The following is a 72089-nucleotide window of genomic DNA, read 5'->3' on the forward strand; positions in this document are numbered from 1 at the left end:
GTTGAATATGAATATACAAGCAGGAACCCAAAAGAACTTGCAGGAGGCATCTCATTTCTCCTTCTCTCACTATTTTCTCTTTTTCTTCCCTGAAGAGCCAGTTTGGTGTAGTGCAGGGGTAATGCTAAACCAAAAAAGGAACAAAACCCAAAACAGGTAGGAACTCAAAAGTTGAGCTGAACAATAAAAAAAATGCAAAACTTGTTAATTATTTATTATAGTGCACAATTAAAAACAGAATAAAAACTTCTTAAAAATTATACCGAACTAACAGCACATAGAACCAAGGACCAAACGCGTTTCGTCAAAACCCGTAGTGCAGGGGTAGTCAAACTGCAGGGGCTCATGGGAATTGTAGTCCATGGACATCTGGAGGGCCGCAGTTTGACTACCCCTGGTGTAGTGGTTAGGAGTGTGGACTTCTAATTTGGCAAGCTGGGTTCGATTCCATGCTCCCCCACATGCAGCCAGCTGAGTGACCTTGGCCTTGCCACAGCACTGATAGAGCTGTTCTGACTGAGCAGTAATCTCAGGGCTCTCTCAGCCTCACCCACTTCACAGGGTCTCTGTTGTGGGGAGAGGAAAGGGAAGGCGACTGTAAGCCACTTTGAGAATCCTTCGGGTAGAGAAAAGTGGCATATAAGAACCAGCTCTTCTTCTTCTGAAAGCCCCCATAGCCTCTCCCATTTTCCTTTTCTATCCCCTCTCATTTCCACTTTACAGCCAATCTAGCATTATCTTCCCACTTCCTTCAACGTTACCGTAAAGGCTATACCCCCCTCCCCAACAGCCTTCTCTAGGAAAACAATTGTATGGTGCTAGCCATTGGGCTGGGGCCACTTAAATAGTAGGGAATCCTCAAGGATTTGTCTGTGTGTGTGTGTGTGAGGGGGGGAACCTCACTTTCCCCTGTATCCTCTTCCCTACATTATTTCCCCTTTCTTTCCTTCTGGCAATGTCCATATCCACTCCCCTTTCCCTGCCTCATTCTTTCCTTCTTAGTCATTCACCATCTTAAAGGTAAAGGTATCCCCTGTGCAAGCACCGGGTCATGTCTGACCCTTGGGGTGATGCCCTCTAGCGTTTTCTTGGCAGACTCAATACGGGGTGGTTTGCCAGTGCCTTCCCCAGTCATTACCGTTTACCCCCCCAGCAAGCTGGGTACTCATTTTACCGACCTCGGAAGGATGGAAGGCTGAGTCAACCTTGAGCTGGCTGCTGGGATTGAACTCCCAGCCTCATGGGCAAAGCTTTCAGACAGCTGCCTTACCACTCTGCGCAACAAGAGGCTCTTACTTCACCAATTTACACGGCATTCAGTGCCTGTCTCCCCGTTCCTCCGCATGTAACCTTTCTTCCGTCTGTCCTTTTCCCGTCCTCCTCCCCTCTACTGCGGACCCGCCCAGACACATGTTAATGAGAATAGGGGTTATACGATCCCTAATAGTGATCCAATAGATTATCTGTTGTGGTAATCAATTAGTTGTATCTTTCTGGATTATGAGAAGAATTCCACATTGCCCTGTGAAATTAAACAAATAGTCCAGGTTTAGCACTGTCTATCCTCTCATTGGCTTCTGGGCATGATGAGAAAGTGATACACATGCAGCATTTTGCATTGTGAACCACAGATACCATGCATTCAGAAAACCAGCCCCTTAGAATGGAAACCAGCTTAATTCTCTCCCTAATGTGCTGATGAATTATGTGTATACACACATACACACACACATGCATATACATGAGGGAAGCTCTGAAAAATGTAGTTCTGATCTGCAATCTTAAGTGATACAGTCCTGAAGGATATACTACTACATGATTCTGCTGAATGTGTAGATCAGTCTGAAGATGCTAAGACACAGTGGGGCTTTACTTCTCAGAGTTATTAAGCCTTTGTAATAGACCCCAAGAGCCTCTTGTGGCGCAGAGTGGAAAGGCAGCAGAAGTGCTGTTTGAAGCTGTCTGCCCATGAGGTTGGGAGTTCGATCCCAGCAGCCAGCTCAAGGTTGACTCAGCCTTCCATCCTTCTGAGGTCGGTAAAATGAGTACCCAGCTTGCTGGGGGGTAAACGGTAATGACTGGGGAAGGCACTGGCAAATCACCCCCTATTAAGTCTGTCATGAAAACGCTAGAGGGCGTCACCCCAAGGGTCAGACATGACTCGGTGCTTGCACAGGGGATACCTTTACCTTTAATAGACCCCAATGAGGGATTTCATCCAAAGCCTTTCTGAAATGACATAAATTATATTAGCTAGGTCTCCCTTCCCCTTTCTTCCATTCTCAGTTATTCTCAGAGAAAGCTCACAAGTTAGAAGAGACAAATGTATCTTTTAAAAAAGCTCAACTGATTTGATACGATCAAAATCATAACCAGATCATACTCCCAGCAGGTTAGAAAAAAATGCTGCCACATGCAGATAAGTCACTCTCTCCTTTGTTTGGGGGGGGGGAGCAAAGTGGGGAAAAATTTTCTTCCTCGAGTTACATTATTTACTGCAGCAAGGTATTGATGACCTCATAACTCATTACTGGTGGAACAGCCCAAAGTCCCCAGCAAGTTACAATGAGGAATCAATAATGAAATTCACATTAATGTGGTGGAAATGATGTTCTGTCTGCATGCAACTTGAGACTAAGTTGGTATTGGATAGCTCTGTGAACTGAAGCAATGCACCTTCCTGGCTGCACCTGTCTGAAAGGCAGTGTGGTGTAGTATCAGACTAGTACTTGGGAGATCCAGGTTCCAATCCCCACTTTGGCTATGGAAAGTTGCTGGGTGACCCTGGGCCAGTCATTCTCTCTCAGCCTAACCACTGCTGCATAGGGTTGTTGTTGTCAGTACAAAACAGCAGAGAAGAGTATGGTGTACGCTGCTTTGAGTCCCCATGGAGAGAAATGAATGAAATAAATAAATGTCTGACAGGAATCCAGGACAAAGACTCTGAACAAGGGAGATAACAGTTAGTGCTGCTGCTGCTGCTATGAGGGCACCTGGGCACACAGAACAAGGGGTATAAAATGGAAAGTCAAAGCAACAGAAACCTACAGAACCAATTTAAAAGTTTTCTGTTGAAGCCACTGTGCATTGACTTACAAAATGGTGCTCAAGGTTGCAATTAATTCATCAGTTTCTGATTTGACTCACACTTTAACATATTAGCTAAAATATTAACCAAGAGTTTGAGAATCATGATTGAAACTAATGTCAGAGCATTTGCCATACCACTACTCTGCTCTTCTACCTCCCCAGCCCTGTCCTTTCCATGCTTGCAGCGGCATGCCAAAGGCCATTTCTGTGTTCTCCGTGTTTTTGCTGTCACTTGAATTGGAGGCAGTCGGAGCTTTTCCCTGCAATCCCCAGACAATGAGGTGGCTGTGAAAATCAGTTTTTATGCATAGACCCAAAGGGCTATGTTGCAGCATAATCCCTTGTGCTTCCTGGAAATCAATTCCTAGTGGTTATGAGACTCTCTGAAGTGCCGTTCAATGCAATGTGAGGAGGTGAAGCTGAAAGAGAAAATGAGCAGTGACTCGGGAATATGGGGAACTGCCATAGGTATATCAATCGGAATCCATGGTGAAATTTTACTAATTTGTCACAGACTCACAGAATCATAGAGTTGGAAGGGGCCATACAGGCCATCTAGTCCACCCCCCTGCTCAACGCAAGATTAGCCCAAAGCATTCTAAAGCATCCATTTGTAAAAGTGTCCTGTTCTTTTAAATTTTTTAAAACATCTCTAAATCCACAAGAGCCTAACAACTACAGGCCCGTCTCGCACCTAGCATTTCTGGGCAAGACGATAGAAAGGGCAGTCGCAAACCAACTGACGGAGTACCTGGAAGAAGCTTCGGTCCTAGACCCATCCCAGTCTGGCTTCCGGCCTGGCCATGGGGTAGAGACAACGCTAGTCGCCCTGATGGACGACCTCCGTCGCCAGTTGGACCGAGGCGGGTCGGCACTGCTGATATTATTAGACCTCTCAGCGGCGTTCGACACAGTCGATCACGAGCTTCTAGCTCGCCGCCTCATCGATGCTGGAATACAAGGGACAGCCCTTCAATGGCTGATCTCCTTCCTTCAGGATCGTGGACAGAGGGTTGCAATAGGAGAGAAAACATCAGACCGCCGGCAACTTACTTGTGGAGTCCCACAAGGAGCGGTCCTCTCTCCTATCCTATTTAACATCTTCATGCGCCTTCTCGCACAACTGGTACGGAAGTTTGGGCTGGGTTGCCACCAATATGCAGATGACACCCAGCTCTTCCTCCTGATGGATGGCCGCCCTGACTCTCCCCCAGAAGCATTAGCCAGCTGCCTGGAAGCAGTGACGAGATGGCTCAAGCAGAGTCGTCTGAAGCTCAATCCTTCAAAGACGGAGGTCCTGTGGCTGGGTAGGAAGGGGCCATGTGAGGAAGCGCGCCTGCCTACCCTGGATGGCGTGCAGCTCTCTACGGCTCACTCCGCCAGGAACCTAGGCGTGATTCTGGACGCCTCCCTCACAATGGAGGCCCAGATCACAAAGGTAGCGCGGCTGGCATTTTACCATCTCCGCCAAGCCAAACTACTAGCGCCCTACCTGGCCCCGGAACATCTAGCCACAGTGATCCATGCAACGGTCACCTCTAGACTGGACTTTTGTAACTCACTCTACGCAGGCCTGCCCTCAGCCCTGACCCGGAAACTACAACTGGTTCAAAATGCAGCAGCCAGGATCCTCACAGCAACACCGTGGAGGTCTCATATCCGGCCTATTCTCCACCAGCTGCAATGGTTACCAGTTGAATTCCGGATCAGACTAAAGGTTCTGGTTATTACCTTCAAGGCCATACGCGGTCAGGGCCCAGTGTACCTGAGGGACCGCCTCCCCGCCTATGCCCCCAAAAGAGCTCTGCGCTCTACTGCCTCCAATCAGCTAAGGATCCCTGGCCCTAAAGAAGTCCGCCTGGTCTCGACCAGGGCCAGAGCATTCTCTGTTCTGGCCCCTACCTGGTGGAACGAGCTCCCGGAGGAGATCAGGGCCCTGACGGAGCTTAAACAGTTCCGCAGGGCCTGCAAAAAGGAGCTCCTCCACCAGGCATTTGGCTGAGACCAGACGTAATCAACAGCGACCAAGGGCCCCTGCTCCCCCCCACCCCCCCTCAGAATTCAATAAATAAACCACCCCCCTCAGAATCCCATCAATAAGCCCTGGACCTGTTTGTAGTACTATATTGTTATACCGTTATATTGTGCTGTTATTTTGGTTACAATTATTAGTTATCAGTTATACATGTTACAGACTGTTTTATGTATTGTTCTCTGTTATGATGTAAACCGCCCTGAGCCTCCGGGGAGGGCGGTATATAAGTATGATAAATAAAATAAATAAATAAATAAATAAATAAATAAATTTGAGAGTGCCACCAAGGGTACTAGTTTCCCCACACTGTAAGGAGCAGCCTGCTTTCCAAGCCTTTTGTTTGTTTGTTTGTTTTGTTTTACTATTAACCCCTAAATCCCATGGTTGCTATTACTTATCTGAACAATTCTATGCCCAAATTGCTAGATCTGCAGAATGATCCTCTTAAAAGAGTTGCTCTCACCCAGGGTGGAAGGCATTACTTTAAAAGGACCCATGGAAACCAAAAGTATCTCTGATGGTTCCAAAGCAATGCAATAACCACTAACCGTGAAGCTGTCCGAAGAATGATCAGTCTCTCCAGTGATCATTCATTACAGGTACCAGACTTCTGGCTGAAAAGCAATCAGAATGGAGTTTGTTCATTTCAGGTCTGGGTGAGAACCTCCCTGCCCAATATGCTCAGTTGGTAGGAGCTGTGTCTGGAGAGCATCTGCTTGGCCTGCAGAAGCTCTCAGGTTCATTCCCTACCATTCTCATTAAAGGATGTGAAGGATTTCAGCCCAAGACCCAGGAGAGCTGCTGCCAGTCTAAGTAGACAATAATGACTTTGAGAGACCAATGGTCTGATTAAGCTTCAGTACTGTCTTTTATTTTATTTTATTTATTTAGATTTTTATGTAGCCCTTCCCTACGGTTCTGGGCGGTTTACAGAAAACATGTTGGAACATTTACATGGAACAGTATCAGTATCAATATAACAATATAACATTTTGCAAATGCTATTTAATATCCCTGCACTCACTATGTGAGTGTCCTGCACAGTGAAGGGAGTTGGACTAGATGACCCAGGAGGTCCCTTCCAACTATATGATTCTATGATTCCCTCTATTTATCCTTGAACAGATTAAGGGTCACAATTATACAGACAGCACTAGTGTAGAAAAATGAGATTAAAGATAAAATAACATTTCTAAAATTCTTTCCAAGCCTTTTCAACCCAGATTTGAGAGATTTGTTTATTTATCAAAGCTATATGCCCTACACCTACAGTATATAAAAAAACAATGATTAAAACATTTTGAAATAATCAAGTTTGCATTCAAAGGATGTACATTCATAATCAAGTTTACATTCAATTACACTCAAAGGAACTTCCTGCCTGCTCTCCAACAGGAGGTAAGGAGTAGTAAACAGTGTTGTGCAAAGGGGTCCAGATTCAGATGAACCCGATTTGGACTGATTCGGGTTCAGATTAGACCAATTTGGACTAGGAACACTAGTGGTGCAGGGAGGCCAACCTCTAGGGGAGACTTGGAGATCTCCCCAAAAACACCACAGAAGTGGGGAAACTTCACGGCGCTGACACACAAACCCCGGGAAAGCCTCAAAGAGCAAATGGAGGAGCTCAGGATAGTCTGGGTGCTCCAATCATGCTCTAGTCATCACTGGCTCTCCCACCCAGCCTCCCCCCACCTAACAAATATAGAACAATCAAGAGAAAGGGGCAATTCCACACAACGGGCCATTTCGCTAAGTCTGAGCGCTATTGAAAAGCACTGGAAGCAAAAGCGGCAGGTCTCGGTAAGGCACACAGCCAGTTCAGTCGGGAAAAAAGCTCTCCCACTAGCACTGCTATCGTAATGCACAAGTTTCCGGTCTCGCCAAAATCGCAACAAAGAAGGCAATATTTTTCCGCGCTTCCTCCCTCCCCTGGCCGTCAATCAAAGAGAGCAGCCAATTAACTGTTGTGTTCATGTTTCCCTTTAAAAACGTTTTTTAAAAACGCAAAAAGACCAGTAGCAACGCATATTCGTTCATTCAATGTATCAGAAAGACCTTTTTTTGCTGGCTTAGGAGCTGGCGCTTATTCGTTTACATGTTCTGAAATTTAAACACCCCCCCCCCAGTGCTGTTTCTGGCCGATATTAGTGCAGTGTCGAACAGGGGGCTGTATTGTGCTCGGAAACTTTACGGATAATTGCTTGTGGAGGGATTTCAGTCATAGAAGCATCGCTGATTCGTTGCTTTGGCCAGTTTAAGGGGAAAAAATGGTATTCGGGACGCTGGAAGCTTGGGTGCGAGAGATTAAGGAGGGACATGCTTGCTACCGCTGTTTTGAGAATGCACCTGTCTTTTTCGGGTGTGTTGCAGGTTGTTCTCAAGAGTCAAGTGGTTTTTTAAGAGGGAATCCACTTTTATGAATTCCCTGAAAATCGCTACAACAAAGCGATTTTTGCGGGAGTGTTGCAGGAGTGTTGCAGATTGTGTACAACGTCGTGTATAACGCAAAATAAATAACTGTTACACAATGGTAACACTTCAGCAGCATTAGCACTGTGTGGAATGGCCCTCGCTTTTCACAACCCAAAGGTGTCTCAAAGCAGCTTCCAGTCACCTTTTCCTTCCTCTGCTCAGGCCACCGCCTTCAACCACAACTTCAACTGCTCTACTCAGGCCATATCCTGAGAGAACCCTGAGAGAGCTCTGGGAAAACAGCCCTGGCAGGAAAAAGACAAATCACCACGCGCACAACAACAAATTCCTCCTGGGCACCCTCTGTTAACTGATGGGTTGCTTCTCGGGTTTAAGATGAGCTCTAAGGTTCACTTTGGACTGGGAGACGTTTTCAAAATGGATAGCATCTCTGAGGGACCAAGATATGATCTCTGGCCCTATGGTATTTTGTTTGCTGATTGCAGAATTTTTATGAGGGTGGGGTGGGGAATTTAGATTGGGCAGGGCACTGGTCCAGTCTATGAATTTTAACCATGGGCAAGCGTTTTTCAACCCTGTCACCCAGAACAGACTCAAAGTTGATGCAGTCACATCAATTCTATGCTCACCTCAGTCCTCCTCCAAGAATGTTTCTGGATAGACAAAAGCTGGCAAGTTGACCTTCAGGAAGACCAATTGGTGGAATCTTTTGAGTTCCAGGTGGGAGCGATACTCGCAGACAGTGCTGCTAGCATGAGAAAATGCCCACTCGCTAAGGACGCTCCTTGGCGGATACGAGAGGTAGACACAGGCCAGGCGGGAGAGGGCCGGCCAGACCGCCTCCATCGTGGCCCGATATCTTAAGGGACAGCAGCTCTGGGACCCCTGGGGTTCACCATCCCAGAGGCACTGTCCTCCCTCAGGCACTCGCTGCCCTCAAGGGAAAGAGTGGGCTGGAGGAACTCCAGCAAGAGGTTGTCCTGCTCAGCCATCTTGCTGGGGTGGCCCACGGTGGCCAATCTGGCAGCAGAGGCTGGGGGGAAGGAGCAGCACACGTGACTTCTCAGCCTCCTTGGACATCCACCAGACTAGCCTTTGAATGAGCAACTCGCACCATTCAGGAAGGCTCCTCTCCCTTTCCCCTATGCTGCCCTTAAAGCACGGATCGCACTGTCACTGTATGTCACTGAATGGCACTGGGGCCCAAAGCGGCTCTCAATCCCTCTCTGCAGCCTCCTGGCCAGGGCGCACACGGCTGGAACAATGTCTGCACGTCATCGAGCCGGATCCAGGAAGGGGGCCATTACTACATGGACCTTGTGGACCATGAGCAAGACCAGACCCAATCTTACTATGTCAGATGAGAGCATTTCCATGAAAATCTTGAAGGGCCCATGAACTTCCACGGTCTGGGAAATGGTCTCCCACTCTCTGTGGGTGAGCCATTCCCCAGGCATAAACATCCTTGTCTCCTGGACAAGGTCGTCTAAGGCTCTCCTTTGCTCCACTAACCGCTCAAGCATGGCATGTGTGGAGTTCCAGCACGTGCTGACATCTCCGATCAGGCAGTGCTGCAGCACGCCCATCAGGACCTGCTTTCTCTCCAGCCTCGAGACATTGTACGGGCTGTGGGAGAAATGCTCCATGATCTTCCGGCACTTCTCGATGAGATGCCTGAAGTCATTGGCTTTGGCGGAAGAATTGGTTCCCTTGGTTCCCAAGGGCATCCTTCACCAACAGGTGGAGAAGGTGGGCCGCCCAGAAGATGTGCTTCAGGCCCATGTCCTTGACTACCTTGGTCATGTTTACAAAGAAAGAAAGGTTCACAATGAACAATCAACAGAAAAGAAAGGGAAACTTTCTAAGGCATCTTTTATATACCAGAAGGAACAACCATAACGGCTTCTAGATCAATTCCGTTTTCATTGGCTTCATCAGTGGTTGAAGCCTCCAATCCTAAATTCAAAATGTACCGATTATTATTCATATTGCTGAAATTAAACAATGTATATATTACAAACATATTGCCTTAGAAAGGTTCCCTTTCTTTTCTGTTGATTGGTTATGTTTAGGGCACCATCAGTCACCAAGAAGCTCTTGGTGATCCCCATCCCGCTACCTACCCACCCATCTACCATTCTCTCGATGGTGCCCTGATTCGATTCCGCCGCCAAATCGAAGCCATCCAGCCATTTTAAACTATGGGGAAGTGGGATTTGGACCATTTTGTCTTTTGAAACAGCCAAATCGATGCTGATTTGGCCAATTCAGCCATTTCCGAGGCAAAATCGCACATCCCTAGTAAAGTGCTTCCGATGTTAATAAAGTCAATGGGCATCCAGATGTTTATTACTTGTGTTTATGTTTCTATAGGGAGGCCGGTTTATTCATAGCATTTGTAGGCCTCAACCATAGGCCTGGTGGACAAGCTCTGTCTTGCAGGCCCTGCAGAAATTTTTTAAGTCCTGCAGGGTCCTGATCAGTTACAGTTACATCACCTTTATTGGCATTCAAAAAAGTACAACAAGCCATAATGTCTTGACAACCCAATATTTTCACATAAACGTCAAATAAAAGTAAACTTAAAATAGGAGAATTAACACTATATAGTTAAGATGAGCTCACTTGGGAGACTGTTCCACCAGACCAGCACCAGGGCTGAAAAAGCACTGGCTCTGATTGATGCCAGTTTGCCTTCTCAAGGGCCGGGATCTTGAGCACTCAATCATAAAGTTCTTTAGGTTCTGTGTGGTGTGTTAGGATGAAGCTCTCTGTTTATATAGACATCATTATGTGAGTCTCATATGAATCTGATTTGTTTCCTCTACAGGTGTGATATAGCATACATCTGAGCATCCAAAAGAATAATTCTTCCGGAGAACTGAAGATGGCGCCATAAAAAAAAGCTGGACTTCTGTTCAGCTCTTAAGCCATGCCGAGGGTCAGGAGCTTCTGCACCTGGCTGACCTGAGCAGATACGCAAATCTGCTCACCAGTCGCCCCAGGAACCGGGAACGGCATCCTGAGGGTCCTACAGATCCGTGGGGAGATAGGAAGACCTCCCTGGATTAATAGTGGCTTGTGCTCAAGATCACGATGGCGTCTTTGTCGCAAACAACTTTACAAGCTTGAAACGACCAGCTGACCTTACATTTTTCCCAGACCATCATTTACCAGATCGACAGGAGCAGAAGCTGACAGAAGCTGGAATCTGCAACAGTAAGAATTGAAAGCTTTCTGGCTTTTCTCTCTCTTCTCCCACAAGCTCTTCCCTCCCCCCCCCCTCAACCAATTCACAAGCGAATTCCTTCTTTCGCCGAGTGAGAGACTCCCAGCTAATTATACCCATTAACCAAACAAAGAGAGTGCTTTGAAGATTTATTGGTGAAAGTTCAGTGGGGGGATTTGACTTGATACGGAGATCGACAAACTGATAATTTGGGATCGCTCGTGCTCCCGCGAGACCTCACGAGACTTTCTGTTTATAGTTTGTGACTGCCTAGAACTATGGAAGAATTAACTAAGGCACAGCTTTTCCATTTGTTATGCAAAGGAAACTCAGAGATACTGAAAGCAGTCAATAAGCTGGAAAAGGAAATTCGTGGGACTAAGGGGGAGCTTTTGGATGGAGCCCAAGGTCCGGAGAGACCAGCTGATGACGTAGCTCAGCTAACAGTAAATCAAGTGAAACTTCAATGTCTGGAAGTTAATCAACTGGAGGGAGAGAGTGCCAGAGATGTAAAAACCCAAAGTACCTTTAAAGAACCTGGGAAAACAGATTCACGGAAGGAAAGTACCGAAAACCTGGAAGTCTATTCAGAGCAGGAAATGACTTGGATCAGCAAAATAAAAAGAGTCTATTCAAAAGCGACAGCAACTAGGAAGCTATCAGGAGATATTTCTGTGCGACCAGAGGAAGAGATCCAGATTGACAAAGGATTCAGAGCCCCCTCAAAGGCGATTACAAGCAAGAATCAAGTAAGAGATTTCTTTGGCCCTGACAGAAGGACAATCAGAAATACTCTACTATGGAAAAAAACACAATTTCATTTTCTGCGACCACCTGAAAGATGAGCTGAACAATGGAGTATTCTCCTGGCTTCCTGTGGGAAAAATAGCAGTAGTAACCTGTAGGACAGGTCCAATATATGAAGGGAACTGACTTTATATCATTTAAGACAATAATAGAATATATCCTTATAATAGATTATACCCTCCTATGTATCAACAACTACTTTGTTAAGAAAGATGGTAATAACTCCTAGATCAGGATTAATATGCGATGGGAATTGAATATGTATGTTAATATGTATGCTAAAAGAGAATGACAAACCATATTTTATAGGCATTAACAAGACGACAGTAGTAATTCTTGGGTCAGGGCCAATTTATGAAGGAGACTGACCTAATATCATTTAAGATAATAACAGAATGTATTCCTATAACAGATCATACTCTCATATGTATTAACAATCACTTGGCTAAGAAAAACGGTAAAAACTTCTAGATTAGGAATAATATGTGATGGGAACTAAATATCTATGTTAAAAGAGATGGCAAACCATATCAACTGGTCGCTTTTTCTTTACAACTTCTCTGTAAATGCTTTATATAATAATAAACAATAAAATTATTATTAAAAAAAAAACAAAAGAATAATTCTTCCAATGTCTGATTCATTAGTTTTTGGATTTATTGTGGGCATAAAGCCATTGATTCATCACTAGTGCTTCTCAATGCGGAAAACTGATAAGTTAGCAAAAGAGTGAAAAGATGCCAATTTACAATGGATTAAAACAGTGGTTCTCAACCCTGGGATAGCAACCGCATTTGGGGTTGCCTGGCCCCTTCTGTGGGGTCCCCAGCGGTGGCCACAAGCAGCAGCAGGCAGTGGCAGGCAACAGTAGCAGGCAGTGGGCAGGTGGTGGCAGGCGGGTGTTGGCGGAGGAGGGGTTGAGCACCACTATATTCTACCTCCTCTCCTCATAGAGGAAGCCAGAGCTAGCATGTCCTCCTCCTTTACATCTTTTAAAGGTTCAACTCTAGAGCATGCCCAGTAACCTCTCTTTACCCAGAAGAAGAGGTGGGGTTTTATACTCCATTTTTTTACTACCTAAAGAAGCCTCAAAGCAGATTACAATCACCCACCCTTCCTCTCCCCACACTCTTTATGGTAGGTGGGGCTGAGAGAGCTCTGAGGACTGTGACTAGCCCAAGGTCACCCAGCCAGCAGCATATGAAGGAATGGGGAATCAAACCTGTTTCTCCAGATCAGAGGCAACTGCTTTTAAGCACTGCACCAAGCTAGCTCTCAAGCTCTATGGAGACATGCTCTAATCAATAAGGGAACAGCAGAAGCCTGTTGTTCCCCTTTTCCTGCTTCCTGGATGAAGCCACCAGGCAGACAATGGACAGATGGTTGTTTAAGGGTTAGCTGACATTGCTCAGCTACCTGGTATGTAGGACTTTACAGGGTGTGGCCTCATCCACTTTGTCCCTGGAAGATGCTAGGTGTGCCATAAAACAGAACAATCCAAAGCAGAGTTGTACGGTTCCAAATCCATTGAAGTCAACTGATACTGAAGGTAGTAACTCTGTTGAGGCACATATCATTAGTGATTTGAATTACAGCAAAATCTATTATCCATATTAGGAGTAGGTTACTTCCATTGTTGAGCACGGCCCTGAAATAGTAAGTCAAGCAGTATTTAGTACACTAAAACATCAAACCTCATTAACTTTTACTAGGGCCAGAAAGAAGCCTCTGTATTCCCACCTCTGTTGTTTATTTTTGATTTCACTACCTCTTGTAATTACCTAACAGCCTCTGCTTTAATTTTCCAGTCAGACCACAAGCCTATGTTTTTGCTTACTGCAATGCCAATAAGGTACATTGCTTGAAGCTCATGTTCAGTGTAAGGAAAGTTATTTACATATAAACATGTCAGGAACTTCAAGGATTTGTTAGTTAGAAGTAAAACTGAAAGCACCAACATCAGTTAGAATTTGGATGGATGGTCCACCATGCTGTTCTTTAGGAGATTATCTGATCACTAATATAGCTCATTTTTATTCATTATTTATTTATTAGAATTCTCACCACTCCCAGCAAGCTGGGTCATGGCAGGTTACTAAAAATAAAACAACACAATAAAACAGCAAAATAATTCCCAGCTTAAAATACTACCCCTCCCAGACAGTGAATCCTAAAACCTCACCTATTAGGTGGCTCTCACCTATTAGGTGCCTCAGGGGGGTGTTAGGGGAACAGCCTGCTGTTACAGCTAAGCTGAGGAGGAGCCCTTGATCTTAACTGCCTGTGATCTTAGCTGCCCTAAAGGTAAAGGTAAAGGTATCCCCTGTGCAAGCACCAAGTCATGTCTGACCCTTGGGGTGACGCCCTCCAGCGTTTTCATGGCAGACTCAATACGGGGTGGTTTGCCAGTGCCTTCCCCAGTCATTACCGTTTACCCCCCAGCAAGCTGGGTACTCATTTTACCGACCTCGGAAGGATGGAAGGCTGAGTCAACCTTGAGCCGGCTGCTGGGATTGAACTCCCAGCCTCATGGGCAAAGCTTTCAGACGGCTGCCTTACCACTCTGCGCCACAAGCCCTGGCCTCAACCTAATGACCTGAGGAGGGAAAATAAAGAAATAGGCAATCACTCAGATATGTGGGGCCCAGACCTCAGATGACCTTAAAGATTAGCACCAGAACCTGGAACTTGATCTGGGATGCAACTGGCAAACAATGCAGCTGCCGGCCACCCCCTTGAATCTTCACAGAATCAGCCTCTCCATCAGATGGCTATCCAGACTTTGTTTAAAAAATTCCAAAGATGGAGAACCCACCACTTCCTGAGGAAGCCTGTTCCACTGAGAAACTATTCTGTCAGGAACTTCTTCTGGATGTTTAGACAAATTTCTTTTTAATTAATTTCATCCTATTGGATCTGATCTGCCCCTCTGCTCCATCCTCTATATGGCACTCTTTTATATACTTGAAGATGGTTATCAGATCCTCTCTGTTGTCTCCTCTCCAAGCTAAAATAATGAACTGGGAGGGGTGGGTCCCAGTGAAGAAAGATCTGAAGCGCCACAAGCTAAGTTTAGCTATTGTATGACCTTAATCGTCCCTTGAAAAAACTGTATGGCGAAAGGCGTCAGGACATGTGTGAAATAAGAATAAAATAATTACTAAAGAGAGACGACTCTATATAAGTCCAATTTGGATATTTTATTGCCATATTGGTTTCCCAGTGCGTTTGTATATTCCTCTCCAGGCTAAACAAACAAAGCGCCTACAACCTTTCCTCATACGTCTTGGTCTTCAAACCCCTCACCATCTTGGTTGCCTTTCTCTAGACACGTTCTAGTTTGTCTACATCCCTCTTCAACTGGGGTGCCCCAAACTGAACACAGTACTCCAAGTGAGGCTGAACCAGAGCAGACTAAATCTGTACCATCACCTCCTGTGATCTGGACACAGTACTCCATTTGATACAGCCCAAAATCCCATTCACCTTTTAGCCACCGAGTCACACTGCTGACTCAATGTATAGTTTATTAAGACTTCTAGATCCTTATCACACATACAACTGCCAAAACAAGTATCTCCCATCCTATATGGTGTAGATGGTTTTTCCTATCTAAATGCAGAACTTTACATATTGTCCTATTGAATTTCATTAGTTTAGACTAGTTCTTGAGCCTATCAAGATCATCCTGTATTCTGATTCTGTCTTTTGTTGTGTTTGCTACCCTTCCCAGTTCAGTATCATCTGCAAATTTGATAAGTATCCCCTCTAACCCCTCATCCAAATCATTTATAAATATGTTGAACAACACAGGCCACAGGACAGATCCCTGGGGAACTCCACTTGTCACTCTTCTCCAAGAGGATGCTGAAACATTTACAAGCTCTCTGTTCAAGCTGCTCAAGGAACGAGCATTTGATATGTTCAAAAATTTTGCCAACACCTCGCCGGTTCTCCAAGGAGTGTCAAAAAGAATGGATAGAGGGTCAGAGATGACGTCTGCAAGTTTTTTAGTCCCCTTAGATGCAGTTCATCTGGCCCAGAAGACTTTGTCTCATTTAAATAAACTAGGTGTTTGTGGACTGCCCCCACAGTGATCCTAGGCCACCATTCCTATCCCCACAGTGTGATATTTTTGCCACATTGAGCACTATTTCCATCACAAGAGAAGACTGAGAAGAAATAGGAGTTAAGCAGTTCATCCCTCTCTTCATCATCTATTATAATTTCATTTTTTAGTCCTCATAGTGGTTTTTTTTACTTGAAATAGTAACTAAAAAAGCCTTTTGTGCTATGTTCAGCACTTCTTGCTAGCCTAAGCTCAGATTGAGCTTCAGCTTTTCTTATACTCTCCCTATATTTATTGGTTATTTGTTTATACTCATCCTTGGTAATAAGGCCTTCCTTCCACTTCCTAAATGACTATTTTTTATTCCTCAAATCATTTGACAACTGCTTATGGAGCCACCTTGGTTTCCTTAGGCTCCTTCCATCTTTTCTTCTCAAGGGAATTGTTTTGTGATTGAGCCTTCAGTATTTGACTTTTAAGAAACTCCCAGTCCTCTTGGACTCCCATCTCTTTAAGTCTATCTGACCACGGAACTCTACCGAACATTCCTTTCTGTTAAAATCAGCTTTGCTGAAGTCCAGTCTATACGTCCGACTACATAAAGTTTTTCTGTTTCCCACAATTGAAAATTCCAAAATCACATGGTCACTACTAACAAGTATGCCCACTACTTCCATCTCATCCACCAGTTCTTCCCTGTTGATGAGAATCAAATCTAAAATAGCAGACCACTCTGGTTCCCCTCTCTACTTTCTGGGAAATGGTCAGCATGACAAGAAATTAATGGAGTTAGTATTTTTAGCAGAATTGGTCTTCCAACAGATATCTGGGTAATTGAAGTCACCCATTATCACTGTTTCACCACTCTTTGAGAATTGTGCTAATTGGTGCTGGAGTATCTCATCCAAGTCCTCTGACTGGCTTGGTGGTCTATAGCAGACCCCCACAATAATGCTATTCTCCTTAGGGATGTGCAATACTGATTCGGAATCTACTAAAACACCCGATCTCCATCGATTTGGGTGATTCAGAAGGCAAAATGGTCTGAGTCAAGGTTTCCCACCTTTTTGACAATCCAAAGCGACTCGATTCGGCGATTCGGAAGCCTAATTGAATCGATTCGGCAGTACCGAAGGCAGCTGTTGGCTTCCCCAGCCTCCTGCTGCCTGCTGCTTGTTTTTCCTGACCTTTACCCAGGGTTGAAAAGGGCAAAGGGGGAAGGGGGAGTGAATGGCCAATCACAATGTCTTTTGCTTTTCAGCTCAGGCATTGTTGCCAATCAGAGGGACAGTTTTCCTCAGGTGCCACCTTTGGGGTTAGTGCCATGGTTTTCCAGATATTATTGTTGCTGGTTTCTTCTTGGGGTGCTGAATTAGGACTGACCCTCTAAATAGGCAGTAAAATCCTTAGTTTTAGGCAACATTATAAAGTGGTAACAATTTTGAAGAATAGATAGTTCGCTTCCTAAGTAGCCAGTTCAGGACTGCATTCATAAAAGAAAAGGGGCGCTCAGCGTTGTCTTGGAATGTGAATCCCACCTCCATCATGTAGGCTTGGAGGTGGACCCGGAAACCAGGGAACACATCGGGATCCTCCATAAAATGGGTCTTGAACCTGTACAGACGGTGGATCTCTGCCCCTTAAAGCTGCGGCGGCAGTTGAGGTCGGGCAGTGAGATCAGCCAGCCAGCCTCCTGCGGCCGTCCCACTGGGCAGTGCAGGGGGATCGGCGCTGCAAGCCTTCTCAGTTCTCCAGGCCCGGCCCCATCTCCCTGGGGCGGTGGACGCGGCTCGTAGGGCCCTGCTCCAGTTCCCCGCAGTGGTAGACCCCGGGGCACTGGTCCTCGGGGAGCGCGGCTCCTCTCACTCCTTCGTCCTCCCAGGGGCCAGCAGGGAGGGTGATTGCTGCTCCCTCCTCGGGGATGGACGATGGTCGGCGCATCTCGGCGAGGAAGAACTTGGCCATTCGTTGCGATTCTTCTCCCAGCTCGCCTGCTACCATCGTGAGCCAATCTCCCATATGGCCCATACGATCGCAGAGGTCCAACACCTCCATCATGGTGGCAGCTTCTCGGTCGGGCACCCCTCTTGGGAAAGCCGGCCCCCATCCGATCCACATGGTGGGGTCGTCGAATCGGGATGTCCGACGACGGTTCGTGACATGCCGCTCCAGGAAAAACTGAGGTGCGGGGCTGAGGCCTTCGAGTGCCCACGCCACTCCGGACCAGACCAGTGCCTGGGTAGCTGTCCGGATCGCGCCCCCAGGGGCATGAGCATCAGGCCTCTCTGACTCAAGGAGTCCCCCAGGTCGATAGGCTCGATCAGCTTGGTATCCCTGTCCAGGGCACCGGCCGCATCGTCCTCCTTGTCCAGGATGTCACCAAAGAAGGTGCCCCCTCCGAACACGGCCATCAGCACAGAGGAAGGGCGTCGTGAGTTGACTTACTGTCAAGAGCAAACAAAACTCACAAACAGGCTTCTATAGGAAGAAAGCTTTAATTGGAAATAGATCTGAACACTTTAACATTCGAAGTGAAGACTGTTTGATATCGGGGCTGCAAGCAGTTATCAATACAATTATCCTGCCGAAACCAGATCCATTCCCAAGGTGAGGGGGTCACTCTCACCCAGGTGCCATCCCAGGCTTCCTGCCAAGGTGCCAGAGTTAGCATGGTCTTGGTCAGGCCGGTGCCTCAGGCTAGCAGATAAGATGTTTACAGGAACACTGGCAACAATGTATCACAGCAGGGAAATTATGCAGTGTGAAAGCGAGGGGATCAAAGGAGGGGGGATCAAAGACATACTACAGAGCCATAAGCATTTTGGTTACATGGGGATGTTAACAAGAGCAAAGCACACCAAGATGGAGTCTCTTAGGTTCACTGAAATCAAACATGGCAGAGAGCAGAAGCTGATCCTGACAACAGGTGCCATTCTGGGCTTCTTGTCTCTGGCCCAGCTGGCCTTGAGGGACCAGCACCCTCCCTTTCAGATAACAAAGTACAGAGCAGCATTTGCAAGAAAGTGTTGCAGCATGAAAGGATACACAAATCAGTGTGAAATATTGTAAAAAGGGTTACAAAAGGTTCTTCAATTAACACACATCAAACCAACATGGAGTTTCTCTAGTAAACCACAAATCATGGCAGAGATCAGAGGGGCTGATCCTGACACAGTGGCATGCCAAAAGGGGGTGGTATCTGGACAAAATTCTCCCATACCTGAAGGCCAGTATTATATGCATAGAATTTTGATTACAACTTGAAGTTGGTTGAAATATTGAAAACTTCTAGGATAAGTTTCATAATCACAGGAGGAAACAACCACCGATGAAAGGTCTACTTTGAAAATGGAACAAAAACTAGAGTCCATTCTGGTTGTTTCATTTATCATTAAAATAGAGATTGTATAAATATATTGTTAACTGATTTTGATAGCCTGGGACAGGTTCTCTCTTTTTCTGTTAAAAGGGGGTGTTGAGGCAGGGTGTAGGGCTACAAACCATGACCTAGCTGCACTCATTGCCGTGGGAGGGTACCCATTTCATCTGGCCAATGACTTCTCCTTCTGCCGGATCTTCCATCGCAAATCCACCTGGAACAAGCCTCCTAGTCATACCATGATTAGCAGGACAAAGTTGCCCTCTCTTTATAGGGCAGCCAGGTGCTGGGTGGAAGTAGAAATGCCCTGAGTTTCAGGGACTGTACACTTTATGTCGGATATTTGGATGTCATATCATGCGCAGGAAGCGTACATCTCGCTGACTGCACATTGGTGGGACGTCCGGGAGGTACTGAGTGGGGTCGAGCCCGTTAGGCAGGGTGAGGGGTGCCAGGCAGGCTGTCGCCATGCCTTGTTGCACATCGAACCCTTTGATGTGCATCACATGGCAGACAACATTTGGGGCACCATTGAGAGAATGGTAGATGGATGGGTGGTAGTGGGATGGGAATCACTAAGGGCTTCTTGGTGACTGATGGTGCCCTAAACATGACCAAGGCAGTAAAGGACATGGGCCCAAAGCACATCTCTTGTGCGGCCCACCTTCTCCACCTCATGTTGAAGGATGCCTTTGGGATTGGTTCCAAGGGGACCGGTTCTTCCGCTGAAGCCACTGACTTCAGGCATCTCATCGAGAAGTGCCGGAAGATCATGGCACATTTCTCCCATAGCTCATACGACGTCTCAAGGCTGGGGAGAAAGCAGGTCCTGATGGGCATGCCACAGCACTGCCTGATTGGAGACGTCAGCACACGCTGGAACTCCACATGTGCCATGCTTGAGCTCTTGGTGGAGCAAAGGAGAGCCTTAGACGACCTTGTCCAGGAGACGAGGATGTTTATGCCTGGGGAATGGCTCACCCACTGACAGTGGGAGACCATTTCCCAGACCGTATAAGTTCTTGGGCCCTGCAAGACATTCATGGAAATGCTCTCGTCTGGTCTTGCCCATGGTCCACAAGGCCCATGTGGTAATCGCCCCCTTCCTGGGCCCGGCTCAAGGACATGCAGACATCTTTCCAGCCATGCGCGCGCTGGCCAGGAGGCTGCAGAGAGGGATCGAGAGCCGCTTTGGGCCCCAGTGCCATTCAGTGACATACAGGACTGCAGCCCTGTGCAATCTGCGCATTAAGGGCAGCATAGCGGAGGAGAGGAGCCTTCCTGAATGGCGTGAGTTGCTCATTCAAAGGCTAGATATGGTGGCTGAGAACGCAGACGAGGTAGGGGAGGAAGGAGCAAGCACCTCCGCTTCTCCTCCCCCCCGCCCCAGCCTCTGCTGCCAAATTGGCCACCGCGGGCCACCGCAGCGAGGAGGCTGAGCAGGGCAACTTCTTGCTGGGGTTCCTCCAGCCCACTCCTTCCAATGAGGGCAGCGGGTGCCCAAGGGAGGACAGTGAGGAGGACACCTCTGGGATGGTGAAGGCTGCTCTCCCTTAAGATACTGGTCCAGGATGGAGGTGGTTTGGCTGGCCCTCTCTTGGTCCGTATCTACCTTGCGTGCCTGCCAATGAGCGCCCAGAGTAAGCGGGCATTTTCTCATGCTAGTAGAGCTGTCTGCAAGTATCGCTCCTGCCTGGAATCCGAAAGAGTCCAGCAATTGGTCTTCCTGAAGGTCAACTTGCCGGCTCTTGGCTATCCAGAAACATTCTTGGAGGAGGAGGTGAGCACAGAATTGCTGTGACTGCACCCCCTCTGAGTCTGGGTGGCATGATTTAAAAATGCTTGCCCAAGGTTAAAATTCAGAGGCAGGAACAGTACCCTGCCCAATCAAAATTGCCCACCGACCCCACAGACAGAAATTCTTCACTCACGCACACCAAATACCAGAAGGCCAGAGATCAAATCTGGGTGATGCCACCCATTTTGAAAACTTCTCCCAGTCCCAAGGGAGCCTTAGAGCTCATCTTTTCTTTTTTTTTTCCAATATATATTTTTATTTTCATAAAGATAGAAATAGAACAGAACAAATAGTATAAATTGTTAATACAAAGATAGGTTATGCTCTTCGTTTGATACACTTAATTCCCCATTTCATGTCCCTTTTAGTTTATTTTCTTAAATAATTCAGATAAGGGCCCCATTGTTCTTGGAACACCTCTTCTGTTTTTCCATTAACTATCAGTGTCAGTTTGGCCATCTTTGCAAACTCCGCTAGTTTTTTCAACCAGTCTTCTATCGAAGATAGTTCTTGTGTTTTCCATTTCTTGGCCAGAACTAGTCTTGCTGCCATCATCACATAGAAGAATAGACTTTGGGTACAAGCTGGGAGGCACTACGGAGGTATACTTAATAACATAGATTCAGCTTTCATAGGAAATCTGAGACCCCACATTTTCTGCACAATGGTGTGTATTTTTGCCCAGAACTTATAAACTTTTTCACATTTCCACCACATATGGAAAAAAGAACCTACTTTGTCACCACATTTCCAGCATTTATTATCACAGTTTTTAGCAATTTTGGCAATCACTTTTGGTGTCACGTACCACCTGTAAAACATTTTATACAAGTTTTCTTTAAGTATCTGACTATTAGTATACTTAGGGATTCTAGACCATGCTAGTTCACATTGTTCTATTGTCACATTTGTCTCAATATTTTGCATCCATTTAATCATACATGGCTTAACCCATTCCATTTCCGTCTCATACCTTAATAACAGTTTATATATTTGACCCTGCAAGTGAGGCTTATCTTGAATTACCAAATTTTCAAATTCTGGTATTGGAGCCTCTGGATTTAATGGTTGCTGAAACTCTGCTTTAAATCTAGATAGTAATTGGTTGTACTCTAACCATTGAATTTCTACTCCTTTTTTATTGTTTGCATATCCTTAAACTTGCAGGTTTTAAGTATTAAGTCTTTGTACTGGAGACAAGTCAGTCTTTTCTGTTGAGCTTTGCCAAAGTATGCTTCAATTGGCGATTTCAATATTGATGGTGCTGGAGATAGTCTTTTGTTGTACCTTGACCATATGTTCAGAAGTCCACTGATCCAGGTATTTGATATTACTTCTTGTTTTTGTTTTCCTGCTGGCCATAATCTTTCATGGAAGCTATCACCTATGGTTTTTCTTTCAAACACCAGTTCTCTTGATTGTGGTTCCCGTATCCAGTCCACTATATATGTAAGTGCTGCTACATCTTTGTATAATTTTAAATTAGGAACACCTTGGCCTCCTCTCTCCTTCTCATCTTGAAGTATTTTAAAAGCAACTCTTGGCCTTTTTCCACTCCAGATAAATTTATTAACCACTGATTGCCATTTTCTCAGCGTTTTCTCCTGGATCTCTATTGGTAACATTTGAAATAAAAAGTTAAATTTGGGCAACATGTTCATCTTAACCGTGGCCATTCGAGCTGACCATGACAGTTTCAGGTCATTCCATCTCTTAATATCAAGTTGCATGGTCTTTCGTAGTTACCAGTGAAAAGTTCTCGGAAATCTTTGTATAGGTAAATACCAAGGTATTTTACCCATTTGGGATTTATCTCACAGCCTGTTTTTCCTTTGTGCATCAGGCTCTGTGATTCCCTGTAAGACAATTTTTGTTTTTTCCTTATTTATTTTATATCCTGAATAATGACCAAAATCTTTCAGTAATTCCAAAAGAGATGGGATCGATGCTAATGGATTTACAACGGTACAAACTACATTGTCTGCATAACATTTCAATTTAAATTCCTGATCTTCAATTTTAATTCCCATAATCTCCTTTGTAGCTCTGATCTTAGTTGTCAGCATTTCTAATACCAAATTGAATAACAATGGAGACAGAGGGCATCCTTATCTGGTACCTTTGTCTATTTTGATGGATTGTTTTGTAAGCATTCCATTTATTAATATTCTAGCTTCTTGTTCCGAGTATATTTGTCTAATAAGGTCCAGAAAGGTGCCGCCACAATCAGTTGTTTTTAATGTTTCAAACAGAAAGTCCCAACTAACATTATCAAAAGCTTTGTCTGCATCCAGGAATATAAAAGCAGCCTGCAGCTTTTCTTTACGCACGTAATCTGCAGCATTCAAAACAAATCGTATGTTATTCCTCATTAGCCTTCTTGGCATAAATCCAGTTTAGTCCTGATGTACAATGTCCACCATGCATTTTTTCAGTCTTTCTGCTAAGATTTTTGCCAGGATTTTATAGTCCACATTTAACAGAGAGATTGGTCTGTATGAATTAGGTGAGTTCGTGTCTCCTCCTTCTTTGTGGATGAGTGTTATTGAAGCCTGTTGCCATGATTTTGGAAGAGATTTTTCGGGATTATCTATAACTTCACTTAATAGTTGAAGTAAGTAAGGCGAAACAATATGGCTCATCTTCTTGTAATATATTGCACTTAGTCCATCTGGCCCTGGGGCTTTTTGGGCTTTTGTTGCCATTATGGCATCATTTATTTCTTGCATTGTGACTCTTTGGTTTAGAATTTTCCTGTGATGATCTATGAATTTACTCATTGGTATTTCTTGGCAAAATGTTCCAGGATCTATATTCTGTTCCTTTTTATATATATATGTTCTGGAAAAATTTAACAAGACATAAATGAATTTCTGCTTCATTATTATGGTCCAAGCCTTCATGTGTTAGCTTTGTGATACTATGCTTTTGAAAGCTCTTCCTCGGTCTTTGAGCCAGCCATCTTCCAGGTTTATCTGCCCATTCAAAAAAATTTTGTTTGAGATAATCGAGCTTCTTCCTCATTTCTTCCACCTCTATATTAGAATCATAGAATCATAGAATCATAGAATCATAGAATCATAGAGTTGGAAGGGGCCATACAGGCCATCTAGTCCAACCCCCTGCTCAATGCAGGATTAGCCCTAAGCATCCTAAAGCATCCAAGAAAAGTGTGTATCCAACCTTTGCTTGAAGACTGCCAGTGAGGGGGAGCTCACCACCTCCTTAGGCAGCCTATTCCACTGCTGAACTACTCTGACTGTGAAAAACTTTTTCCTGATATCTAGCCTATATCGTTGTACTTGAAGTTTAAACCCATTACTGCGTGTCCTCTCCTCTGCAGCCAGCAGAAACAGCATCCTGCCCTCCTCCAAGTGACAACCTTTCAAATACTTAAAGAGGGCTATCATGTCCCCTCTCAACCTCCTTTTCTCCAGGCTGAACATTCCCAAGTCCCTCAACTTATCTTCATAGGGCTTGGTCCCTTGGCCCCAGATCATCTTCGTCGCTCTCCTCTGTACCCTTTCAATTTTATCGACGTCCTTCTTGAAGTGAGGCCTCGAGAACTGCACACAGTACTCCAGGTGTGGTCTCACCAGTGCCGTATACAATGGGACTATGACATCTTGTGATTTTGATGTGATGCCCCTGTTGATACAGCCCAACATGGCATTTGCCTTTTTTACCGCTGCATCACACTGCCTGCTCATGTTTAGTTTACAATCCACAAGTACCCCAAGGTCTTGTTCACACACAGTGCTACCTAGAAGCGTATCCCTCATCCAGTAGGCATGTTTTTCATTTTTCTGACCCAGATGCAGAACTTTACACTTATCTTTATTAAATTGCATCTTGTTCTCATTTGCCCATTTTTCCATTGTGTTCAGATCTTGTTGAACTCTGTCTCTATCTTCCGGAGTATTTGCCAGTCCTCCCAATTTGGTGTCATCTGCAAACCTGATGAGTAGTCCCTCCACCCCCTCATCTAGATCATTAATAAATATGTTAAAAAGTACCGGGCCAAGCGCCGAGCCCTGAGGTACCCCGCTACTCACCTCTCTCCTGTCTTTCTATCTGTTGTAGTTTTTCTTTTATATTACTCAGAGTTTTTTCCTTTCTTTTTCTTATCGTAGTATGCAAACGCATGAGTATGCCCCTCATATATGCTTTGCAAGCATCCCACACTGTGGCCAGTGAAATATCTGGAGTAATATTTAGCTGGAAAAACTCTTGTAGATTTGCTTCACAGATTTGCTGTACTTTTGGATCCTTCAAAAGATAGTCATTCATTTTCCACCTTCTCATTCCGATTCTTTTCACACGTAGCTCTATTTGTAACGGATTATGGTCTGCAAAGGTGTTTGGCAATATCTCTGAAGTTCTCAATTTGGGTAACATTTGTTTTGATGCCCAGCATTGGTCCAGGCTTGAGCAAGCATCATGTCTGTTTGAGTAAAATGTGTATTGGCGCAATTTTCGATGATGTTCCCTCCAGACGTCTACTAATGCCAGATGTTGGAAATTAGTTCTGGCAGAGGATGGAAATGTTGAACCCATTTTTCTTGAGGATTTATCCCAATATGGATCTTGGACTGCATTGAAGTCTCCAATTATCATTACCTCATTTTCGAGTGGGTCCAAATTGGATAGAAAAAAATCCCTATAAAAAGCCTCTTTGGCGTTATTTGGGGCATATAAGTTCACCAAAACAAAATTTTGACCATCGGGGAGCTTGATCTTTAAGATAGAAAAGCGTCCGTCTGGGTCCTCAGATATGGTCTCCACATTTATATTGGAGTTTACAATATAGGTCACCACCCTTCTTTTCTTTTCCTTGGCTGATACAATACATTCTTTTCCTAAACTTTTATTTTTCAATAGATTTTGATGTCTTTGTGCAATGTGGGTTTCTTGTAGACATATTATATCACATTTTAGTTTTCTTAATTGGTTAAAAACTTTTTATCTTTTATTCGGTGAGTTTAATCCATTAACTATCTTCAAGGACTCCATTTTTACTTTTTAGGTATGGCACCTTTTCCTGTTGCTCCCTGGTATTCTTGTTGGCTTGACTGTTTTCTCTGTTCTTCTGCCAGCACGGAATCTTTAGCTAAGGTATCTGCTAGTTCTTGTGCTTGTTGTAATGTTTTTATGATCCTTCTTCCTGTTGGTAAAATAACTTACAATGCAAATGGAATCTTCCAAAAATATCTAATATTTTGTCCAATCAGAATTTGCCATAGAAAGTGAAATTGTGCCCTTTTTTGTAGTGTTTCTGGTGGTAGATCTTGAAAGATCTTCACTTCTTGGTCTTCAAGAGTGAATGGATCTTCTCTATGCTTTTCTTGGAGTGCGTTCTTTACAGACGTAGATTCAAAGCTAACAAGCATGTCTCTTGGTTAGTTATTTCTCTTCGCTGCTCTAGAGTACACTCTATATGCTTTCTCAATTTTCACCTCTTCTTCCTCCATGTAGCCTTCAATCGCCTCAGTAAGTTCTTTCTTCAGATCTTCCTTGCCAAACAATTTGGGGGCACCTCTGATCTTAACATTCCTACTTCTCACTTCTGACTGAAGGACTTCAAACTTGTCTTCTGCTCCTGCTTTCCAACCTTCTAATTTTTCAATTTTGTCCTTGTGTTCTTTCAGTTGTTTTATGTTTCCATATATGTGTTTTCATCCCATCTATTCTGTTTGGAAGTTCTTTCTTGCAGTCTTGTATTTCTCTGGAGAGTTCTTTGGATTGTTCTTTAAGTTGTTGTTTGAGCGCTTCTTCTGTGTATGCTTTTAATTCCTTGCTTTGTTTCTCCAGGAGGCGGGCTATTTTTTCCATATCTGTGCTTTCTTCTTTTGAGGCTTCCTCCAACTCTAATTCTTGTTCTAGTTGTTGCTGCTTCAGTCTTTCTGATTCTTTCTCTTTTTCCTTAATTTTTTTTTGCTCTGGCAGCTGCTGACATATCCTTCTTTCATCTCCAGAAAGCTGCCACGTCAACCGTTAATTTCTTTTTTGGTGATCTGTTAGCTTTAGGGAGTTGTCTATCATTTTTCCAGAGATACACCAAATATAGACTATGTTAGTCAGCAATTGATTATATCACATAGTATGTATTACTTTTAAAGTTCTGTTATTGCAATAATATTATTATATCAACATATAAAATATGTTACAATATGCCAAATGTGCTTTATAACCAAATAAAGAAAGATAGTTGTATCAGTATTCTACCCTCCAGTCCTGCAGTGCCTCCCTGGTGTTCCAACTTAGCTTCAATTCTTCCTCCCTTCTTGTCTGCAGCGTTGCAACTTGTCCCACTCTACTCAGGCGATTTCGCCAACAGATGAAGGGCTTAACCATGCACCTTAGCATGTCAGGTGACCCTAGAAGCAAGGAGAAATAAGAATGTGTTAAAGGTGGTTTAAAGAAACAAAAAAAAAAGCAAGAAAAAAGAAAAAAAAATGGACCAGAGGCTGAAAGATTGCCAGAGAAAAAGCATAGAGAAAAAGCATAAAAAAAAACAGAGAAAACCCCCCCCCCAAAAAAAGCATAGACCAGTCCTGGGACAATAACTACCGCCTTCTTTTCTTTTCTTCTTTTTTTTTTTAAGAAAAATGAAAAATAATAATGATGACAAAGAGGCAGTCTGCTAAAAATACCAACAACAGAAAAAAGAGAGACCATAAAAGATACTAATAATATGAGTTTATAAGTCCAGCATAATATGACTACCAAAAAGAAAAGACAAATCGAGATTCTTTTGCAGTTTTCTTTGAGCAATCAGAAAACAAGCCAAGCAGCTGCTTTATATTTTATTCCACCAGATGGCAGCAAGGTCCTAATACTTTATCAGTCTATCCAGCAAGGTTAAAAGAGGGCCCTGCTGATATTACCACCGTTAAAAAGAAAAAGACAAGAAAGAAACAAAAAATGAAAAAAATACAAAAATAGAAATGGCACTCCAGGTAAAAATTTGTCTCTTGCGCAGTTTCACTCCGATGACTGAAACTGTCAATGGGAAACCGAAACTATTTTCTTCACCAGATGGTAGCCGATCGCTTTTTGATGACGTGTTGAAGCTTTACAAGCCCAGGCTCTCGTTCTGGCAAGGAGCTATCGTGTGACCCTTCATATCAACATTCCAATCTCCGGATCATAAACAGTGGCGAGGGGAAGCTCTGATTTTGTTAACCCCTTTTCTGCCTCCTCCCCCTCGTCTTCCTGTTACTCTGGCTTGCTTAGATCTTAGAGCTCATCTTAAACCCAAGAAGCAACTCATCATTTCTCAGAGGGTGCCCAGGAGAAGTTTGTTGTTGTGCGTGCGCTGATTTGTCTTTTTGCTGCCATGGCTGTTCTCCCAGAGCAGTTCCGTCGGGGCTCTCTCAGGATGTGGCCTGAGTAGGGCGCTTGTGGTTGTGGTTAAAAGTGGTGGCCTGTGCAGAGGAAGGGAAAGGTGACTAGAAGCTGCTTTGAGACAACTTTGGGTTGTGAACAGTGCATCTTCCTCTTGATTGTTCTATTTTTGTTAGGTGGGGGGAGGCTGGATGGGAGAGCCAGTGATGACTACATGGATGGATCAGCCAGATTATCCTGAGCTCCTCCATTTGCTCACTGATGCTCCTGTTCCCTCCAACTCTTATAAGAAAGAAATACAATTCCAAAACTGACTGCACAAAATTCATTTTAGGTGCTTCTGTGGGTTCTGCTTATTTTAGTTGACATACTTAATTTTCCTTACATCATCGGTTTCAATGATACTTTTGTGGGGGGGGGGCTCTTTATTAGAATGGCAAGAACATTGTATTTGTCATCATACTAATTTTCGTCGCAGAATTGTGCCCAGAGGTATGGAATCCAACAAACATCACCCATGCCACACAGAAACTAGGGTTCAGTACAGGATTTTCAGAAGTTGTTTAAAAAGACCCCCCCAAAAAAACAACCCACAATTTAGAATATGGATTTCATCTGGTGCCAATCAAATTGGATAATGTCCCTGCTGTTTATTTCTACTTCTGAAGTCTTGAGGTATACGTTTTGGAAACATCATTTCCGATCAACTCCAAAATACAGAATGTGGGCACAAGGATGTTCTCACTTCACTGGCTCTCAAAGTTCAGGACTGGTTAGTTCAAGAGTGGAAATTTGGCTTTCAGGAAGACCAATTACTCAACCGCCAGCTGCACGAAAAATATTTGTCAGAGACCTGGAGGCCATAACACCAGAAGGAAGCCTGTAGCACCTTCCCTCTTGGCTGGCTGGTAGTTATACATCCACCCCACCAGTCCCTTTTTTAAAGAAGAAGCACTGCCTGATGGCATTTTTTCCCTGTGGTTCATGAGCCTGGCCATTGAGAGATAACCCATATCTTTCCCTCAACTGATCCTAGATCTACACAATTGACAACAGGGATCTTCCATCTTGTCCTTCTTAACCATGGGGGAATAGGGATACCCACCCTGGCTAACAGCTGCTAGCCCTGCTGGAGCTGCCTCCTGTGAGGGGTCAGTGCAAAAACACTATGTCTGGGGTGGGGCAGAAATAGATGCCCAGGGGAGAAGGGAAATGGTGGCACATTGAGGTGTACCTCCTTCTCTTTCCCTGTACCACTCCCAGACTCTACCCTTCCGTCTCCTCAGAAGGCCTGCTGGACTCTGGAGGAACCAGAAAAGGGGAGCCGAGTCTCTCTACCAGTGTCTCCAACTGCATCTAGGTTCCTGGGGGGAACTCAAGAGCCAGAAGAGTCTTGTCCTCCCTGTTCAGCCCGACAGACAACTCAGAAAGCTCCCGTTACTGCTAAGTCACAACAGTCGGAGTAGAGGTAGCTAGAGAACCAGATTCCTGCCCTGTGCCAGCGGCTATCTTAGGAACCTCTGCAGGCAGTGCTCCAACTGCAGCCTCAAAGAAGAGAACATTGGAAGGCCAGAGGGTGGGATGGCATCTGTCAGGCAGACCCTCCCCCCATCCTGTTACCTGGGAAGACTGCATAATGGATGAAAAATAGGCTTGGGATCCAGGTTTTGCCAAATATTACGTTTCATGGCCTTGGATGCTCATATCTTCAGGACTACCTCTCCCGCTATGCTGTGACCAGGGGTCTGTGTTCCAAAATTTCTGAGCTGAAAACATAAACAAAGATCATTATTTCTGTTGAGTTTAAATATGCAAAGAGGTGTAAAGTACCTGGATGCTTAAACAAATAAAATAATTTTATTATGAAGAACAAATTTGTAGAGAAAGAGGAGGGAGAGAGTCCTAGTAGTCTAACTCTCTAGCTGTTGTTTTGCATTCATTCTGTCTGTTGTGGAGGCAATGCCTCCTTTACAATATTCCTCATATGCTCTTGAATCATGCCGATAGATCTTGCCTGTTCCAAGAGTTTCTGATCATTACTATGATTTTCATAGCAATGAAACACAAATTCATGATTTGTAACACAAATCCAGGGTACTGCAGAATGTGTAAAACAGAAATGTTTAGAAGGACATTTTTATAAATGAAATAGAGCTGGGATAGTTCAGGAGGGTCCTTTAATAAAAGGATTTGATTTAATTTATTACACTGTGTATTATCTTAATTCTGCTGCCTTAGCTTTTGCTTTTGCAAGCCATTTCCTGCATTATTTATGGCATGCCATCTATTTTGTTTGCACACCCATATTTGATACTGCTTCCAGTACAGACTGACAATAGTACTTTTCATCATCCTGCTTTTCTTCTTTGTGGAGGGCTTTTGATTCAGTGGTACAGCATCTCCTTGTTGTAGAAGACCCTGGCTGAAACCCTGGAGCGCTGTTGCCTCTCACTACTGGAGACCTCAATTTTTCTGTTTGGGCCGAGAATAGATAGATGATGCCTGAATTAAATTGCTATCAAAAGGTAGTGAGTCACATCAAGGAATGCAATGTAACTCCTCTACTAGTCTTGCAAGTACTCATCCTAAGAGGGATTCAATTTTCCCGAAGGACATCAAAGCCTCTTCCGAAATAATTAGATCCCCAGAAACGTCTCCAAAATAATAAACAAGGAGCTGATTCCAGCAATTTACTTCATAGCTCAGTGTTGGGACAGGAAGATTCCTGCCCGTCCCCTATCATGACAATCCATTGGATGGGAGTGGCGGGATATAAATCACATAATCTGTACACCGCCCGTGGCGCCGCGGGCGCCACGGACTAAATAAAACAGTAAGGGGTTCTGGGGCGGGATGTGTCCGGGATGAGGAAGGGTCCGGATTGGACCCTTCCTCATGACAGACAACCGGAGGGACCAAACGGCAGGCGCGAAGCGCCTGCCGATTGGTCCCTCCGATTCCCAGCCCCAGCAACTGCGAGCCGCGCTCAGCGCGGCTCGCAGTTGCTCCCGGCCTGACGTGGTGAGAGGCGCGAAGCGTCTCTCACCGCGTCAGGCCGGCCCCAAGGAAGCCCCCGCCGCAAACACAACACAAGACTCCAGCCGCCGAGAAGCTGCAGAAAAAAAAAAAACACCCCCGGAGGAGCCTTTCGCCGCTAGCGCGACGAGAGGCAGCAGAAAAAAAACCCCCTGTAGGAGCTCCAAGCCGCCGCGCCGACGAGAGGCAGCAGAAAAAAAAACCCCTGTAGGAGCTCCAAGCCGCCGCGCCGACGAGAGGCAGCAGAAAAAAAAAAAACACCCCCGGAGGAGCCTTTCGCTAGCGCGACGAGAGGCAGCAGAAAAAAAAACCCCTGTAGGAGCTCCAAGCCGCCGCGCCGACGAGAGCTAGCAGAAAAAAAAAACCCTGCAGGAGCCTTTCACAGCTCCAAGCAGCAGAAAACAAACCCCGGAAGGAGCCTTTCACAGCTCCAAGCAGCAGAAAAAAAAACCCTGTAGGAGCCTTTCGCAGATCCAAGCAGCAGAAAACAAAACCCTGAAGGAGCCTTTCCCAGCTCCAAGCAGCAGGAAAAAAAACCCCTGTAGGAGCTCCAAGCCGGCACGCCCACGAGAGCTAGCAGAAAAAAAAAACCCTGCAGGAGCCTTTCACAGATCCAAGCAGCAGAACAAAAAACCCTGCAGGAGCCTTTCGCAGATCCAAGCAGCAGAAAACAAAACCCTGAAGGAGCCTTTCCCAGCTCCAAGCAGCAGCTCCCTGTAGGAGCTCCAAGCCGGCACGCCCACGAGAGCTAGCAGAAAAAAAAAACCCTGCAGGAGCCTTTCACAGATCCAAGCAGCAGAAAAAAAACCCCGGAAGGAGCCTTTCGCAGATCCAAGCAGCAGAAAACAAAACCCTGTAGGAGCCTTTCCCAGCTCCAAGCAGCAGAAAACAAAAAAACCCTGTCGGAGCCTTTCACAGCTCCACGCAGCAGAAAAAAAAAAACCTCCTGGTGTCCCCTGGGTCCTAGCGCCCATTGCATTCCTGGTTGCAATGGGCTTTCTTGCTAGTAAATAAATAAGTACCTGGCTATATCTAACTTCCAAATTCTCCCCAAGGGAATACATAACAAACTGTCCAGGCAAAAGGAGAACATTTCTTTCTGCAATACCAACAAAGGATTTTCCTGGCTGGCTGTTTTGAAAGATTGCATTTGTATTATTCTCAGTTCCCCTGCTTAGCCTCAGCATAGGGTTATAAAGAGTTACCACTCAGACCCACTTTTTGAGACTCAGCTGTTATCTGAGTTTCTTACCTGGCCCAATGGGGGTCTTTCTACTTCTGTACCTTTCCTTACTTCGTGTCTCCTTCCCCTATCTGGTCCGTTTCATCCCCCCCCCCCTCTGCTTTGTTGCAGGTGAGGACAACTCCACCTTTCTCTCCAAGATCAGACTCATACATCTCATTTCCCCCTTGAAGAAGAAGAGTTGGTTCTTATATGCTGCTTTTCTCTACCCGAAGGAGTCTCAAAGCGGCTTACAGTCACCTTCTTTTTCCTCTCCCCACAACAGAGACCCTGTGAGGTGGGTGAGGCTGAGAAAGCCCTGATATTTCTGCTCAGTCAGAGCAGCTTTATCAGTGCTGTGAGGAGCCCAAGGTCACCCAATTGGCTGTATGTGCAGGAGTGGGGAATCAAACCTGGCTCCCCAGATTAGAAGTCCATGCTCCTAACCACTACACCAAAATGGCACCAGGTTTTATTCCCCATTTGGTAGGGTGTTTCTAGAGAAAGGTTTGTGTGTGCGCCATTTGCTACATTGCCTTTTCCTTTCTGTAGTTTCCATTGCTGCTTTTTGCACAATGCATAGATTTAATTGATCTTGTTTTCTGTTTATAAAATACTCCCATTTGTTTAAGAGTCTTTTCCTCCTTGTTTTTCCACGTATTGATCTGACTCTGGACCTTGGTATAGTTGGGCTAGATCCAAATTATTAAAGTATCCCAAATACATGTGTTTGTACTAGCAATGTACTTTGCACATTGCAGTCCTGACATGTGTAGACAGGCTTGGGTTACACTCCAAGAAGACCACGCAAACGATAATAGACCAATGACCTGATTTAGAATAAGGTAATTTCATATATTTGTGTGTTCTTCTTAAGCAAAAGAAAATCCCATTACTACACTATCCCTACAAATAATTTGGCATTTTCATGTTATAGACTTGTAGTGAGAACAAGTGCATATTCATAGACATAGTTCTGCCTCTGGTATCTCTGTCTAAAAATTCCACAGAATTGCAGAGATTGTATACATTGGCTTGAACAATATTGCAAAATTACATTAATTATTGGTAGACTTCTGTAGACTATTTCTAGCATGCACAACTAGATCTAGTTTGATGAATCTCAGTACATTCTACGTGGAAAGTTCCAGGACTAATTGGCAGACACCAGGGACCTTCTAGCATAGCTTAGAATTTGACTTCTTATCATGATTAACCATGATGTTGGAGACTCATGGATACACATGTTCCATTTGTTTGGTTTGGCACGCCATAATGTATGCACATTGTGCATCTCCAGTTGTTTAATAACCTAGCCTTTTCCCCCCTAGTAGAATAATACATGATGATTGCTGTAGCTGATGCAGCCTCACTTTGCACAGTTTGCCACTAACGGGATTTCTGTCTACTGGGGCTTCTTACCAGGCAAGAATGTCATCTCTCTAATGGACATGTATTAGAATCATAGAATCATAGAGTTGGAATGGGCCATACAGGCCATCTAGTCCAACCCCCTGCTCAAGGCAGGATTAGCCCTAAGCATCCTAAAGCATCCAAGAAAGTGTGTATCCAACCTTTGCTTGAAGACTGCCAGTGAGGGGGAGCTCACCACCTCCTTAGGCAGCCTATTCCACTGCTGAACTACTCTGACTGTGAAAAAATTTTTCCTGATATCTAGCCTATATCGTTGTACTTGAAGTTTAAACCCATTACTGCATGTCCTCTCCTCTGCAGCCAACAGAAACAGCATCCTGCCCTCCTCCAAGTGACAACCTTTCAAATACTCAAAGAGGGCTATCATGTCCCCTCTCAACCTCCTTTTCTCCAGGCTGAACATTCCCAAGTCCCTCAACCTATCTTCATAGGGCTTGGTCCCTTGGCCCCAGATCATCTTCGTCGCTCTCCTCTGTACCCTTTCATTTTATCTACGTTCTTCTTGAAGTGAGGCCTCCAGAACTGCACACAGTACTCCAAGTGTGGTCTGACCAGTGCCGTATACAATGGGACTATGACATCTTGTGAATTTGATGTGATGCCTCTGTTGATACAGCCCAAAATGGCATTTGCCTTTTTTACCGCTGCATCACACTGGCTGCTCATGTTTAGTTTACAATCCATAAGTACCCCAACGTCTCGATCTCACACAGTGTTACCTAAAAACGTATCCCCCATCCAGTAGGCATGCTTTTCATTTTTTTGACCAAGATGCAGAACTTTACACTTATCTTTATTAAATTGCATCTTGTTCTCATTTGCCCATTTTTCCATTGTGTTCAGATATCGTTGAACTCTATTCCACTATTTTAAATTCCGTTTTTTCTTTCCGAAAGCAATTTGCCACATTGAACCTGGTGCGGAATGGGCCTGTCTCTATCTTCCGGAGTATTTGCCAGTCCTCCCAATTTGGTGTCCTCTGCAAACTTGACGAGTAGTCCCTCCACCCCCTCATCTAGATCATTAATAAGTACATTAAAAAGTACCGGGCCGAGCGCCGAGCCCTGAGGTACCCCGCTACTCACCTCTCTCCAGTCTGATGAAACACCATTGACAACAACCCTTTGAGTGCGGTTCTCTAACCAATTCCCTATCCACCTGACTATCTGAAAATCCAGATTGCAGTCCTTCAACTTATCCATTAGAACATCATGGGGAACCTTGTCAAAAGCTTTACTAAAATCCAAGTAAAGGGGCTCATGAGAGCTTCGGAAATAACTTTGCCCAGTGCCTGAAGTGGGAGTTACTCCAACCCGGCAGCGCCGGGCAGAGGCACAGCGTTCAGAGCACTGGGTCAGCAGGGAGAAAAGACAAAGAACATCGGACTGCTCAACTTGATCCTGGGACGGAAGGAATTTTTGGCGGCGATTTGGAGGGGAAAAGGAGTGAGCTGCGACAGCTGAGACAAAGGGGGACCTTGAATTTACCATCCTCCCCCTTTAAGATCCTTCGGCTGGCTGGAACTGAGTCTCTTCTGCCTGAACTGGTAGATTGCCAGAGTTCAGCTTGCTGCGTCATAGACCGAGAGGAACTGAGGAAGAACTTATTCCTTGGCGCCCTCTTGTGGCGACAAAGATTCTTCTGGGATAAAGAAGAACTAGTACAGCCAAAAAATCTGATAGCTGTTGTTGGAGCTGTGGGAGATGCTGGGAGAAAATTATTAGGGCGGCTGGAGTGGCCTTAAGTGGAGTTGTGGGGGAGAGGGGAAGCTAGAGAGCCCCGAAAGGCGGGATCTGGCAGATCCTCTCCTCTGTGAGGTTAGACCAGCTGTTAGGTGTCAGGTTGGGTTGGGTGGGCTAGGGGGGATTTTTGTAGGGTGCTGTGTAGGGAGGGTGAGGTTAGGGTGGGTTAGGGAGGGAATTGGTAGCAGCTAGGTTAAATTAGATTAGTTAGATTGGTTAGGGCCAGTGAGAGGGAGGAGCTACAGCCGCTCTACCCAAAGTATTGCAGTAATTAGATAAGGTTGGGGCCAATATACAGGGCACTACTGGACGTGGCTAGACATGGCATGGTCTGCCAGACAGGAACGACAGAGTGGGCATGGAAGGGGAGAGGGGGTTATAACCCAACCTGGGAGAATTATTCCAGCACTTCTGGGCCAAGGGAGGTATGGCGGTGGGAGGAGGTTCAATAATAGGGGGAGAGCGGCACACGCAGGTCCAGAAAGGCCCCGACCGTGGAAACACGGTAGGTGGCCTGGTCGATGTGCTCGCTGTCCTTCAAACCTCCGTCCCATCCCCAAATCTGTAGGAGAGAGGGCTAGGGCGGAGCCGGTGCTGATGCTATGCAACGCCAGGTCGATCAAGAACAAATCCTCAACCCTGCGGGACTATTTCGCAGGGCATGGGGTAGACCTGGCGTGCATCACCGAGAGCTGGGTGCGCGAAGGTGAAACAGTCGCCCTTAAAGATCTTGCGCCACCCGGCTTCTCGGTCCTCCATCAGCCCCGGCTCCATGGTAGGGGGGGTGGGGTGGCGATCCTAGTCCGGGACAGCTATGCCTTCAGGGCTCTCCCAGCACCATCGATCCCAGGAGTTGAATGTGTCGGCCTGACGTGGGAATCGGTCGAGAACGTGGCCATCTGGGCGGTGTACCGTTCACCCACTGCCCCGCCCGATGCCCTGCTGGGCCTGCTGGAGGCGGCGGCCGCCTGGACATTGCAGTTCCCCAAATTATTAATTTTGGGGGACTTTAATGTCCATGCAGATTCGTCGGCTCCAGGACTTGGCCTGGACCTGGTGTCGGCCATGGCGACACTGGGGTTCTCGCAATTTGTTGCTGGTCCCACTCATCAGGCTGGCCACACCCTGGATCTGATCTTTGGTGCTGGTGTTGAGATCGATCTGGTGGCTAACAACATCGTTCCGTGGTCTGACCACCATACCCTGAAGGCTCGCCTACGGATGCCACCCCTCCCCTGTTTGGGTGACGGACGCATTTTAGTCCGCCCACGGAGACTTATGGAATCCGAAGGATTCCTGAATGCTCTGCGGGACCCGATGCCCTCCAGTGTCTCGTTGGAGGCCTTGGTGGAGGACTGGCAGTCCCGCCTGTTGGCCGCCATTGACGAGATAGCTCCTGAGCGCCCTCTCCGCCCTCGCCTCAAGCAGGCCCCGTGGTTTACCGCGGAGCTTCGGGAGAGGAAGAGGGAGGTGAGACGGCTAGAGCGAGTGTGGCGGAAGACCCGCAACGAAGCTACAAGAACATCTCATCGCATGCTTATGAGGGCGTATGAGATGGCGGTGAAAGCGGCAAAGTGTGACTACTTTGCTGCGGAAATCGCGTCCGCTAGCTCTCGCCCAGCCCAATTATTTAGGATAGTTCGGACCCTTACTGCCCTCGAAGGAGGGCATCAAAATAGTAGTCAATTGGAACTAGGCTGCGAGGCTTTTGCGAGCTATTTTGCGGATAAGATCTTGTCGCTCCGTCGTGACCTTACTGCCACAGTTGATACAGTTCGTGAACTAGAAGCTCCGTGGCCGTTATGGGGGATCAGGTTTGATGGCTTCAGGCGGCTCTCTTTATCCGAAGTGGACAAATTGCTAGGGTCGGTGAGGGCGACCACTTGCCCCCTTGATCCCTGTCCGTCGTGGTTGCTTAAGATCAGCGACCCACGGATAGGTGTTCCCCTGAGGGAGATTATAAACCTCTCCCTTACATCGGGAGAATTCCCTCAGCGGCTCAAGGAGGCAGTGGTTCGCCCTCTTCTGAAAAAACCATCGCTGAATCCGCGGGACCCCGCCAGCTACCGCCCGGTATCGCATCTTGCATTCCTGGGCAAGGTGGTTGAGAGGGCCGCCGCGGACCAGCTCCTAGCATTTTTGGAGGAAACTTCGGCCCTTGATCCATACCAGTCTGGCTTCCGTCCTGGCCATGGGGTGGAGACTGTGCTGGTCGCCCTGACAGATGATCTCCGGCGCCAGCTGGACCGGGGCGGGTCGGCCATTCTCGTGCTATTAGACCTGTCAGCCGCATTTGATGTGGTTGACCACGAGCTCTTGGTTCACCGCCTCGCTGATACTGGGATTGGAAGGGTGGCTCTTAAATGGCTATCCTCCTTTCTAGAGAACAGATCACAGAGGGTCGCTGTGGGGGAGGAGTTATCCGACTCCTTTGCACTCCCATGTGGGGTGCCACAGGGAGCGGTGCTCTCCCCCACGTTATTTAACATCTATATGCGTCCCCTGGCTCAGCTGGTACGGAGTTATGGGCTTGGGTGTCACCAGTACGCTGATGATACCCAGCTCTATCTCTTGATGGATGGCCGGCCAGATCTCCCCCCAGAAAAATTCGCCAGTTGTTTGGAAGCAGTGGCTGGATGGATCAGGAAGAGCCGCCTGAGACTCAACCCCTCTAAGACGGAGGTCCTTTGGCTAGGCCGAAGGGAGCAGGAACAGGAAGCGCGTCTTCCCTGCCTGGACGGGGTACAATTGTCATCTGTGCCCCAAGCCAGGAATTTGGGAGTGATTCTGGATGCCTCACTTTCCATGGAGGCCCAGGTCACTAAGGTAGCCCGGACGGCGTTTCTCCATCTACGCCAAGCTCGGCTACTAGCGCCCTACCTGCCCCCGGAACACCTGGCCACTGTGATCCATGCAACGGTTACTTCTAGATTAGACTTCTGTAACTCGCTCTACGCGGGCCTACCCTTGTCTCTAACCCGGAAGTTACAGCTGGTACAGAATGCAGCTGCACGGGTCCTCACTAAATCATCTTGGAGGTCCCATGTTCAGCCTCTGCTGAAGCAGCTGCACTGGTTGCCAGTTTGTTTCCGGATCAGGTTCAAGGTTTTGGTACTAACCTTTAAGACTATACGCGGCTTGGGTCCTGCATACTTGAGGGACCGCCTATCTCCTTATGCCCCCCGCAGGGCACTTCGCTCTGCGGGTAAGAATCTGCTGATGATCCCAGGACCCCGGGAGGCACGCCTGGCCTCGACAAGGGCCAGGGCCTTTTCGGTCCTGGCCCCTACCTGGTGGAATGAGCTCCCTGAAGAGCTGCGGGCCCTGTCGGAGCTCTCTGAGTTCCGCAGAGCCTGCAAAACGGAGCTCTTCCGCCAGGCGTTTGTCTAAGGCCGGGTGATGGCCCGGGGCTAAGATCGGCCCCCTCTCCCCGGAGGGGGGAGGCCAGTACTAAACTGACCTGGTTCCCCAGAGTGTTCCATCCTATGCCCAATTATCCTCCGTTCCCTTCTGCTCATCCAGTGGGCCTGTACGGGAATAGTTTTAATCGCCATCATTGTGACTTAGTCATTGTTTTAATGGGGTTTTAATGGGGTTTTAATGGGGAATTTTAATGGTTAATATATTGTATTTGTATTAAAATGTTGTAAACCGCCGCGAGCCGGTTTCCGAGAGCGGCGGTCATACAAATCAAATAAATAATAAATAATAATAATAAATGACATCAACCGAATTTCCCCGATCCAGCAGACCTGTTACTTGCTCAAAAAAGGAAACTAGGTTGGTCTGGCAGGACCTGTTGGAGACAAATCCATGCTGACTTCCTTGGATCACCAAATTCTCCTCCAGATGTTTGCAGATCGCTCCCTTTAATATCTGCTCCATTATCTTCCCCACAACAGAGATCAGACTCACTGATCTGTAGTTTCCCGGGTCATCCTTCCTCCCTTTTTTGAAGATCGGAATAACATTTGCTCTCTTCCAGTCCTGCGGGACATCTCCAGTCCTTAAAGAGGTTCCGAAGATGATGGACAAGGGCTGTGCAAGTTCTCTGGAAAGTTCTTTGAGTACTCTTGGGTGCATTTGATCCGGACAAGGGGATTTGAACAAGGGGATTTCTTGTTACAATGGGCTTCCCTGGCCAATCTTAGCTCACTCTCAGCTTTGGCCTTTCTTATGATTGATCTACAGTGCCTAGTAACCTGTAGGTACTCTTCTTTAGAGCTCCATCCTTCCCTCCATTTCCTGAACAATTTCCTTTTCTTTCTTAGTTCCTCTTGAAGTTCTCTGTTCATCCAAATAGGCTTCTTAGAGCTCCTACAGTGTTTTCGTCTTTCTGGGATAGTCATTGATTGAGCATGCAATAGCTCTTGTTTGAGTAGCACCCACCCTTCACGTGCTCCCTTCCCTTCCAGCATTCTCGTCCATGGCATGACACTCATCATGTCTCTGAGTTTATTAAAGTTTGCCCTACGAAAATCCAACATCCGCGTCTGGCTACAAGCTTCCTTGGCTCCCCATCTCAAAAGGAATTATATTAGGACATGGTCACTTCCTCCTAGGGTCCCCACCTCCTTCACCTCATCCACCAACTCTTGGCTGTTGGTCAGCATTAAGTCCAGTATGGCTGAACCTCTTGTGGGTTCATATACCATTTGATAAATGAAATTGTCAGCCAGGCAGGTCAGAAAGTTGCATGACTGAGGACGCTTTGCAGTTTGTTTCCCAGCACACATCTGGGAAATTGAAGTCACCCATGATGACAAGGTCCTGCCGCTTGGATATTTTCTCAAGCTGCTCACAAAGTGCAGCATCCACATCCTCTCGTTGGTCAAGCAGTCGGTAGCAGACACCAACCACCACACTGTTTGTTTTCCCCTCGCTTATTTTCACCCAGATGCTTTCTACTGTAGATATGCTCTCCTTCACTAGAATTTCCTGACAGGTAAGCCCTTTCCTCACATACAGTGCCACTCCTCCACCTCTTCGATCTATTCTGTTTTTTCTGAACAGTTCATATCCATCCACCATTACATTCCAGTCATGAGAATCATTCCACCAAGTTTCTGTGATGCCTACTAGATCATACCTTTCCATCAGCATGAGAAGTTCCAGATCTTCCTTTTTATTGCCCATGCTTCGGGCGTTAGTATAAAGACATCTGAATCCTTTTACTTTTGGTTCCCTATGAGCTGGCCTTGCCGGTTGGGCTGCCTCCGATCGTTTTCCTTCCATACACTCCCTATGTTGATCGTCTCCTTCCCCTAGTGGCTTTAGTTTAAAGCTCTCCTGATGAATCTCCCCAGGTTCCTGCCAAACACATTCTTCCCCAGTTTTGATAAGTGCAGTCCATCAGGTGCTAGTAGGCCTTCCTCAAGAAAGCCTATCCCATGGTCCTAGAAACCAAATCTCTCCTGCCAGAACCAACTACACAGCCAATGATTCACCTCCATTATCTTCCTCTCCCGACACATTTCTCTTCCCTTGAAAGGCAAGATTGAAGAGAATACCACTTGTGCCCCCATTTGCTTGAGCTTCCTCCCCAGATCTTGATAGTATTATGTAGTAATATTATTCCTAAAATACAGATAGAGGCTTCTCAGAAATTAAATATCCCATTAGTTGAAAAAAAGTTTCAGATATCTTGGTAGAATAATTACTAAAAATGTGAATAAGATGTATCAATATAATTATAAACCATTGTGGAGACAAATAAAATTAGACTTGAAGAAATGGGAAAAACAGAATAGTGATACATTCACTCGAATTGCATGGGTTAAAATGTTTATTATCCCAAAATTATCATATTTATTTTATGTATTATCATGGCATCTTTCTGATAAGATCTTAAGGAAATGGCAAACACAAATAGACCAATTTATTTTTAGTTCCAGGAAACCGACAATAGCAAAATTATTGAGATACCATTCAGTAAATGAAGGAGGTTGAGGAATCCCAAATATTTCTTTATATTATGATGGGTATCAATTAAGACATATTATTCCTTTCCTATCTCTCTCAAGGCAAATTAACAGTTCAAACTTGGATAATTATATTTTGGAGAAAATAGGAGGTTTCCAAGTTTTATTCGGCAAGATCGCTGGTAAAAATTTAAATATAAACTCTTTCCTTACTCTTCACAGCCCGATTCTTGTATGGAAAAAATGGAAAAAGAACTTATACCCTGCAATCTCCCCATTAACACCTATATTCTGCTGAACTACTCTGACTGTGAAAAACTTTTTCCTGATATCTAGCCTATATCGTTGTACTTGAAGTTTAAACCCATTACTGCATGTCCTCTCCTCTGCAGCCAACAGAAACAGCATCCTGCCCTCCTCCAAGTGACAACCTTTCAAATACTTAAAGAGGGCTATCATGTCCCCTCTCAACCTCCTTTTCTCCAGGCTGAACATTCCCAAGTCCCTCAACCTATCTTCATAGGGTTTGGTCCCTTAGCCCCAGATCATCTTCGTCGCTCTCCTCTGTACCCTTTCAATTTTATCTACGTTCTTCTTGAAGTGAGGCCTCCAGAACTGCACACGGTACTCCAAGTGTGGTCTGACCAGTGCCGTATACAATGGAACTATGACATCTTGTGAATTTGATGTGATGCCTCTGTTGATACAGCCCAAAATGGCATTTGCCTTTTTTACCGCTGCATCACACTGCCTGCTCATGTTTAGTTTACAATCCACAAGTACCCCAAGGTCTCGTTCACACACAGTGTTACCTAAAAGCGTATCCCCCATCCAGTAGGCATGCTTTTCATTTTTTTTGACCCAGATGCTGAACTTTACACTTATCTTTATTAAATTGCAACTTGTTCTCATTTGCCCATTTTTCCATTGTGTTCAGATCTCGTTGAACTCTGTCTCTATCTTCCGGAGTATTTGCCAGTCCTCCCAATTTGGTGTCATCTGCAAACTTGATAAGTAGTCCCTCCACCCCCTCATCTAGATCATTAATAAACATGTTAAGAAGTACCGGGGCGAGCACTGAACCCTGAGGTACCCCGCTACTCACCTCCCTCCAGTCTGATGAAACACCATTGACAACAACCAGTCTGATGAAACACCATTGACAACTATACCGAACTAACAACACATAGGACCAAACGCGTTTCGACCGTTCCGGGTCTTCCTCAGTGGTCAAAATTATAATAATACACTATATAGCACTCCCCCATTCAAGGATTGCTGCCTTTCCGTGGCAAGGGGGCTTGCGTAGCTCAGTGAAGCTATGAGCTATGCTGTGCAGGGCCACCCAAGATGGACAGGTCATAGCTGAGAGCTCTGACAAAAGGTGATCCACTGGAGAAGGAAATGGCAAACCACTCCAGTATCTTTGCCATGAAAACCCTATGGACAAGTTCAAAAGGCAAAACGATATGACGCCGGAAGATTAGCCCCTCCGGTCGGAAGGTGTCCAATATGCTAATGGGGATGAGCAGACGGCTAGTACGAGTAGTGCCAGAATGAATGAAGCGGCTGGGCCAAAGCCGATAGGACGCTCAGTTGTGGAAGTAACTGGTGGCGAAAATTACCTCTCACCTCTCTTCAGTCTGATGAAACATCATTGACAACAACTCTTTGAGTGCAGTTCTCTAACCAATTCCCTATCCACCTGACGATCTGAAAATCCAGATTGTAGTCCTTCAACTTATCCATCAGAACATCATGGGGAACCTTGTCAAAAGCTTTACTAAAATCCAAGTAAATGACATCAACCGAATTTCCCTGATCCAGCAAACCTATTACTTAGTCAAAAAAGGAAACCAGGTTGGTCTGGAAGGACCTGTTGGAGACAAATCCATGCTGACTTCCTTGGATCACCAAATTGTCCTCCAGATGTTTGCAGATCGCTCCCTTTAATATCTGCTCCATTATCTTCCCCACAACAGAGGTCAGACTCACTGGTCTGTAGTTTCCCGGGTCATCCTTCCTCCCTTTTTTGAAGATCGGAATAACATTTGCTCTCTTCCAGTCCTCCGGGACATCTCCAGTCCTTAAAGAGGTTCCGAAGATGATGGACAAGGGCTGTGCAAGTTCTCTGGAAAGTTCTTTGAGTACTCTTGGGTGCATTTCATCCGGCCCAGGGGATTTGAACTCATCCAGTGCAGCTAAATGCCTCTCGACAACCTCTCTATCCATGTTAACCTGCCACCCAGACACTGTCCTTTGGCTATGGCCATCTCTACGGCCATCTCACTCTCAGCTTTGGCCTTTCTGATGATTGATCTACAGTGCCTAGTAACCTGTAGGTAATCTTCTTTAGAGCTCTGTCCTTCCCTCCATTTCCTGAACATTTTCCTTTTCTTTCTTAGTTCCTCTTGAAGTTCTCTGTTCATCCAAATAGGCTTCTTAGAGCTCCTGCAGTGTTTTCGTCTTTCTGGGATAGTCATTGAGCATGCAATAACTCTTGTTTGAGTAGTGCCCACCCTTCACATGCTCCCTTCCCTTCCAGCATTCTCGTCCATGGTATGACACTCATCATGTCTCTGAGTTTATTAAAGTTTGCCCTACGAAAATCCAACATTCGCGTCTGGTTACAAGCTTCCTTGGCTCCCCATCTCAAAAGGAATTCGATGAGGGTCACTTCCCCCTAGAGTCCCCACCTCCTTCACCTCATCCACCAACTGTTGCCTGTTGGTCAATATTAAGTCCAGTATGGCTGAACCTCTTGTGGGTTCATCTACCATTTGATAGATGAAATTGTTAGCCAGGCAGGTCAGAAAGTTGCATGACTGAGGACGCTTCGCAGAGTCTGTTTCCCAGCACACATCTGGGAAATTGAAGTCACCCATGATGACAAGGTCCTGCCGCTTGGATATTTTCTCAAGCTGCTCACAAAATGCAGCATCCACATCCTCTCGTTGGTCAGGCGGTCGGTAGCAGACACCAACCACCACACTGTTTGTTTTTCCCTCGCTTATTTTCACCCAGATGCTTTCCACTGTAGATATGCTCTCCTTCACTAGAATTTCATGACAGGAAAGCCCTTTCCTCACATACAGTGCCACTCCTCCACCTCTTCGATCTATTCTGTTTTTTCTGAACAGTTCATATCCATCCACCATTACATTCCAGTCATGAGAATCATTCCACCAAGTTTCTGTGATGCCTACTAGATCATACCTTTCCATCAGCATGAGAAGTTCCAGATCTTCCTTTTTATTGCCCATGCTTCGGGCGTTAGTATAAAGACATCTGAATCCTTTTACTATTGGTTCCCTATGAGCTGGCCTTGCCGGTTGGGCTGCCTCCGATCGTTTTCCTTCCATACACTCCCTATGTTGATCGTCTCCTTCCCCTAGTGGCTTTAGTTTAAAGCTCTCCTGATGAATCTCCCCAGGTTCCTGCCAAACACATTCTTCCCCAGTTTCGATAAGTGCAGTCCATCAGGTGCTAGTAGGCCTTCCTCAAGAAAGCCTATCCCATGGTCCCAGAAACCAAATCTCTCCTGCCAGCACCAAGTACACAGCCAGTGATTCACCTCCATTATCTTCCTCTCCTGACGCATTCCTCTTCCTTTGACAGGCAAGATTGAAGAGAATACCACTTGTGCCCCCATTTGCTTGCCACTCTACCACCAGGGCACCAAATGAGCCAAACAGAACTAGTCCTACCATAAAGCAGGATGAAACATGAGACAGATACCAGGTTTAGGGTCTGGTATTTTGGATTACTGTTACCTTCCTGTGGGGGAAACTGTCCATAGTTACAAGTACATGCACATGTGCTACAGATTTTTGGCAGGGGATGATTCTGGCCCCAACTTCTACATAGGCCTAAATGGTTTGAATGATCTCTAGGGTTTTCCTACCAACCTACTTCCTTCTATTGGTAACTGTAATTCATGGACAACTGGAGGGACAGTTCGACCACCTCTGCTCTGTACCTCCCCCCCCTCCCCGGGATCAGATAGAAGCATGCGATAGATCTGAGCGTCATCCTCTGGTAAGTAACAATTCAGCTAAGATATCTAGATGACCTCACTCAGTAGTTTCATGGGGATCAAGGGTCTACAACCTTTTTGAGACTGAGGGTACCTTTGGAATTCTGAGACAGTATGATGGGTGCAGCTACAAAATCTCTGCCACAAAATGGCAGTTGCAGTTTACCTCCAGTCACACAGTGCTGTGTTGGCATGTGCAGCCAAAGCAATGCTTTTAAAAAGCTGTAAAGCCAAACAAATATTCAGGGACCAATCAGAAGTCTTGCTGGACAAAATCCACACCTAGCCCAGAATCACAGAATCACAGAATCATAGAGTTGGAAAGGGCCATACAGGCCATCTAGTCCAACCCCCTGCTCAACGCAGGATCAGCCCTAAGCATCCTAAAGCATCCAAGAAAAGTGTATATCCAACCTTTGCTTGAAGACTGCCAGTGAGGGGGAGCTCACCACCTCCTTAGGCAGCCTATTCCACTGCTGAACTACTCTGGCTGTGAAAATCTTTTTCCTGATATATAGCCTATATCGTTGAACTTGTAGTTTAAACCTACAAGCACCACAAGGTCTTATTCACACACAGTGTTACCTAGAAGCGTATCCCCCATCCAGTAGGCATGCTTTTCCTTTTTCTGACCCAGATGCAGAACTTTAAACTTATAGGTTCAGAATAGGGATCACTGAGCCTCTGTTCAGAACTATGTGCCAAGCATCATCACATTTCTCATATCTAAACCATGACGATGTGCCCCCACACTATTTAACTGTCAGCCATTCCATCTAAGGCTGCTGAGGAGACTACATGTGGCTGCACAGATTCTATTGCCGAGGGTGGGCCAGCACCATAGCAAAATGAGAGGAAAGTGGGGGGAGCCCCTGGGGGGAGCCCTGGCCGACAAAGAGCCCCTTCCTGGCAGAGAGCAATGCCAGCAGAGAACCCCTGGCCAGCTGGGTGGGCGGCTTAATCTATGCTTGTATGTAATCTGGCTTTTTTTTTTTCTCAGACTCAGAAAACCTTTATTGGCATACATAAACACAATCCAAGGAAACAAAACAGATTAAACAATAATATGTTCATGTTCTTTTTTTTTTTTAGAGAGAGTTTTTATTTTGAGCTTCCCAAACCACATGCAGAACACTTTTCTGTTTCAGTCGGGGGGGGGGGGGGGAGAGGAAGACCCGAATTCAGATAAATCTGGATTCAGCAGGATCCACAACGGAATAAACCAAGTAAGTGCAGACTCTGCCCTAGTCTCTCTACCAACCTCACCCCCAAGTCTCAGGAATACAACGGACACTAGCAGTGTAGTGGAGGGGGGAGACAGAAAGAACAACAGAGAGAGAGAAAGACAGAGAGAAAGACAGGCAGGCAGGCAGGCAGGCAGGCAGGCAGGCAGGCAGGCAGGCAGGCAGGAAGGAAGGAAGGAAGGAAGGAAGGAAGGAAGGAAGGAAGGAAGGAAGGAAGGAAGGAAGGAAGGAAGGAAGGAAGGAAGGAAGGAAGGAAGGAAGGAAGGAAGGAAAGGCAACTCCCCCTCAGGCTTTCCTGTCATTTTGCAATGGAGCCGTGGCTTTTTAAAAATTCTTGCCTCTGCAGGCAACACAGCTTTTGCTCTGGACTGTAGCCACTTGCATTTAATTCAGACTGGTTTCGTTGTTTCTCATGTTTCCTTACAGAAGCAGACAAGTCCTCCAGTCCCACTTGTAAATGCTTTCTGTTTTGGAAGGGGAAGAATTCTTCCCCTGCTTTCATGTGTAAGAAAAACCCAGACACTTGAGACACAAAAAGAAACAGAACTCAGATAACATGGATTGTCTGAAGCATGACCCCTTGGAGCAAGCACTGCTGGCTACTTTAGGAAATCCTCCCTTCCCCCACCGGTTTCCCTTTGGGCCAAGTGGGCTTCTCAGCCTTAGTTGGAAGGGAAATCCCCCCCTGCTGGTTTCCCATTGGCCTTCGTGGGCCAGCAGGAATGGAGGCCCCCACCCCCAGTGTAGTTACATGTGTCCTGGGGAACGTCCAGGGGCAAACTGCTGGCAATGGTAGCAGAGAGCACCTGGCCAGCTGGGTGGGTGGGTGGGAGTGGGTGTGGCCTGCGTAAGGCAGATCCTATCCACTTTCTGCTCACTTAGCCCCTAGTGAGTTATTATTTTATTTATTTATTTATTTATATTTATATACTGCCCTCCCCCGAAGGATCAGGGTGGTTTATAGGGAACAGGAAACAGATACAGACAACATGGGGTAACACATGTGATAACAGCAATAAGAATATGATAGAACAGCAAAGGAGCCTTACTGGGACCCAGTGGGTTAGGCAGATTAGTGGCAGTCATAGTAAGGGGGGGGGGTTGGGGGCCAATTGGAAGTGATGGCTTGAGCTGACCTTAACCAAATGCCTGGTGGAGGAGCTCCCTTTTGCAGGCCCTGCGGAAATGCTTGGGTTCCGTCAGGGCCCTGATCTCCTCTGGAAGTTCGTTCCACCAGGTGGGGCAGAATGGAGAAAGCTCTGGCCCTGGTTGAGGTCAAGCGGGATTTCTTGGGGCCAGGGACCACTAGGAGGCTGGAGGTAGTAGAGCGCAAGGCTCTTTGAGGGGTGTAGGTGGAGAGGCGGTCCCTCAGGTATACTGAGCCCAGACCTTAAAGGTGATAACCAAAACCTTAAGTCTAATATGGAATTCAACTGGGAGCCAGTGCAGCTGCTGAAGCATGGGCTGGATGTGGGACCCTCGAGGTGCTGCTGTGAGGACCCTAGAGTCCGCGTTCTGGACCAATTGAAATTTCCTGATCAAGGATAAGGGCAGGCCAGTGTAGAGTGAGTTACAGAAGTCCCGCCTAGAGGTGACCGTTACATGGATCACTGTGGCTAGGTGTTTCAGGGCCAAGTAGGGCGCTAGTCGTTTGGCTTGGTGAAGGTGGTAAAATGCCAGCCATGCTACCATCGTGATATGAGCCTCCATAGAGAGGGAGGCATCAAGTATCACTCCCAGGTTTCTGGTGGAGTGGGCCACTGTTAGCTGCACTCCATCCAGATTGGGTAAGTGCGCTTCCGCGCTTGGACCTTTCCTGCCCAGCCACAGGACCTCCGTCTTTGAAGGGTTGGACTTCCAGGCAGCTGGCTAATATTTCTGGGGGAGAGTCAGGACAGCCATCCATCAGGAGGAAGAGCTGGGTGTCATCAGCATATTGGTGACAACCCAGCCCAAAGCTCCGCACCAGTTGGGCAAGAGGGCGCATAAAGATGTTAGAGTTGGAGAGAGAATTGCCCCTTGGGGGTCTCAGCAAGCCAGTTGGTGACAGCTTGATGAGCTCTCTCCTAATGCTACCCTCTGTCCGCGATTCCGGAGAAAGGAGATCAGCCACTGAAGGGCACTCCTTCTGATCCCGGCATCGGCGCGGTGGTGAGCTAAAAGCTCATGGTCTACTGTTTCGAACGCTGCTGAGAGATCTAATAATATAAACAATGCTGAACTGCCCCGTTCAAGCTGGTGACGGAGGTCATCCATCAGGGCAACGAGCACTGTCTCTACCCCATGACCCCAGACTGGGATGCGTCTAGGACCGAAGCTTCTTCCAAGTATGTTGACAGTTGATCCATTACCACTTTTTCAAGCAATTTCCCCAGAAACACTAAGCTGGATGGCTGTCATGGATCCAGAGAAGATTTTTTGAGTAATGGGCAACCACTGCCTCTTTTAGTCCCTCCAGGAATTCTCCTGTTGAATGGGTGAGATTGATTATTTCCAGAGGGGGGATACTACTTTTGTGTCGGAAGTTTTTAGTAGCCATGATGGACATGGATCTAGAGAGCAAGTGGTTGGCTTCTCTGTCTTTACCAACTTGTCCACTTCGGTCAGTGTGAGTTATCTGAAGTTACTCAGTGAACTCTCCAAAGCTCGCCCAGGGGCCTCTAGTTCACTTTCTGTATCTAAAGTAGGAGGGAGGTCATGGCAGAGTGTTGAGATTTTATCTGCAAAATGACTTGCAAAGCTGATGTCCAATTGGCTGCTATTTTCATGCCCTTCTTGGGCGGTATCTATCCTAAATAATTGTGCTGGGCGTGAGTTTGCAGATGCGATTTCAGTCAAGTAGAATTTGCATTTTATCGACTTCACCACCGTTTCATAGGCTCTTAACTGCATTCTATAGAATGCTCTTGCCACTTCATCATGAGTCTTTCTCCAGGCTTGCTCTAGTCATCTCAGCTCTTGTTTCTTCTCGTGGAGCTCCACAGTGTACCAAGGGGCCCGCTTGCGACAGGGGCGGAGAGACATCTGTGAGCTGTCTCGTCAATGGCTGCTAGCATTCTTTTCTGCCAGTTGCTGACCAGGCCATCTAGAGAAGTGCCGTGAGGCATTGTTTCCTGCAGAGCATTCAGGAATCCTATTGGATCCATAAGTCTCTGCGGGCGAGTTAAAATCTGCTAGGCACCCAACTGAGGAGGGGGCGGCAGCCTTAGCTGGGCCTTCAGGGCGTAGTGCTTAAACCAGATCCACATTCAGCCCTGCACCGAAAATAAGGTCCATGGTGTGGCCTGCTTGATGAGTGGGGCCAACAACAAACTGAGAGCCCCAGTGTTGCCATGGGTGACACTAGATCCAGGCCATTCCTGGGCAGGTCAACATGGATGTTAAAGTCACCCAGAATTAGGAGTATGGGAAACTGTAGCACCCAGGCCACTACCTCCTCCAGTAGGGCTGGCAGGGCATCTGGAGGTGCATTGGGCACACAGAACACCAGCCAGATGGCCATGCTCTCAGTTGAGTCCCATTTGGGGCCAACACATTCAATTCCTGGGATTGATGATGCAGGTAGAGCCCTAAAGGAGTAATTTTCTCAGATCAGGGTAGCCACCCCTCCTCCCCGCCCCACAGTCCCAGACTGATGAAGGACAGGTCTCCGTCACGCATGCCAGATCCACGTTGTTAGCTCAAAGTAGTCTTGCAGAGTGTGAGTTTTGTTCTTGATTGACCTGGCATTGCACAACATCAGTGTCAGAGGTGGGTTATACACCTTTGCCTCGTCCCTAGTAACCCGAGGGATGTGATGGAGGTGGGAAGAGTCCCGAGGGTGCCTGTGCCTGGGGTCCCTTGTCTTTTCGCTCCTCCTCCAAGTGCTATCTCCGCCTCTTCCCCTCAGTATCGGGATCCCTCACTCCATTGGCCCCCTTGATATTGTCACTCCCTCTGATTTAATTGATCTGTGTGTTGGTTGAGATGAATCCATATTTGTTCTGGTTTGTTGGTTTATAGAATCACGTGGATCTCAGTAGGTGCCTAGTTTACTTGGTGGTTTAATTTTCTAGGGATTCCTCAGACCCTAGTTCTGTCTTTTGGGGATAGTGTCAGTTGTGTTTGGGGAGAGTGTGTGTCTTCGGAGGGATAGTCCCGATCGCTTAGAGCATTTCAGGACTTCCCATTCCGGATTGTGTGTGGGTATGAGCTATTGTGGGGGCTTGGTTCTGGAGGGGTGGCCCTGATTGCCAGTTGTGGCATCTTGGGGTTGCCCAGTCCAGATGTGTGATGTGTGAGTCATGTTGTGTGTCAGAAGAGGGTTTTTTTTTTACTTGAAGAGAGTGTAAACGATTAAGCTCCAGCTCCTACATCAGCAAAAAAGGTCTTTCTGAGACAATGAATGAACACATATTCGTTGCTACAAATGAACACATATTCATTGCTACTGGTGTTTTCGGCTTTTTAAAAAACAGTTCTTAAAGGGAAAGGGGCTTTTCGGGAGCATGAACACAACAGTTCAGTGGCTGTTCTGTTTGATTGATGGCCAATGGGCAGGAAGAAGCATGGAAAAATATCTATTCCTTTGTTGCGATTCCAGTGAGACCGGAAACATGTGGGGAATGAATACAATGCTACTAGGACTTCAATATTCCACTAGAATTAAAGGTATGCGGAATGACGAAATTCCACTATTAAATATAGTGTTTCTACATACTGCAAACATTCAGCAAAATTGGTCCTTGTGCGGAAAGCCCCCCCCCCCCCAGTCTTTACCTTCTCCCCTCCTCTCCCCCCCCCCGTACTTTCCACTTTGTGCATAAAATCAATGAGTTCCTGTCGGATGTTCTCTCCTGTTTGTTATTGTTCTCTTCCAAGTCTTTATCCTTCTCCTTCTCTTATTATTTCTCTTTTTTTCTGAGCAATCAATGGTTCTCATCTGATTTCCCTCCCTCCTTCTTAGTTTGTTGTTCACACCCAAGACTTTATTCCCCTCTTTTGCTTGTTGTTATCACTTTTTTCTCTGAGCATACAAATAGTCAATGAGTTTATATTTGATTCCCCCCTTTAATCACTGTTCTGCTCAAATCATTGTCCCTCCCCCTCCCCTGTTATTTTTCCTTCCTTTTTTCTGAGCAGCCAATGGATCTCCTTGGATTTCCCTCCCCCTCGGGATTTTATTCTTACGCAGGTCTTTTCCCTCCCGCCTTCTTTTTATTTTTCCTTCATATTCTGTATATACAGTCAATGGGTTTTTGCCTGATTTCCCCCCCCCATGTCAGTTATTGTTCCTGCCCAGATCTTTGTCCCTCTCCTTCCATTGTTGTTTTCCCTCCTTTTTCTGTGCAGCCAATGGTTCTCGTCTAAATTACCCTCTTTCCCTCCCTCTTCGGTTGTTTTTCCCCACACAAGTCTGTATCCTTCCCCCTCTCTTTTAAATTTCCCTCCTTTTTTCCTCTGTTCGTACAAGTATTATTATTATTAATTTTTAGACCGCCCTTCTCCAAATAGGTCTCAGGGTGGTTTACAACATAAATAGTTAAAACACAATAAAATCCCCTTAAAAACCCCAATTAACATCAACAAAAGTTACATATAACATATAAGCGGCGGTGGTCACAATTCTGATATTAGTTACCTGAGTTCCCCCCAAGTTCAGCCTGGTGGGGAGAATAATATTCAGAAGAGGGTGGCACCAATACATAAGATCTAACAATGATTGGGCGGGAATTCAAAGTAATGAATTCCCGCCCAACTTCCCTCTGTTATGGATCATGCAGTGTAAAATTTCCAAGACCACAACAAAGACAGCTAAGCAGCAAGAGGATTTATTTAGGATACATGTTTGCAAGCATGGAGAGAAAGCGAATTGGTGCATTCTCTGAAGTCTGCATCAGTGCAGCTCATTTTTAAGACCTTGATACGTCATCATGAGGTATTCTGATGCTCACTCCCTCACTGTCCCTTTGACCAATCAGGTCGATGATGAAGGGCGTACAATCTGACCTATCACGGATGGCTATATATCTTATTACAATTTTCTCCCTCTTTGTTTCAAAGAATACATTCCTTTATATGGAGAGATGCTACATTCAGGAGCTATCTGCTTTTGACAAATTCAAGGTTACTTTGAGAGACAAAGAAATTACTATACACATAGTGCCACAGCAGCCAACAATGAACTCAAGATACATTCTGCCTGACCTAAAAATAAACCATAGACAGTGTCTAAAGTGTGTTCCACAAATCTATATTTGTGTTCTCAATTGTGTTCCACAAATCTATATAATCTATATAATCTATGTCAATTCCCCCTTTTTATTTTTTTAACTCTTCTTTGTGGAACACATTGACATTTTTTTTCTATGATGGTTTCTCCTTCAGTTGAATCTGTGTTAGAGAGTGGTTTGTATTCTTACAGGGCTAATATTTTGGCCTCTGTTTGTTTGGAGATTATTCTACACACACCACTACCACACACATTATTTGCAGCAAGTAAATAATTTAAAGCCAAGCGATTTTGATAAATTGCACTGTTAGACTTAATTTGCTTTTATGTTATTAGGTTTAAAACCTTTGCAGTTTAAGTGGCCCATGAATTGAGTTTTGTCTTTCTTAGACTTTGGATTACTCTTTTTAGGCCTTTAAATTCAGTATTCATAGAATCATAGAATCATAGAATCATAGAATCATAGAATCATGGAGTTGGAAGGAGCCATACAGGCCATCTAGTCCAACCCCTGCTCAACGCAGGATTAGCCCTAAGCTATGTTTTGATTAAGTGAAAGCTGAGCACGATATAAATGCCCTAAGCATCCTAAAGCATCCAAGAAAAGTGTGTATCCAACCTTTGCTTGAAGACTTCCAGTGAGGGGGCGCTCACCACCTCCTTAGGCAGCCTATTCCACTGCTGAACTACTCTGACTGTGAAAAATTTTGTTCCTGATATCTAGCCTATATCGTTGTACTTGAAGTTTAAACCCATTACTGCGTGTCCTCTCCTCTGCAGCCAACGGAAACAGCATCCTGCCCTCCTCCAAGTGACAACCTTTTAAATACTTAAAGAGGGCTATCATGTCCCCTCTCAACCTCCTTTTCTCCAGGCTGAACATTCCCAAGTCCCTCAACCTATCTTCATAGGTCCCTTGGCCCCAGATCATCTGTCCCACCAGAGAGGTGTATCCCAAGAAAGTACAAAATAATTGTTTTTATATACATATCTCTTTGTATGTTTTACCCAACCTTTTGTATCTCCCATGTATTTATCATTGTGCATGTATGTCAATTCCCATGTTAATTCTTTACATATTAATTCACCTCCATTCAAGTTAGAAACAGGGGCATCCAGGTAATTATAGTTCTGTTAATCAGTGTTCCCCATTGATGAGTTTTGCATATCTCAAGCCAATACCTTTTGGGGCTTGATGTCTGGGTTGTAACAGAAAATCTGGAAATTTCCCTGGAATCTAGAATATAGTGTTCTATTATTCACTAAAGGGGGAGGTGCACTGATAGTGTTATATACAAAAAAGTGTATAGGATCTGGTTGATTCGCTTGTAATCTTATGGAAAATAGTATCAGATATCCCAAAAGGTACCACCCAGGGTGAAACAAATTTCTAATTAATTTGTTTGCTTTCATTCCTGTAAAAATAAACTCTTACCTTCCACTTCTGGTGAAGATGAGTGTTTAAATAAAGAAAAACAACCCTTCCCCAATAAGCGTAAATAGCTGGGTCTCTCTTGTAGTCTTTCTAGATTTTCCCAAAATAGAAAGAACAGAAGGTACCCTCCTAAATCAATTATAGCCCATAGCCACGGGCGCCACGAACTAAATAAAAGGCTAAGGGGTTCTAGGGCGGGATGTGTCCGTGATGAGGAAGGGTCCGGATTGGTCCCTTCCTCCGGACAGACAATCGGAGGGACCAATCGGCAGGCGCACAGCACCTGCCGATTGGTCCCTCCGATTCCCAGCCCCAGCAACTGCGAGCCGTGTGCAGCGAGCCCCCGAGCGAGCCCCCGGGGGCTCTCCACAAGAAGGCTGCGCGAACGTCCGCCGCTGTCCGGAGCGGCCTGCGTGCCTGCCCAACGGCTCGGCCTCTGCAAGCTCCGGAACCGCCCGGACAACCAGGTAAGCTGCCGCGACTGAGGGCCCTCCTCTCTCCTTTCCCCTTCCCCCTTCTCCCCTTCCAAGGCCCATTTTTATAAATGGGCTTTGAAACTAGTCAATAATATTTGGAAAGGACTTTTCCACTTCATCATCAGTTTTAATAATCTGGTTTCTCAGGACTTCATCCATACTTGGTTACCTGGTTAAAAAATAAAGTGGAAAGTCACAGGGCAAAAGTCAATTTATAATTAACTGTGTCCTAGATCTTTAAAGAATTCTTGACAAATCCCCTAGTAATTTCCAATTGTTTTTCACGCTCACACACCCAAGATAACAAGAGCTATGGAAAGCTCTTATCAGTTTTTCTAAGGGAAATGTTACTCATTTTCCCTTTGATTTATTAACATAAAATCATAAAATCACAGAACAATAAAATCATAAAATCACATAATTGGAAGGGACCTCCTGGATCATCCAGTCCAACTCCCTTGTTAGAATGTTTTTGCCACATTTAACTTCATTCCAAACATTTAGCTTCAATCCAAACATCCCCTCACAAGAGATGACTGAGGAATAGTTAGGCCCACTCTACTTTCTGGGAAATGAAGCTTTTGGCAAAACAAGTCAAGAAATTATTAAAGTTTACATTTTTGACAGAATTAGTCTTTTAGCAGATTTATTAACACCTAAAACAGTTTATACTCTCTATCTATCTATTATCACACCTCTGTTCCAATATAATATATCTAACCAAATCCTAAATTACTGTTTGTTTTTATGTATAGACTAGAAGAACTCAGAGCAGAATAAAACAAAACAAACACGTACCTTATAGGAATAATTTTTACCAGCCAGTGTCTAGATCCAAACACCATCCAATTTCTCTCTCTTCCTGTTTCATTAATCTTTCTTTATATTTAGTGAGGTACACTTTATGCTTAATTTAAGGCACTTAAAAATCATTTTGTTGCTTTGCATTCTGGTTTCTTTTGGCCTTTTTAAGTCTGGTGCCTGGTGTTGGCCCTTACTCAGATCACGGCCTTCAAGGTGTTCCATAGCCTGGAATAACTTTTAACAAAATCTTGATACATTAATTCAGCCTCATTTGATGTGAGGGACCCCTTTTGCTATAAGTTTTCATTGGAACTTATTAACCCATGTCCATACTTTGAGTCTCTATAAATATTTTTCTTCTTACCCTTTTCTCAGGTGTAAGGCTTATATGAGAGCATAAACCTCTGTGGTCTGAGCTGATCATGCAGGTGGGAGAGGGATCCACTCTCCATTTAGATCCAGCCTGACCTTGGTGTTCACATAGAATCATAGAATCATAGTTGGAAAGGGACCAGACAGGCCATCTAGTCCAACCCCCTGTTCAACGCAGGATCAGCCCTAAGCATCCTGAAGCATCCAAGAAAAGTGTGTATCCAACCTTTGCTTGAAGACTGCCAGTGAGGGGGCGCTCACCACCTCCTTAGGCAGCCTATTCCACTGCTGAACTACTCTGACTGTGAAATTTTTTTTCCTGATATCTAGCCTATATCATTGTACTTGAAGTTTAAACCCATTACTGCGTGTCCTCTCCTCTGCAGCCAGCAGAAACAGCATCCTGCCCTCCTCCAAGTGACAACCTTTCAAATACTTAAAGAAGGCTATCATGTCCCCTCTCAACCTCCTTTTCTCCAGGCTGAACATTCCCAAGTCCCTCAACCTATCTTCATAGGGCTTGGTCCCTTGGCCCCAGATCATTGAACTGAATCGTTGAACTGTGTCTCTATCTTCCGGAGTATTTGCCAGTCCCCCCAATTTGGTGTCATCTGCAAACATGATGAGTAGTCCCTCCACCCCCTCATCTAGATCATTAATAAATATGTTAAAAAGTACCGGGCTGAGCACCGAGCCCTGAGGTACCCCGCTACTCACCTCTCTCCGGTCTGATGAAACACCATTGAAACACAACAACTCTTTGAGTACGGTTCTCTAACCAATTCCCTATCCACTTGACTATCTGAAAATCCAGATTGCAGTCCTTCAATTTATCCATCAGAACGTCATGGGGAACCTTGTCAAAAGCTTTATTAAAATCCAAGTATATGACATCAACCGAATTTTCTAGGGATTCCTCAGACCCTAGTTCCGTCTTTTGGGGATAGTGTCAGTTGTGTTTGGGGAGAGTGTTTGGGGAGAGTGTGTGTCTTTGGAGGGATAGTCCCGATCGCTTAGGGCATCTCAGGACTTCCCATTCCGGATTGTGTGTGGGTATGAGCTATTGTGGGGGTTTTGTTCTGGAGGGACTCTTCAGGACTGGTTGTATTCTCTTTATTCTGAGTTGCAGGGCTCTGGTCTATGAACTCCTCCCCTTTCTTACTTTGGGTCAGAGTAATAATTCTGTTTTCTAATCCCCTAATCCTTTCCTCCAAAAGTCTTACCAAATTACACTTGGGGCAGTTGTAGTCCATCTTGTCTTCTGGGAGGAAGGCAATCATGTAACACTCACTGCAGATGATGGGATGAGTGTCCTGGAGGTCCATTGTAATGTCTAGGCAGTGCAAGTACTAGCAAAATATAATCTACTGATTCTAATTGCTCGGCCAAGAACCCCAGGCTAAGAGCAGGCTCGCGCCTCTGGCGAGGAGCAGCCCTTTTTAATCCTCCCAACAATTACCCAGCAATCACCTCACCCAGTCAGCACAATAGCCTCACCTGGTCAGCAGCAACTCTCCCAGTAGCTCTGGGGAGGTCATCTATACCATCTTAATCAGGGGTCAGTTCTGTCTCCAAGGAAAACAGTGTGGCTGGATTTAGCCAGTTGTTACAGCAAGATATTTTCATACTTCAAAAGTCTCGAATTGATTAATCACTGTCATAAGGACAGTAGACATGGAGGGGCTGTACCAAGATACTAAGCCTCCTCTATCAAGGTAACTGCAATGGCTCTTAAATAGACAAAACCTTTTTCCATGGGTCCTGTTTCTGTAAACATCTGCTCAAAAATAAATTGAAAATCAACAAATCCTTGGGGCAACACAGTCTACCTGTTGTAAATCTTGATACCTGTTCATTAGGTATTTCCATCTGAAAGCAAACAGTTTCTTGAAACAAGATTGTGTAAAGAGAGAGTGAGAAAAACGCCCTCCTGGTATTTTGGTTTCCACGCAGGTGGTTTGAAAAATATATGGATCTGACAAATTAATATTACCTTAGCTCTGAGATTCTGCACCAGTCTATATATTACTTGTATTTCTTTTATACAATGATCAATATTGGAACATTATAAAATAAAATTACGAGGCTCTTTCTATCCAAATGTTACAAGCCCAAGCTCCTATATACCTAGGTGTAAACTGCACTGAGCTTTTATTCCAACCCCAGATCGATTCAGTCCCTGCCCTCTACACAGAATGTGATTTCCGTTTGGATTTGGGGCGATTTAAATTTTCCTTCTGCAGCAAGAAGGATTGATCCGGAGTGACCCTACCTTTATTGTGAGATATCTCAGACTGCTGCTAATCCTGAATATATTCAGAAAATTGCATTGTTTTGAATCTGGGTTCTCCTCCGTGGTAGAGGACCCGTGATTGGCTACAGGTGGTCGTGTGACAAGCCTGCCTCAAAGGAGAAGCCCCTAATTTCTCTCAACTTTTGTCAGCCTTGGATTTTCTTTTGTGCCTTCTTCGTCCCCCCCCCCTTCAAGAAAAGAAAGGATTTTTTCCTCCCTCCTCTGACTTCTTGGATCCTCTCCCCCTTCAAGAAAACAGAGAAAGAGTCTCCATTTGCCTCCCCCTCCCCTCTTCTGAGCCTCCCTAACCACGTGCTGAAGACTTTCCTGTTTCAATGGGGAGGGGGGGAATAGGAAGACCCGAGTTCAAAGCGATCTGAATTCAACAGGATTGACAATGGAATAAAAAAAGTAAGTGCAGACTCTGCCCTGGTAACAAGCCCAATCCTCTCTTCAAAGACATACAATTCTAACCATTTTCCTTTTCTCTCACTGGCTTTCCTTGTCTTCTTCTTCTCAAACGTTCTTATCTACATACAATTACGCATCTCTCCTTTTCAGAGTTACCCCCTTTAGTAAAAATACATAAGCATGTAATTTACTCAATAAATCTCTTCCAATCAGCACCAAAGAACAGTCAGGTATCAGCAAGAACGGACAATTTATTTCATTCTCCCATAAATCTACACAGTCCAGGATTGCCTCCAACCCTCACTACTAACATCTTGACTCCCACAAACCTCTTTATATTTTCCCTCAGCCTGTTTTCCAGCTTTATAAACCCTTCAACCAATATCACTCAATTTATCAAGACCCATCATCCTTTTAACAGCAGTTAGACATTTTCCAGGTACTTCCAAATTTCCTCTACCATTTTCCCACAACTTTCTCACAACAGGGTAATGTCCAGTTTAAAATGTCAGAGGAAGATGAAGGCTTATACAAATAAAGTCCCTGTTTTGGGACTAAGCATTTATTTAAAAAGCATTACATTAAAAGACTTCAGTTTAAAAGAGTTCTCATAGGGTGAGGACTTAAAAACCTTTAGATAACAGTTTCATTTGCTCCCATTTATATCGTGCTCAGCTTTCACTTAATCAAAACATAGCTTAGGGCTAATCCTGCGTTGAGCAGGGGTTGGACTAGATGGCCTGTATGGCCCCTTCCAACTCTATGATTCTATGATTCTATGATTCTATGAAAACTTATATTTAAACCCATAAAGAACATAGGTTATTTTAGCCCATGCCAGAGCTAATGTGCTTCTGAAAAACGCTGATATTCCCCATTCTCTCCCCCCTCTCTTGGGCAGAACTTTCTCTCTCTCTCTTTTTTTCTACCAGAGAAAGAGGGAGGGTTGGGTGACCAAAAAAGAATTCCTTCGACATGATAAGCCCCTGGTTGTTATCTCCCGCCCAGGATTATTTTAAAACAATAAAAAAACTTTCAGATTATAAAATTTATCTAAAAACAAGCCATTTTGGGTTATATCCAACCTAATTTACAATATACAGACATCTTCACTTCCTAGTTGTCAAACATAAACAAACCAAACCTGAACAGATATAGTTCAAAGCAGATGATTGAAATTTAAAACCAAAACAACCCCGAACATTTTACTTTCTAATAAAAAAAAGGTTTCATTGCAAAGACCATTTTTCAATCCCCCGTTCTCTCCCCCTTGTCAGATTTTAAAATGCATCTCCTAGACACAGAAACCTTGAGATTCCATTCCATCGCTGGACTAAAACAGAGAGGGGGAAAGAAAGCCTATTTTGGCTTCACTGAGCCTAATAATTTTTACTCCATTTACAAAATTAGGGTTTCTCATATCTTATGTAAGCCAACTCTTTGGAGATTTAAGAAACTCTCATAAAACCCACTAACTTATATAGTGGAAACTAACAAAGGGAAAACAAGACCTGTGAGAGGAGGGGGAGAACAATCTTGTCTCCCAGCCGCCTTTCATTTGGTGCACACATAAAATTATCTCTTTGCACCCAAAATAAAAAAAAAAACATTTAGTTCTTACCAATGGAAATATATTATTTATTACATTCAATATAGAGCACACTTGTTCTCTAACCAGAGATTCTCATAAAAGCCAAAAACTTTCTTGATAACATGATGATATGAATAACTTCAAGACTTATCATGTAGAGGCAGAGTTAGAATAAACATTGCTCAATTAATAACACCTTTAACACATCAATACATTATTTCATTTGGTTTCTTATAATACTACAGGAATCACAAAGGGTGATGTGTTAGCAGAAAGAAAACCTATCCACTTTTCCATATTTCAATACAAATATGATTTGTTTTCACTTACCAATTATGGATTTTAAATCCTGTCCAGGGTATACCCCTTTTAGCCTGCCTAGATATTTATGAACCCAACCCCCCCCCCCTAAAAGCGACAGAACATACCAGTCTCTGATTCCGCCACCCCTCTTTCGCTTTTCTCTCACTTTCTCTTTTAGCCTGCTTTGCTTGGGACAAGTCCGTACTCTGTCTCATGCCTTCCCAGCCAAAACCCTTTCATTTTGTCCCTTCCACACTCCTTTACCAGTACAGTAACTCTTGTACTGTTTATATCATCAACTATACCTTTCATTTATCTTTTTCTACATCCCTCCTTCTCATTACCTTTATTTACCAGACTCCTTGGTTGCCTTGCTCCTCTTCTTTCAATCTAAACTTTCCTAGCCTATTCTATACTACTATTAACCACTTCTGCCAAAATGTAGAATTTCAGTAGGTGTGAAAAAGGAAGGTCCCAAAAGCCAATCTAAATTCTTCTGGGTCCTCCTGAATTTTGGAAGATGCCCCCTCATTCCCCGAATATCAGCAGAAGTAAGGGGCACCTCAACATAGCCAATCTGGTTATTTCCTTGCGGAACCTGGCAGAGAGGGAACTTGGCACCCACGTTTAATTTGGGGCAGAAGCCTCCACATCAATAGCTGGCTGTCCCAAGGCTACCTGCATTGTTCTATCTCCCCAATATTCAGTTTGATCATAAAGATATTTAAGCTCTGCCAGCCTAATAATGCATGCAGAGGAAGGGTTATTTCCCCCTGCAGGCTCCAGAGCTGGGAGAAAACCAGGATCAACTTCCCCTCCCTGGATCCTCTTCCTCATGCACAGGACCATCAGGACTAGGGGGTTGACAGGGAGGGGGAGGAGAACAAATGAGCGGATCCCATATTTTATTATTCTGCTTGGAGGGAACAGAGGGTTTGACTATTTTGTTTCTTACTGCCATACAAGGGATGGCCATTTTACATTTTCCACTCTGCATTATTTCACTCCACAGCAGAACATAAGGGATTCCCTCCCCTGCCTCCAGTGACCTCCTTCAAACAAATAAACATACAAAATATAACAAATGTCTGACCTACAAGCCCAAAGGGGGGCACTTATAATTATTTTTCAAAGCATATTCTGGCCACAGTTTCATGGATCCATTTCCTTTAAATTTATTATCCCATATTTCACACACCTGTCCCAATGGACAATCCTTAGGAATTCTTATCTGAGGGCCATTCCGCACTCGTCCAAAATAGCACAATGGTTACAAATTGAAATCGCTACAGTTTTGCCATTATGCACAGCGTCGTTGACAATCTGCAACACTCCTGAAACCGATCCGCAAAAAGCGCTTCGTTGTAGCGCTTTCAGGGAAATCCCAAAAAGTGGATTCACCCTCCGGAAAGCGCTACACTCTTGCAACCAACCAGCAACACTAGCGAAAAAGTTCTGTGCGTTACCATTGTTGCGGTTTCTGTAAAGTCCCGCCCCCTAGCTCTCTCCTCTGATCTTCTGGCGAAGCGATCGCCATTTTTTTTACCTCTGAGCGAGTGGAGATAAATGCACCGGTGAGCCTTCGTTTACCCAGCAAGGCTTCCCTGGCTGCAGAGCTGTTTTAAGTCACTAAGCACGAAACAACACACAATCCCGTTTGCTGGTTTATTTTCCCTTTATTTTTTACTGTATTTTCAGCCGAAAATTGCGCCCCTTTTTTTTTCCACTTGGGGGGAGCGTGGCAACGATGAAATGGCAGCTCAAACACCACCTGCTACCTAGATGGGTCTCTCCGTTGCAACGAATCAACGCAGATTCGTTGCAACGTGTGTTTTTTTTTTAACTTCCTTAAAGGGAAAGGGGCTTTTGGGGATCATGATAACGGCCACCCATTGGCTGCTTGACGGCCAGGGGCGGGACGAGCTCGGCAATATCGCTTCCTGGCTAGCAATTTTTGCCGAGACTGGAAACCTGTGGGAAACGATAGAAACGCAACTGAATTCCACTACAAAAGCAGGTATGCATAACGACGAATTCCACTATTTAAAATGGCGGCTTTTCGTCCCGCAACCAATTTGCTACATAGGTCCTGGTGCGGAATGGCCCTGACTGTTCGTAGAAAGCCTGGGACATTGCGCAGACTCTGCCAGCAGACGGGGCGTCCCCCACAGAAAACCTATTATTAGACGTCTTACTCCCCAATGTATCATGTTTCCTTCCAGAACCTGTCGTCTGAGTCTTTTGGGACCGCAATCCCACAGCTGGCAGCCTAATGCTTCTTAGTGGCCAGTCAGACGCCCGTTGAAAAAACCACCCAACAATATCCTTGGTGTTTTTCCAGAGCCTGCCGTCTGAGTCTTTCGGGACCACAGTCCCACGGCTGGCAGACTAATGCTTCTTACATGCCAGTCAAACGCCCGTTAAAAATTACACCAAAATATATTATTGGAGCAGTGTTCTTATTTAACCAATCTACTCACCAAGAAATCCTTGCCTGTTGCTGCTGGGTTCTTGACTCACTGGCTGCGAAGCAATGGAACTCATCCAGGGCTAGTCAAAAGAAGACCAGGGCGCCTCCCCGAAATTGAGATCAAGAAGTTCTTCAGCCAGAGAGTCAAAATGATCCAAAAGCGGATCCTGACACCAAATTGTTATGGATCATGCAGTGTAAAATTTACAAGATCACAACAAAGACAGCTAAGCAGCAAGAGGATTTATTTAGGATACATGTTTGCAAGCATGGAGAGAAAGCGAATTGGTGCATTCTCTGAAGTCTGCATCAGTGCAGCTCATTTTTAAGACCTTGATACGTCATCATGAGGTATTCTGATGCTCACTCCCTCACTGTCCCTTTGACCAATCAGGTCGATGATGAAGGGCGTACAATCTGACCTATCACGGATGGCTATATATCTTATTACAAGTACAGCTCATTTCCAAGAAGTTAGGCTGAAGGGAAATCTGTCTCCCCTCACATGCATCCCTTCAAAAGAAATGCACATGGTTGCTTGGCTTGTGATGTCTGCCCTTCTGAAGCCTGAGGCCTACTGCTGGCAATTGCAGTCCCTGTTGTTGTCCGCAAGGCCAAGTTTTTGCCTAATAAAAGTGGATTGCCTAGTTTCCCCTAAAGTCTCACTGTCTACTTTCCTGTAAAGCTGATCTTCCTGCACTTCCAGACTTTCAGGACTGAAGCTGGTCTGTCTGTCTGTCTGTCTGCACCCCAGAATATAAGTTGCTGGTAAGGGCTGGCCAAAGCCCATAGCCCAGGAGGGACACACCCACAACCACTCCACCCCAACCACAGTCTGCGAGCCTCTACCATCCTCTCTAGATCGCTGCTCATCTCTAGATTATAATGATCATCTCTGCAAGCAAAAATGGCTACTTTGAAGGCTGGACTCTGAGGCTTTGTGCAATTTTGAAGTCCCACCTCCAAATCTCCAGGAATATTTCCAACCCAGGGGTAGCCAACCTCCAGGTGTGGCCTGGAGAGCTTCTGGAATTACAGCTCATCTGCAGAGTATAAAGATCAGCTCCCCAGGCAGAAAGGGCTGCTTTGGAGTTTGGACAGGGCTGTTGTGGAGAATAAACATTTAAGGCCTCTCACACAAGTTGTTGTGGAGTTGAAACACTTGAGGCCTACTGCACAGGCCTAACTGTCACTTCCAACAACTTACCTCCCTTGGCTCAGACCACAGACAGAGCTGCGCTCCTCCTCCCTCCCTTCAGGGCTGCTGAAAAGGAGCCTCTGACTAAGGATGGGCGATTCGGATTTGGAAACGCCCGAATCGGCCGAATTGGGGCCGATTCGGGCGTTTCCGAGCCAGAAACGGTCCGATTCGGACCTCTGGCTCCCCCTAGCGGTCCGAATCGATTCGGCCCGAATCGATTTGGCCTGAGTCGGAGGCTTCAGGCAGCCGTTGCCTGAAGCCTCTTTGCTGTCTGGCTGTTTTTTTTTTACTGTATTTTTTGCTGCTTAAAATGGCGGCGGGGGGAGGGGGGGAGTGAGTGGCCAACCAGAATGCCTGTAGCTTTTCAGCTCAGGCATTCTGGCCACTCACAGAAGGGTTTTTATTTTTTAAATCCCCTTGCTTTGTAGCCTGCCCAGGAGGAGGCTACTTAAAGCAAGGGGCTGCTTGCTGGAGCTCACTTTGAGCTCTGGCTGGCTGGCTGGCTGTGTGCTGCTCCTAAGCTCCTGCTTGGTCGAGCGGCCTGCCTGCCTGCCTGCCTGCCTGCCTCCTGTCCTGACTGGTGGACCTCTGGACCTGGCCTGTGTGGAGTCTGCGCTGGAGAAGACAGCAATAGTTTGTTTTAGGGTTTTTTTTCTTCTGCTTTTCTATTTTTCTCTATTTTTCCCTCCCTCTTCTCCCTCTCTCTCTCTCCTCTTTTCAAAAGTTTTTTGCCTTTGGGTTTCTGTGGGTGGGGGCCTGGGGGGGTTGGGGAATTGTGTTTGCTGTTTTCATTGTGTTGATAACTGTTTGCTGTTTTGTTTTTTGTAAAAGTATTTTGGGGGTGGGGGTTGGGGCTTGTATTTTAAAGTTGCCTTGTTTCTGGTTGTTTTTTGGGGGGGTTGGTTGTTTTGGTTTTTTTTCTACAGGTTTCCTCAGTTGCCACCTTTGGGCTTCGTGCCCTGGGTGGCAGCTGGTTGTTTGATAGGTGTGTAGGTGTTTTTTGGTGGGGGGGGCTAGTTTTAGGTTAGTTTGTTCTTTAGTTTAGTTTAGTGTAGTTTGTTAGGTTGTGTTTGTTCTTAGGTTGGTTTAGCTTAGGGCCTTGCAGGGCCAGTTTTTGCCAGCCACCTTTGGGGGAGTGCCCTGGGTGGCTGCTGCTTGTTTGTTGGGAGCTGTTTCTTTGGTAGAGTTAGCTTGTTTGGTTAGGGCCCTGCGGGGCAAGTTTTTCTTGGTGGCCACCCTTGGGGGAGTGCCCTGGGTGGCTGCTGGTTGTTTGCAGAAGCTGTTTGGTTGGCCTAGGCGAGGCTTGGTTTGATTTGGCAGTTTGGGCCTTGCAGGGCCACTTTTGCTTGGTTGCCACCTTTGGGAGAGTGCCCTGGGTGGCTGGCAGCTGGTTGGTGTTTTGGGGATTGTTTGTTTCCTTCCTGGGGGGAATTGCTGCGTTCTTCTTGGGGTGTCCAATTAGTGACCCTTTAAATAGGCAGTAAAATCCATAGTGTTAGGAGAAATTATAAAGTGCAAATAATTTTTTAGAATAGATAGTTTCTTTCCTAAGTAGCCAGATAGGATTTTTATAAGAGAACAGTGATTTGGGTTTTACGTTAAAATTGTATTTTCTTAATAGTTAAAAAAACATTTAAACCAGCAGGGGCTGTGCCTTATTGAAGGCCAACTTTCCTGGTAGAGACAGGAATTGATTTAGGGGTTCTTCTTAGCAGATCAGGTGGGGCTTGGTGCACAAATCTGCTCCAGCCTTCCTTCTAGCTAGTAACACTCAGGTAGTTTAAAACACTTTAAAAGTCTAAAAAGGTTTTTTCCCTAATTTTTCCCTGCTGTAGGTTAGGTAGGGCCAGTTAAACTTAGCTAGGACCAGACAGGTTCCTTTAGTTTAACAAAAAGAGAGAGAGAGAGAGAGAGAGAGAGAACAGGAAAACTCCATAGAAGTTAGGTCAGCTTAGGGTCTAAAAAAACTAAACAGGTAGCTGGTGGGAGGGTTTTATAAGTTTCAAGGTTTCCTTAGAAACAAGTGTTAGGGCAGTTAGTGGTAGGGCCTCAAATATCCCTGTCTCTTAGATTACAGACAGTTAGTAGGAAAAGTTTGTCCAAGGGAACATGAGTGGGAAGAAGGAAGGTCAGGCTAGGGGCCCTGGGGGAAAGGCCCTACAGAAAACTAGAGGGGTGGAGGGGAGTGAGAGGGGGAAGGAAGCGTCCTTCCCCCCACCTGAGAAGAGGCCTGTCTTGGGTCGACCTTCTACCACTCCGACCTCTGGCCGGAGTGGTGCAATAAAGAGTGTCCGCAAGGGTCTCTTTATTGAGGCGGCTGACGGGGCGCCCCCTTCTAAGGTGCGTCAGGCAGGGGTCTTTGCTGGCACTTCTGCGGGGCCTGCTGATCAGGCAGCCCCTCGTGCTGCTCCTTTTGCTAGCGAGGCATGGGGGCGTCAGGAGGAATTGCCTGATCTCTCCCTCGGGGTGAGCCTTGGGGACATGAGTGGGTTGTCCTTCATGTCCCCAGGCATCACCTTGGGGGTGCAGAGAGCCCTGGAGGAGATGGGTGAGGGACTGGCCCGCCAGACTACTCCCCTTTCTCCTCCAGGATCCAGCAGGCTTCAATTGGAGGGGGAACAGGAGCAGATGGTTGAGGTGGTGCAAGAGGGAGAGATGGAGGTGGCACCCCCTGCCCCGCCATCTCGACCCCTTCCCCCTCTCTCACCTCCTTCTGTCCCCACCTCAGGACACGGTGTGTCCGGCCCGAGCTCCTCACAGGAGGCAGCTCAGAGGACTTCGCAGGCTGCGAGCCAGCCTGCGTCGTCCAAAGGCTCCAAAGTCTGGAATTACTTCCAGACAGTGGAGGGAACCCACGTAGCAGAGTGCCAGCTCTGTAGGCAGAGGGTTAGTCGTGGAAGGCAGGAGCGCCACTACATGACTAGCGGCCTAATGAACCACCTGAAGAGGCACCACCAGGCTGTCCTGCTTCAGGGGGAGAGACAGGCTTCAGGGGGAGAGACAGTGGAGTGCCTGCGCAGGCACAACCTACCAGCACGGGGCTGGAGAGTCTACCTGGGACCTCCACCTCGAGAGCTCTCCCTAAGAGTTCTGCTCAGGGGGCGGGTGGAGTTAGAGGGAGGCAAGCGACCATGATGGAGATGCTTGCCCGGGCTGGCAGTGGCATGCCAAAAGGGGGGTTTGAGGCAGGGTGTAGGGTCGCGAACCATGACCTAGCTGCGCTCATGGCTGTGGGGGGGGTACCCCTTTCGTCTGGCCGACGACATGTACTTCCACTGACTATGCCGTCGCATATCCACCTGGTACACGCCTCCTAGTTGTACCACGATTAGCAGGACAGTGTTGCCCTCTCTTTATAGGGCAGCCAGGTGCCGCGTGGAGGTAGAGATGTCCCGAGCTTCAGGAACCGTACACTTCACGTCGGACATATGGACGTCATGTCATGCGCAAGATGCGTACATCTTGCTGACTGCGCATTGGTGGGACGTACGGGAGGTGCTGGGTGGGGTTGAGCCTGTTAGGCAGGGTGAGGGCTGCGGGGCAGGCTATCGCCATGCCTTGCTGGACATCGAACCCTTCGGTGTGCGGCACACGGCAGACAACATCGAGGGCACCATTCGTAGAATGGTAGATGGCTGGGTAGGCAGTGGGACGGGGGTCACCAAGGGCTTCTTGGTGACAGATGGTGCCCTCAACATGACCAAGGCGGTCAAGGTAGAGACAGCACTAGTCGCCCTGATGGACGACCTCCGTCGCCAGTTGGATTGAGGCGGGTCGGCACTGCTGATATTACTAGACATCTCAGCAGCGTTCGACACAGTCGATCATGAGCTTTTAGCTCGCCGCCTCATCGATGCTGGAATACGAGGGACAGCCCTTCAATGGCTGATCTCCTTCCTCCAGGATCGTGGACAGAGGGTTGCAATAGGAGAGAAAACATCAGACCGCCAGCAACTTACTTGTGGAGTCCCACAAGGAGCGGTCCTCTCCCCTATCCTATTCAACATCTTCATGCGCCCTCTCGCACAACTGGTACGGAAGTTCAGGCTGCCCTGACTCTCCCCCAGAAGCATTAGCCAGCTGCCTGGAAGCAGTGACGAGATGGCTCAAGCAGAGTCGCCTGAAGCTCAATCCTTCAAAGACGGAGGTCCTGTGGCTAGGTAGGAAGGGCCCATGCGAGGAAGCGCGCCTGCCCACCCTGGATGGCGTGCAGCTCTCTACGGCTCACTCCGCCAGGAACCTAGGCGTGATTCTGGACGCCTCCCTCACAATGGAGGCCCAGATCACAAAGGTAGCACGGCTGGCATTCTACCATCTCCGCCAAGCCAAACTACTAGCGCCCTACCTGGCCCCGGAACACCTAGCCACAGTGATCCATGCGACAGTCACCTCTAGACTGGACTTTTGTAACTCGCTCTACGCAGGCCTGCCCTCAGCCCTGACCCGGAAACTACAACTGGTTCAAAATGCAGCAGCCAGGATCCTCACAGCAACACCGTGGAGGTCTCATATCCGGCCTATTCTCCACCAGCTGCAATGGTTACCAGTTGAATTCCGGATCAGACTAAAGGTTCTGGTAATTACCTTCAAGGCCATACGCGGTCAGGGCCCAGTGTACCTGAGGGACCGCCTCCCCGCCTATGCCCCCAAAAGAGCTCTGCGCTCTACTACCACCAACCAGCTAAGGATCCCTGGCCCTAAAGAAGTCCGTCTGGTCTCGACCAGGGCCAGAGCATTCTCTGTTCCTGCCCCCACCTGGTGGAATGAGCTCCCAGAGGAGATCAGGGCCCTGACGGAGCTTAAACAGTTCCGCAGGGCCTGCAAAAAGGAGCTCCTCCACAAGGCATTTGGCCGAGACCAGACGTAATCAATCAGCGACCAAGGGCCCCTGCTCCCCCCCCTCAGAATCCCATCAATAAGCCCTGGACCTGTTTGTATTACTATATTGTTTACTGTTATACTGTGTTGTTATTTGGTTACAATTATTAGTTATCAGTTATACATGTTCTACAGAATGTTTTATGTATTGTTTTCTGTTATAATGTAAACCGCCCTGAGCCTCCGGGGAGGGCGGTATAGAAGTATGATAAATAAATAAATAAATAAATAAATAAATAAATAAATAAATAAATAAATAAATAAATAAATAAATAAATAAATAAATAAATAAATAAATAAATAAATAAATAAATAAATAATAAGGGCATGGGCCTGAAGCACATCTCCTGTGCGGCCCACCTTCTCCACCTCATGGTTAAGGATGCCCTTGGGATCGGCTCCAAGGGAACCGGTTCATCCGCCGAAGCCATTGACTTCAGGCATCTCATCGAGAAGTGCCGGAAGATCGTGGCGCATTTCTCTCACAGCTCGTACGACGTCTCGAGGCTGGAGAGAAAGCAGGTCCTGATGGGCGTGCCGCAGCACTGCCTTATCAGAGACGTTAGCACGTGCTGGAACTCCACCCGCGCCATGCTTGAGCGCTTGGTGGAGCAGAGGAGAGCCTTAGATGCCCTTGTCCAGGAGACAAGGATGTTTATGCCTGGGGAGTGGCTCACCCACCGAGAGTGGGAGATCATTTTTCAGACCGTGGAAGTGCTTGGGCCCTTCAAGACTTCCACGGAGATGCTCTCGTCTGACACGGCGAGTTTGGGTCTGGTCGTGCCCATGGTCCACAAGGCCCGTGTGGTGCTGGCCCCCTTCCTGGACCCGGCTCGAGGACGTGCAGACATTGTTCCAGCCGTGGCGCGCGCTTGCGAGGAGGCTTCTGAGAGGGCTTGAGAGGCGCTTTGAACCCCTCTGCAAGTCTGTGACATACAGGCTCGCCGCCATGTGTGATCCGCGCATAAAGGGCAGCTTAGCAGAGAGGGAGAGGAGCCTTCCTGAATGGCGCGAGCTGCTCATTCAGAGGCTTGCCTGGTGGAAGTCCAAGGAGGCTGAGGTGTCAGGCCAGGCAGGGGAGGAAGGAGCCAGCACGTCCGCTGCTCCTCCCCCCCCCCCAGCCTCTTCTGGCACATCAGCCACTGCGGGCCACCCCAGCGAGAAGGCTGAGCAGGGCAACTTCTTGCTGGGGTTTCTCCAGCCCACTCCTTCTCTTGAGGGCAGCAGGTGCCTGAGGGAGGACAGTGCGTCTGGGATGGTGAGGGCTTACCTCGGTGAGCCCCAGGAGTCCAAGAACGCCTGTCCCTTGAGATACTGGGCCAGGATGGAGGCAGTCTGGCCGGCCCTCTCCCGCCTGGCCCGTGTCTACCTTTCGTGCCCGCCAACGAGCGTCCAGAGCAAGCGGGCATTTTCTCATGCTAGCAGCACCGTCTGCGAGTATCGCTCCCGCCTGGCACCCGAAAGAGTCCAGCAATTGGTCTTCCTCAAGGTCAACTTGCCGGCTCTTGGCCATCCAGAACTATTCTTGGAGGAGGACTGAGGTGAGCACAGAATTGCTGTGACTGCATCCTCTCTGAGTCTGTTCTGGGTTGCGGGGATGAAAAACGCTCGCCCAAGGTAAAAATTCAGACAGGACCAGTGCCCTGGCCAATCTAAATTGCCCCCCCCAACCCCACACACAGAAATTCTGCAATCACCAGTGGGCCAGAGATTAAATCTGGGTCCCTCAGTCATGCCACCCTTTTGGAAAACTTTTCCCAGTCCCAAAGTGAGCCTTAGAGCTCAAGGTAAACCCAAGAAGTAACTGAGCATTTCTCAGTGGGTGCCCAGGAGGAGTTTGTCGTTGTGCGCGCGCCAATTTGTCTTTTTGCTGCTGCCAGGGCTGTTCTCCCAGAACAGCTCTGTCAGGGCTCTCTCAGGATGTGGCCCGAGTAGAGCAGTTGGGTTAGAGGTGGTTTAAGGCGGTGGCCTGTTAGGTTGCTGGATTCCCCACCAGTGTCCACTGCGCCGTGTGTGGACTTCTGGGGGGGGGGGAATGTGTCTTTTTGCTGCTGCCAGGGCTGTTCTCCCAGAACAGCTCTGTCAGGGCTCTCTCAGGATGTGGCCTGAGTAGAGCAGTTGGATTTGTGGTGTTTGAGGGTGGTGTCCCAAGCGTAGGAAGGGAAAGGTGAGTGGAAGCTGCTTTGATACACCTTTGGGTTGTGAAAAGCAAGTCTTCCTCTTGCTTTGTATTTGTTAGAGGGGGGAGGCTGGATGGGAGAGCCAGTGATGAGTCCACAGCATGGATGGAGCATCCAGATTCGCCTCTGAGCTCCTCCATTTGCTTTCTGAGGCTCTCCTGGGTTAGTGCGTAGGCGCCGTGAAGCTTTGCAGCTTCACTGGGGGTTTCTGGGGGGATCTCCAGGTCTCCCCTGGAGGTTGACATCCCTGAGCCACTAGTGTTCCTAGTGGTGCAGGGATATCCCCCCCACAGGCCAGTGCAGGGCCCCCCTCTCCTCTGCAGGGGAACCCAGGTGAGAACTCAGTGGACCTTATTGGTTCTGCAGTTCTCACCTGGAGGCTGCTTAGGCTGCCAGCCACAGGTTCCCCTGCACCTGGGAGAGAGAGTCCCTTCCTGGCCTGCTCTGTTTGGAGCCAATGCAAGTCAATGTCTCCATTGACTTGCATTGGAAAGGCTTCCCCCGCCTTCCCCGGGGGCTGGGAGGGAGGGGGTGCAAGTTGCACCCCTGAAACTTCTTGGGCATCTCAGGGAGGGTCTTCCCTGAGTCCCCTGAAAGTTTCAAGAAGATTGGACCAAGGGGTCCAATGCTACGGGCTCC

The sequence above is a fragment of the Paroedura picta genome, chromosome 3 (assembly GCF_049243985.1).
Source record: "Paroedura picta isolate Pp20150507F chromosome 3, Ppicta_v3.0, whole genome shotgun sequence".
Lineage (NCBI taxonomy): Eukaryota > Metazoa > Chordata > Lepidosauria > Squamata > Gekkonidae > Paroedura > Paroedura picta.